This window comes from Nyctereutes procyonoides, unplaced genomic scaffold (genome assembly GCF_905146905.1).
Source record: "Nyctereutes procyonoides isolate TBG_1078 unplaced genomic scaffold, NYPRO_anot_genome, whole genome shotgun sequence".
NCBI lineage: Eukaryota > Metazoa > Chordata > Mammalia > Carnivora > Canidae > Nyctereutes > Nyctereutes procyonoides.
In genome coordinates this window covers 18,028,107-18,100,195 of record NW_026575042.1, presented here as the reverse complement: position 1 = coordinate 18,100,195, position 72,089 = coordinate 18,028,107, and positions in this window count along the sequence as shown.

Sequence of the window (72,089 nt, the reverse complement as noted above, 5' to 3'; positions counted from 1 at the left end):
TCATCTTCTTATAATGGTACCAGTCATATTGGATTCAAGGCCTACCTTATTCTAGGATGACCACATCTTTACTGAACTAATTACATTTGCAATGACCCTATTTACAAATAAGTTTACATTCTGAGGTCCTGGGTGTTAGGACTTCAATATATTTTTTGGGGGGACATAAATCAACCCATAACACTTTCAGTGAGAAAATTCTTCTGTATGAATTGTACAACATTTCCCACTTTCTCCAGAGGATTAAATTTTGGTTGCCCACTGTGGTAACTGGCTCTGTAACACTTTTATTGGCTGCCTTCACTCCCCCTACCATCTCTCTCCTCCTCCCTGATAGTGTTCCCTTTATGTCCTAAAAAAGCTTTCTATACTCAAGTCCTTATCTCAAAAATAACAAAAATAATAAAGATTTTTGAGGGTGGGCTAACCTGTTCAAAACCTACCTTTTGGACTTTAGTGGACAGTGTCCCAAAATTTGGGGTCAAGGGTGACACATTCAGGGCTCTGGAGTTAAATAGAAGCAAAGTCATGCCATAGCTATTTCCATTCTAGACGGGATATAAAAAAGACAGACTCTGTTGGTATACAGGAAGGTGTCTTGCTTTCTATAAATCTTGCTGGTACCTTCTTCTTAAATTCTGCTTAGAACCAGAAGATTGCGTACCTCCATCAAAGATAATGACAAATAGCTTTGAGCCCTTAATTCTGTTATCTGAGATTTATACTGTTTATAAAAACAGTCCTGGTAGAGGTTCAACTGTGGTCAATTTAAGGATTATGTCTTTTTCTAGGTTAGTCTCAGGGTTTCTTACACTTTTAGATTACTTAAGAATTCCTAAACATAAAATTTCCAAAAAACTCCTTGACTCAGTTCCTCCATCAATTTAACTCAGTTCTTAATACGCTGTAAGGAGTTGTTATTGCAAAGCAGGAAAACAGAAGACATTCTCACTCCTTAAGAAAAAGAAAGGCAAGACAATAATTATTAACAAGAATAACCAACACAACATCAAAGATAATAATGGTGTGAAATCAAAGGATGGGGAAAGTTGGTAAAGGGCAAAGTCAGGTTATTTTCATAACTCAGTCTCTTGCGCCTGCCAGAGAATTATCCAGGAGTGATCATGAATGCAATGGTCATAAATTTATTTCACATATGAAGAATCATTTGTGACAACCTTGAAACTAAGATCTAGATGAGCGAAGAAATATGTAATCAGCCTTTTGACCCCTGTGTGATTATCCTTTCTGATTCCTTTAGCAGCTGAATCCCTGAGAACATGCTCCCCATTTTCTCATTCAGCTCTCTGGCCGTGAACGTAATCTTGTGCCCGTAAGGTCATATCTGTCTGGATTGCAGTGTCTGAGGTCATGCCCCCTGCCTTTATGTAGGTATGTCAGTATCAGCATCAGAGCAGACATGAGAGGTCCACAAGATTTGATTTCTTTCTTTTTTTAAATTTAATTTAATTTATTTGACAGAGAGAGAGTGCATGTGAACAGGGGGAGGGGCAGAGGAAGAGGGGAAGCAGGTTTCCTGCTGAGCACAGAGCTAGAAATGACCCCATCCCATGACCCCAGATCATGACCTGAGTGGAAATCAATAGTTGCACACCTAGCCGACTGAGCTACCCTCGCACCCCAAGGTTCAGTTTCTGATTAGATATGATGTTTGTATGGTGCCACAGCTTATAGCTCATGCATTTATTATATTAACTTTTGTATTCTACATTGCATTCCAGCAATGGTTCATTTGATATGTATCCTCAGCACTTAGCAGAGTCTTACCCATAGGGAATGCTCAATATATGTTTGTTAAAGAAATTAATTGCTTAGAAATTTCCGAAGATGAGGTCTATGACAGAGCATAAAACCCTAAGGAGTAAGCTTAGAGTTGAATATACACATGAAAGATGAGGGTGATCACCCACAAAAACAAGCCACATAATCAGATGCTAAAAATTCCAAGTATGCATAATGAAATATGCAAACAGCCCCTAAAGAATGATAGCTTTGTCTAGATCCCTTTTACTGGAGATTGTTTGTAAGCTGATTCTATTCACTTGGTGGGCAAGTGATAGCATTCCTTTAACACATGACCTGGAGAGTAAAGAAATGAGAAAAAGAAAATGGGCTGAACAGGTCTTGGCAAATGCGTTTTGCTCAGTAGTGAGGGATGCTCTGTATCAAATGGAGCTCAATTCCTAGTGGAAGTTGCCCTTACTTTAAAAAAAAAAATCATCTGTTCTATGAGATATGCATATACATAACCGATTCTTAGTATCACATTAAACAATCACAGAGCCAATACCATATCATGTGTGGAATGATTGTTATGTCTCTGGCGTGCTCTTCTTATGGGGTGCTTTGTGGTATTACTCAGATAGCAGCACTATATTGCCCAAAGTCAGGAGCCATCCTGGGCATGGGAGGGAGTGCTCTGCTGGACATGGCCACAGACCAAACAGGGAGACCCTGGCTTTTTCCTTACTCAACACATAAAGGAGGTGGCCAGCAGTTCACTTGGAGTGTTGGAGATGCAAAGATCACTCTGAAAAAAGAATGCTATATGCTTGCTGATGCAGAAACCAAGGATTATTTTCAAACAGTAAGCAAAGGCCCTGAAATAATACAATAGCCACCATGAGTAGAGCTCCTACTCTGTGCCAAACATTACGTGTGCCCCGTAAGTAAACCTTAGCACAATGCTGTCAAATAGGTGTGCCTGCAGATGAGAGATAAGAAAATAGATGTGAAATGAGCGCCAGGTCCCAAAATTGTAAGAAGCAGAACAAGACTCAAAACTAGGTTTGTGAGATTCTACAGATCTGAAGTATTCACAGTACACTGCCCTGTAGTGGCTTCCTATAGAAGAGAGCAGGACAAGGCTTTATTTGATATGTTAGTGAGGGTTAGCAAGCCTGAAAACAGAAGAAGAATCCAAACCAGACAATTATCATGACAGTTCAGGGTTGTTATCAGGTCCCTAATACAGGAGCAACCTGGACTGGTCTTAGAATTCACTGAATGCTGTCATGCTCATAAATTAGTAAGTCTACTTTTATCATTCAGGAATGCATACATTTAAAGAATCTCTTCCAAGTCTTATCACAGACACTGATCTTGCTCAACACCGGGGATTCAGGTTCTAGTCTTTAAAGTCAGACAAATCTTTCAATGGACAGACACCAATCTAGACTACTGTTAGCACAAGCCTTGTCCCTCCACACACTGAAGTTGCCTTCAACAAACAAAAGTGACTGTCCTCAAAGAACTTCCAGTTTACGAATAACCACCTTAAATTTATGAAAACAGACCAGACTTCTGACATTTCCACGTGAACTTCTGCAGGTTGTCACACAATGAGATTAAAAGCCTGTAAAATTATAAGGGGCATGCGCTGGACTTCTCCTATTCCATAAAACATGTCATCTGAGACTGATAGGATGAGATAGAGTCTGCAGAAAAATGTTCAGTAAGATTTATAAAAGGGATTAGCATTTAAGCAAGTAAAAATAGCACCTGTGGTCATGTCAGGGAGACCCAAATTTCTAAACATTATTAGGGGTCATTGTTCCGTTTCTAGATGTAAATTGCTCCCTAGCTAGAGTAGGAAGAAATTTCGTCCTCCTCCTACAAGGGCAAGATATTACAAGTCTCCCTTCCCTGTCCTCAACCTGGCCTTGACAGGTAGGAGATCTCACTCCATAATTCAGTGTCTGTGAGTAGCACAAAATAGAAAGTGTCTGTAATCAAGCTTGGGGGGAACTGTCTCAAGTTTGAATTTACCAAAGGGGATCTTTAGAAAGGGCAAGAAAGAAAGCAAAGGTATGCAAATAGAGCCAGGAAGGGGGAGATTAAATGTTGCTATTTGAATGTACAAATCTCTTCATGTTTAATAAATACTCACTGATCTAGAAAAGGAAGTTTCAGACAAAATACTTATAAATAGTACCCTGAGCAGCTTGTAGACCGAGCCAGCACTGGGTCTCTGTATTTATACTAGCCCAGGAGCCTTTGCTTTCTTTTCTTTTCTTTTCTTTTTTAAGATTTTATTTATTTATTCATGAGAGACAGAGAGAGAAAGAGGCAGAGACACAGGCAGAGGGAGGAGCAGGCTCCATGCAGGAAGCCTGACATGGGATTTGATCCCGGGACTCCAGGATCATGCCCTGGGCGGAAGGCAGGCACCAAACTGCTGAGCCACCCAGGGATCCCCTTACTTTGTTTTCTGATTCAGTATTTATGCTCTTTTACCTACCCAATGCCTACTACTGCACCTTTTTGATATTACCAGGTTGAATTTCTTTAGGTAACTATCCTGTACCCCTCCCCCCACCACCTCATGTAAATCTAAGTACTTCGGGTGAAACTGCCCTATTCCTTGCTTCCCTATCCAACGGTGCCACAAGACTTAGATTCAGCCTCTTGACATGTTTCACAACTGCTTAATTTTCTGATTTTGATTATTCACAAATACACACATGAGCCAATTGGTCCAAAAAGACTCAGCTGTGAGAATTCCTTTTTTCTTTATTAGAACCATTGTGAAGGAGAAGCTCTCTTCCTGTCAGGGTTGGTTTTAGAGCTGGTAAGAGGTAGATCTGGAGCGATAAGCACTGTACCATCACACAGGAAAGCAGAGTCTAATAATGGAGACAAACTGAGTTTTGATGAGAGTGTTTGAGCTCCTAGATCCTGCTATACCTGAAGTTAGCTATCGCTGCATTTTTTAGTTATTATTCTAATAGGTTATCTTTTATTGTTCAAACCACTGTGGGTTAGACCACTTTCAATGAATAGGTAGGATGCTAATATACTTCTCAAGTCTTTTCTGGAGACTAGAATTTGTCCCTAAACCTCAGCCACCTTGCCAAGGTTCCTGCTGTCAAACCTCTCTGATTCTGAGGATCTCCCTAGATCTTTGACCCTGTTCCTTTATATCAGTGGTTCTCAACCAAGGATGGATTTGGCCCCTAAGGGACATTTGAAAATATCTGGAGACATTTTGACTGTCGTTTTTGATTGGGGTAGGAGGGCACAGTCCAGGGGTGCTATGAAACATCCTACAATACACAGGATAGCCTGAGACAACAAAGAATTATCTAGCCAAATGTTAATAGTTACTGTGATATAGTGATTTATAATAAGAAATATATATTTGGTCTTCCTTCTGAAAGTTCCTAGTACAGAGCTCTTAGAATTTCCTAATTGTGATGAGAGTGATAAGAGCAAGCAAGTTGTCTTTTGTTATGTTAATAAGCCAACTTTTGGAAAGCCCCTACCTAGGTAACCTAAAAATGGGGGCTGGTTACCAGTGAAACCATCCATGTGATTAGAAGTTTGGAACTTTCAGCCCCATGTCTGACCTCAAGATCAGGGAGAGGGACTAGTGACCGGGTTCACTCACCAATGGCCAATGATTTGATCAATTGATGTCTACTTGATGAAGCTGCCATAAACCCCCAAAGGTCAGGGTTTGGAGAACTTCCTTTGGAAGATGAGGAAGAGTGTCACCCCAGAAAGCATGGAAGCCCCACGCCCCTTCCCACCTACCTTACCTTATGAATGTCTTCCTAGTTTTTTTGTTTTATAACAAACGGGTAATCTTGTAAATAAAGTCTTAAGTTCTATGAGTCACTTTAGCAAAGCAATCAAACCAGAGTAGGGCGTCATGGTAACCTCCAATCTCTGGCCCTTTGCTCTGAAGCACAAGTGACAACCTGAACTTGAAACTAGTGTCTGAAGTGGGGGAGGGGGAATCTTGTAGGAGCAAGAGCTTAACCTGTGGGATTTAATCCTGTCTCTAGGTAGACAGTGTGAGAATTGAGTTCAGCTGTCAGACAACCAACAGGTGTCACAGAAATGGCTGGTGTGGGAAAAATTCCTACATCTGGTATCAGAAGTGTCAGAGGTAGTGTTGTAGTATTCAGAATATCATGTGCAGTGTAAATGAAAACAATGGTGTGTTTTGTTTTGTTTTTCACAGCTGAGAAACTGCTTTAGATATTATAATCTGCCTATCTCTCAGGCAGGAGTACTTGCCACCATTCATTAATTCTTAGCTCAAAATCCATACATTAGGGGTGCCTGGGTGGCTTAATTGATTAAGCGCCTATCTTTGGCCAAGGTCCTGGGATTGAGCCCCACGTTGGGCTTCCTCTAGCCTGCTTCTCCTCTCCCTCTGCTGCTCCCCTGGCTTGTGCTCCTTCTCCCTCTCTCTCTCTGTCAAATAAATAATAAAATCTTTAAAACAAAACCAAACCAAACCAAAACCATACATTAGGGGCTCTGAGCTGGCCATTGTATAGATGTCAGGGATGCAGCACTGTCAAAGCCCAATTCTTGCTGCCAAGGAGCTTGCTAAAATATTAGACCACACCAGCCTTGTCCTCTGCTTGCCCAGTGAACCTCCCAGAATCTCATCTCCAGCCTGGGACTCTAGGCTTGTGGATATCCCGGACGTGGTCCATTCTGTTACCTCTTGAATCAGATCATGACAAATAACATCCATCATCCCAAATAGATATTTTTGGCACAGTAATACATCTCTCATAATGACAGCAGCAAATTATCCCAGATTTTTTAAAATTTATTTATTCATGAGAGACACACAGAGAGAGGGGCAGAGACATAGGCAGAGGGAGAAGCAGGCTCCCTGCCAGGAGCCCCATGTGGGACTTGATCCCAGGACCCTGGGATCATGACCTGAGCCAAAGGCAGACACTTAACCACTGAGCAACCCAGGTGCCCTATCCCAGATTTTGTATGGTTTAAAAGAATTTCAGCTTTTTCAATCTTTCTTCTGTTTTGTTGTTGTCATTTTGGCTTTCACGGGAATCTTTCTCTGGAGAAGCAGCAGACCATAATTAGGTCTTTTTTGTCTCCATGATGTGGTGAGTAATGGATGTCGGTAGAGCAGAGAGCATTTACGAAGATAGAGGAAATAAATGCAAATTTATTGTTCTCTCTAGAGTATTTGTAATACATATTTTTGGAAAACTGCTCGCTAATGTCTGGTAGATAATTCTCTAGGTTTCCCTTTAACCTTATTATGCTGGTAGCGTCTTTCAGAGCTCAGAAATTTGATTCAAAGAACTGGCCCTCTGTGTGAACCAGAGGCTGTGGGAAGAATCACCGCATGGATATGTTTTCCTAGGTGAATCAAATAGAACAGGTTGCTGTGGAAAGCTTTCTGTGTGCTATTTTGAAAACCTGGTCATGTATTTTTAGCCTGCAAAAACTTCTGTGCTGACATGTTCCTCATGGGGATATGCGGTGGCTGTTAGGAAAAGGGAAGCCCCAGCCCTGTGTTCTGGTCCTGTAACAGCAGGCCGTGCGGGCAGGTGGGGAAAGCCCTTTTGAATTCTAGAGTTAACATGGCCACACACTCCAGCTTTGCAAAGTTATTTTTTAACATAAAACAAAGGTGCCCTGGGGTCAGCCTGGCTGCAAAGAAAGTGCAAGCTGTTGAGGTAATAAAGGAGGGAAGGCTGTGATCTAATTAAGGCAAGTCAGGGCATTGCCCTTTTAGAGCAGCATGTTTATAATTCATAGCTGGAGGTGCTGGAGGAACCACCCCACTGGGTTTCTTAATTTGTCATCATTAAGTGGCCCTACATCCCATGAAATCAGAGACACTGCTCTGCCTTCCATGATTTCTGCAGAATTGCAGGGAGGTAGGGACAAGGGTCTTCACGGGCTTTTAGCTGGATCATTTGTTATGAGTAGAATTAGGATGCCTTATTGCTTTGCTTATTGCTTGATGCTCTGTGCTCCAAATGGTCCAAATTCAAAATATTTTCCCCATTCCTGTCTTTCCTTTTATTTTGTGTGTATGTACAGCAGATGATTGAAATGGAGTCCAATTTTCTCCTCTTGAGCTGGGAACACTAATGAGGATGTCGAAGTTATAAAATGCACAAATAATGGCTAAAATATATTTCACACTTTCTATATAATAAGCATTAAGTTGTGCATACTATATTCATTATCTAATTTAATCTCAATGAAGAAGATGCAATTATTATTTTAATTTTGTTGATGCAAATGTCATAGGAATTGTGTTTTTTGGTCTTATTCGTTATTATGTCTATTCTAGAATAATGCCGGTATTGTAGAGGATGTCCGATTAGTGCTTGTTGAATAATTCATAAAATAATGGTGTAACTCTGGATAAGAAAGATGAAGTAAGTTTTCTTGTCATTTCTTTTTTTTTTCCAGTGGGGGGAGGGGTAGAGGGAGAAAGAATCGTGAACAGGCCCTATGCCCAGTGCAGAGCCTGACGCAGGGCTCAATCTCACCACCCTGAGATCATGGCCTGAGCTGAAATCAAGAGTCGGATGTTTAACTGACCGACTGAGTCACCTAGGTGCCTCTTCTTGTCACTTCTTATGATGGTAGAACACATTGTTGCAGACTGAATAAAATATTGATAGAATAATCTGTTGGAAGTAAGAAACACAAGTCAGTTCTTTTTCAGAGGTCATAAAGAGATAAAGCCCTAAATTGAAAGGGGGCATAGGGAAATGAGCCTCAAATTGATGCCTTCTTTCCTCCTTGAGAAAGGTGCCTCCTAGAGCAGGGGAGGAAACCTGAGAGGCTGAGAAGAGCTTTGAGAATATGCATGGGGGGGATCCCTGGGTGGCTCAGTGGTTTAGCGCCTGCCTTTGGCCCAGGGCATGATCCTGGCATCCCAGGATGGAGTCCCACATCAGGCTTCCTGCATGGAGCCCGATTCTTTCTCTGCCTCTCTCTCTTTCTCCCCCCCCCCACTCTCTTTCATTAATAAATAAATAAAATCTTAAAAAAAACCAGAATATGCATAGGGCTGAGGTATAACCATGAGGATGCTGAGGGACTACATACTGGATTCTAATCCCAGCTTCACCGCTATCTAGCTGGGCATGTTAGCCATACTGTTTTTTTGGGGGAGGGTGGTTATTAATAAACTTTTATTGACACATCATCTTTCTACACCCTGATGAATTAATACAAAGTGAACATACCCATTTAACCACTTTCCAGATCAAGAAACAGAACCCCAGAAACCTTTCTCATGCCTTGTTTTTCCAGATAACCGTTATCCTGACTGCCAATGCCATAAACAAATTTTGCCTGTTTTTGTTAACTTTATATGAATATCTGGCTTTTTTTCATCAGCTTAATGTCTAAAGGACTCATCCATTTTGGTTGATGTGGCCATATTTTATTCATTTTCTATTGTTATGTATCATACTATTTGTAGCCCACCATGGGGTCAGTTTGGGTAATTTTCCATATGCACTTGGAATGTGTACTCTACAGTCATTGGGGGCAGTAGTCTACAGATGGTACTCAGGTCACAGACATCTCACGGGATTTATACAAACTTTGTTGTGTTGTCCAACTCTTCTGTATCTTTACTGATTTTCATTCCCCCCCCCATCAATGACTAATAATTGTGTGCTAAAATCTCATTATGAGGTAGAAGGGACATTTTGAGATAGAAATCACCTAGTATAATTTTTTAATTTTACAAATTATAAACTGAGGCCAAGAGATGGAAACAATTGGACTACACACTTACTGAATAAAAACTATGTGCCCAGTAGTGATCTAGGCCTTCTACACATATGATCTCATTTAGTCCTCATAAGAACCTTATCAGATAGGTAAATGCCAAGACATTTTACAGTGAGGTTAAATAACTTGCTGTCTCCAGAGGCTAAAATGGACCACATTATACCTAAGGTTCAGCACCTTGCCCAGGATTCACAGAAACTTGGACTGATTGCCAGTTGTTCTGTGGGCGTTAATTTAGGCCGCTACTCAGTGTTTCAGGAGTTAGGGCCTTGAGATTAAAAGGAATAAAGGCGAGGGTGTTTTCCCTAGGAAATTTACAAGTAAATGGCAAAACCAACATGTAAGTGCAACAGTTACAGCCCAAAATCAAGGGAAAGCTTCTTGTATCCTATAATTGAGTTTGGATTTCATCTAGAAGGCATTGGGAAAAGCATAAAGAATTGTCACCAGGGACGGAGCTGAGCATTAATTTCAGCGGAAGCTTAGTGGCAGCCTGCCCTGTGGTTGTGGCAGTGGGGATTACAATCAGGGTATTGATTCCAAAGGTTTGTAGAAAGTAGTCCCCTGAACAGGTAGGACAATGAGCCTATAGTGGCCAGTGTAGATGTGTCCTCTGGAGAAGCATTTGTTAGAACTGGAAAATCAGTGCAGATTAAAGCAATTGAAATACTACCTTTACAGAATCACAGCACCCCTAATTTCTCATTCTTCTTGATTGAGGTCATTCTCCTTGCCTGAAGTGGGGAGAGGGGCTTCCTTGAGGTAGAGCAAAGACCCAAGAAACCTTGGAAAAGCATCTGAGCTTAGAGTACATTTGAGCATGAAGAATGGGGTGTGTAAGTGTGTGGGGGTATTTCTCATCCCTGATCACTCCTTTTTCCACCAAAATTTCAATTAGTTTGAGAAGCCTGCTTCATGATCCAGATATGGCTGCTAATTCCTGTTTAGTAAGTGCATGACCACCAATGTTTCTCACCGCTTCTATGTCGGTGCCTGGTCAACTTGGGGACTGCCTGGATGCCCCTGTGTTACAGCAAGAGAGCACTTCTGAACTGAGTCCAAAGGCAAGCTGGTCACATATGAGCTCCCTTTCATGCTACCTGCAACAGGACTGGGTTCCACACCCTCTCTGGCTTTGGAGTGAATCTCCTTTGGGGAAGCACTAGACCTTTGTCTAACTTGCATCTGGCACACATTGCTCACAACCCAGAATGCTTTATTTTCCTAGCCTCCACCCAAAATTCGGTTTTTTAGTTGTCCTTTAAGAGTTGTCTCTTGTTTTAAATTTTCTTTTATTCTAACCCCTCCAAAGAGGGATTTAAAAATTTAAAATTTTTTTTTCCTCTGTTAAAAACATAATTAAAAATAGTGATTTTGGGGGGAGGATTTAAAATGATCACTGTGATCATGAGTATTTAGATTTGCTCTGATAGTACAATGCTATTGCTGCTTGGCAAGTGTTTGGTATTACACAAAATGCCTCAAGTCTATTACATTCTAATACAGTAGCTTTACAGTTTTACAGTCTAACTGTAAAAGCTTTCCTAGCTTTTCCTACAGTTAAGTCCTAATAATAGTAGTTCATCTCTGACTTCTAGACTGATGCACTGTTGAGCCCATCAGAGCCATGTTTAGATCCCTTTCCAGCTAGTACATGGAGTTTGTGATAGCTGTGGCCACATCATTTTTCTAGAAAATTACACTTGCTGAAATACTGAACCTATGTCAGTAAATTTGAGGATAAATAGTAACAGAGAGTAGTGGATGACTTTTCAAAAGCAAAGATACATTTCTGGAGGCTTTCTTTGCCTGGGCTTGCAGTGAAGTCTCTCATCTTGGGTAATCATCCCTTGATAACTTATTTTCAGATTTTCAAGATTGTCCCTAAATGATGTTTTGCTCTTGGAATATTTGATATTCAGAATCTCCAAATTGTAGGTCTCATGGTGTGAGCTATGTACCAAGAACTTTAAAAATTCCAAAGTGACCTTTGCCTTTCTTCTTTTACTCTATCTAAGCCCCAAATGTAGTGAAAGAAGTAGCCTATTTTCAGTGACTGGTTATTTTTCTCAGTGAAGGAGGTATTTTACTTTCCACAATTTGGCTTACCTGATCCACAGAATCCACAACCTAATTTCCCTTTTGGCAGGAGGGTGTCCTGTAGTCTCAAGAAAGAAAAAGGATCCCAGGATGGCAAAGCTGAGATGGGTGCCAAGGTTTAAGAAGTCAAAGGCAGAGCATGTGTGGGTTAGGGGTGGGTGGATAGTTCCCAGACATGAAGGAGGCCGGGACACATATGAAAGTCTGTAACCAGAAGAGAGAAAGCGACAACAGAGTTTGGAAATGAAAGAGATAGATGGGGAATCGAGGGAAGTGGGATGGGCCAGAATGGCCCGTTTCAGACACCGTGCTATTGCTCAGACCTCTCTTTGCAAATGAAGAACTTATTCTCCCAGCTGCCACTAGCACTGCTCAGAGATGTCCTTCAGCTCTGTTTGGGCAACTCTCTTTCAAATTACTGACCAAGGCAGGAGTGTAAAGGCTCCCTCCACTCACACCAGTCAGAACAACTCTCAGGAGCCCTCCCAGTTCCAGAATTCCCACTGGCTTCAGTTGACAGAGCCCTTCACTGGGATGGCATCACACCCCAGCTTCTCCCTCTGGCCAATCCTGTTCCTTCCTTCCCTTCCATAGGTGCTGATTCTGACAGCATTCTGTAGTAAACACCCATCATGCTGTCTGTGTCTCAGAGACTGCCTTCTGGGGAACCCATCAGAGGCAGACACCTAAAGCCCCCTTTTGTATCTTTATGAACAGCTTGGACTGAGATATGAGGATGATCAGATAAGTTTAAAACTAAAACAGCAAACCAGAAGCTCAAGGTCTAATGGTCTCTCATTCTTATATGGCTAAAATGCTGAACAAGTGAAAAAGGATTGTCTACATGGAAAAAAATCAAGTGTGTGTGGTCTTGGGGACATGCAGACCAAGGCCCCGACCTTTCTGAGTTCAGATCACACCTGACCTCAGAAGAGGTAAGAACTAGACCTCTGGGAGGCAGCCAGTTGAATCTTCAACCTAAGGAGATGAACAGAAATCGATTCAGAGAGTAAACTGAGGTCTATAATGAAGAATCCATTAGAAGGCGGGAGGCACAAATAGACAAATGAGTGGTCTTTAGACTCCTCCTGGATGCTGGTGTCCACTTTGGGCAAGAACTGATATTTAAAGGAGTGAAAGCAGGAAAAATGCCCGATGTTACCTGAAACCTGGAAATGAAAGAAACTAATCAAAAAGAGTGAGGTCATTAGCACCTGGGATTTCTATAGAAGGAGGAACTGCAGCCACAGCTTCTGCTAGAGATTAGACAGATACAGCTGGCATCCTGACAGCCGTGGGAAAAGCCCTGGAGGCCAAGACAGAGGCGGTGTCCTCTGTCACTGCTCCCCCTCTCCGCATCTACAGAGCTTAGCTCTCCAGCCTCAAAGCACACAAGGGGAACTGACCAGGTTGTGTTGGCCCATAACTCTTTAGAGCATTTACAACAGTGTTTTAAGGAATGGAGTATAATGAGATGGGCACAATATATTTCATTTTGTGGTTCCTTCAGAGCAGATTACAGAGCTCTGGACACTGAATTCGGTGCACTTGCAGATTACTTCTGGGTATTATGTGGTCAGGTGCTGTCCTTGCACCCATAACACATTTTTTCTCCTTTAAATTCATCTTATTTCTATGGATATGTACAGATATATTCATGATGAATTTAGGATAGGTCAAATGTCTTAAAGTGTTAGTGTTGAAAGCTAGGATGAAGATTTTTTTTCTTTAAAGATTTTATGTATTTATTCTTGAGAGACGCAGAGAGAGAGAGAGGCAGAGACACAGGCAGAGGGAGAAGCAGGCTCCATGCAGGGAGCCCGATGTGGGACTCAATCCCGGGTCTCCAGGATCACGCCCTGGGCCAAAGGCAGATGCTCAACCGCTGAGCCACCCAGGCATCCCAAGGAGGATGAATTTTATGTAGTAGACTCAAGCTTTTCAGTACATGACATACATCAAATTTTAAGATGTTTTGCCAGCACAAAATTTAAAATGACACTGGCCAAGACAGAAATAATTGTAACACAGTCTACATCTATAGGACAACAGCATCTTGCTGCATCTATAAAAATGTCTATATTATTCAATTTGTCCTCCATTAACTTCAGACTTTTGTTAAATAGAACTACTTGCTTCCCTGATGTTAGATTTATATTTGGAGGACTGAGTGTCCATGTTGCAGCAGACATACTGTTTTCCTGCTTGACATTCCTCATGCCTCTACCCAACATCACTACAATCATTTGTATACCTAGGAAGTAAAAATAAGATTTTATTTGTTGATCAAAAGTACAGTGTGCTGGTGCAACCTCTAACTGAAGTGTTATATGTAGCATTAAAAAAAAGATTTTATTTATTTATTTGTTAGAGAGAGATAGAGAGTGTATAAGCAGAGGGAGAAGCATGCAGAGGGAGAAGCAGACTCCCCAATGAGCAGGGTGCCTGATGTGGGGCTCCATCTCAGGACTTTGAGATCATGATCTGAGCTGAAGGCAGATGCTTTACTGACTGAGCCACCCAGGCGACCCTGTATGTAGTACCTTTTTTTTTTTTTTTTACCATATTTAATTCTGTAAGACAATCCACAAATGAGTATGAATTTTTTTAAGATTGGATTTAATTATTTTAGAGAGAGAGCAAGAGAGAGAGTATGAGTGGGGGAAGAGGGAGAGGGAGAGAAATCCTCAAGCTGACTCCTTACTGAGCATGGAGCCTGATGCAGGGCTCTGTCCCAAGACCCTGAGATCATAACCTGAGCGGAAACTGAGTTGGACACTTAACTGCCTGACCATGCAGGTGCCCCTGAATATGATTCTTAACTGCTTTACCTCTCCTCCTCCCACTGTTCTGATTAGTATTATCTTGCTTGTTTCCACAGATGAAAGAAAGGGACTAGTGGAAAAGAATGAATTCCTGGGCTGTTTTTTTTTTTTTTTTTAAATGGTAGCGTTACATGCTTAGAAGATCGTAGTCTGGTAATATGTATATATTTTAAAATACCACATAAAAGGCAGTATATATCTGATCAGCCTCTTTTTTTTTTTTTTTGTTTTGTTTTGTTTTGTTTTGTTTTCCACTGAGTATTTTATACTGGAATGAGATCCACTTTATTTATTTATTTATTTTTAAATATTTTATTTATTTATTCACAAGAGACACAATGAGAGAGAAGCAGAGACATAGGCAGAGGGAGGATAAGCAGGCTCCATACGGAGAGCTCGATGTGGGACTTGATCCCTGGACTCCAGGATCACACCCTGAGACAAAGGCAGATGCTCAACCACCCAGGTGTCCCAAGATCCACTTTAATACATGGAGCAGGGCCTTATTAAAAAAAAATTAACTTCATGGTACCAGATTTTATAAAGCTATCATGATTTATTTAATCAGATGCCAAATTATGAACATGTAGTTTGTTTCTGTCCTTTGCCACTGCAGACAAAGCTGCAAGGAATGTTTGTATATTGATGTATAGCCTATCAGCTACCTATAAATATAACATCTGAATTTCCCCAAGTTCTGTACAATTCTCCTGGCTCTGAAACACAACTTTAGAGGTAAAGAAGGAGAAACCTAGTGGGGGGTCAACCCCCCATTCTCATGCCTGCCATTGTAACTTTCACCCCCCCCTCAATGTTTATTTTTCATCAGTACATCACTACTTGAGTATTTCCCCTGACACATCATACTGCTTCACAGTTTCCCACTTGCTGCCAACAGCAAGATGCCTGTATTGAGCATCTAACACATTTCTACTCATCCTTTTAAAACCTATTCACACATCATCAGTCCTATGCAAGCTCCTTCCCTCTGCTTCCAGAATTAATCACCTTATTTGCATGCCCTCTACCATGTACACATTTCTGTTACTGCCCAAATGGCAATTTATTATAATTATGTGTGTACATGTTTGACTTCCCTATTGGACTCTAAGTTCCTGGCGGGCTGGGACTGGAACTTACTTGTTTTCTCATCTTTAATGCGAAGTAGACTATCTCTGACAGACCCCTTGACTAATGTTTGCTGAATGGCATGGGAGAAAATTCAAAGTGAATTTGGCTGTATTTAAAAGGGAAAAACGTTTGAGGCTCAGAGTCAATGGCTAGTTTTAGATCTTTAGGAGACAATGGGGACCTTTGTGGTAGAAAAGGCCCTTTGGAGAGATGGTGATATCAGCTGTCTTCCTGTCTCCTCTGTGTGAGTTTTGGCATTTTATTTTCTCTGACATTCTTCAGCTTGTTGGTATTGCAATGTTGGAGTTTTGTTAAGCAAATCAGAAAATTTCAAGCTATGAGGAAATAAAGTTGATAGAAGGGGCAGCATGGAAACCAAAGTAAAAAATCTTGGGTGAGAAACAAAGGATGACCAAAAAAAGCTTAAGAACCTTGAAATATTTATGTGTAATGAAGTTTGAAAAGGAAAATGTGTCTGAATGAGATTATCCAGGGGGAAATCCTTGTTCCAAGTATGCTGAATTACCATTAATCCTATTGGCAGAAATCATTTATTTCTGCTCTCAAAGTTTGTGTTAAAGACTAATTTTTAGGTTTTAGTATAATTATTGTCTAAGCTTCCAGCATTTTAAAATAATATTCTGATTTTTAAAAATCATGGATTATAGGAAAATAAATCTTCAACTTAAAAAGAAATTCACTTTCAAATGCCATGTTTGATTTTTTAAAAGTTTATACTATGCAAAATATCAACTTCAAATTAAATAACATTCCTAGCAATTAAATAGAAATTTCTCCCAAATAAAACATTTTTTTTCAAATAAAACATTTTAAAGTCAAAATTATAGTTATTGCTATAGCAACAAACAAGAATTTGTAACCATTATATTAATGAATGAGTCAATGTTTTTGATTTATAACCAGATGGAAAGATAATTTCATTTAGTATGAGCCCAGTACTTTCTCTCTATATCCTTCTTAAGCTTACTCAAAGCCCTCTTTTAGAGATAATTTACATGGCATTACTGATTTTGAATTTTTGCACATGATGTCAAATTGAAAAAGTACAAAAGAGTAGACAAAGAAAGTAAACTTTTATCACTTCCCTATTTTTTTAAGGAACTCACCTCTACTCCCAGAAAGCAAGCACAGAACATAACTTTAATGTCTTTACTATATATTACTATATTTGCTCATACTTCACAACGGCAACATACTGTATACACATTTCTCTGCTTTTACGTTTTTGCACTTGAGAGGGCAGATGTTTTCCTAATAGGCCAGAGAGCTGTTTATTTCTAAAACTGCATTAGATTCCCCTCATTGGTTCTATTACAATTTATCTTAGTCTTCTATTGATGGACTTTTGGATTGTTTGCAATCTTTTACTTGTAGCAAATATAATGTAAATTCATCACTTGGCATTAGTGGGAGTAGGAATGTAATTACTGAGTCAAGGAACATGTAATTTTCAATTCTGATAGATAAAGCAAAATTGCTCCCTGTAGAGGATATAGCAGATTAATATTCCTCCCAGCCATAAATAAGAGTGCCTATTGTCCATATCATTATCGGTTGGGTGTGTCATAAACATTTTTTAGTACCTGAATTGTAAAAACTGTATCTCATTATGCTTTTAATATATAATGCTTTATGAAGAAATCAGGCATTTTCATCCAAACAGAGCCATTTGTGTTCCCTTTTTCATATTATTTATTAGCTATTAAAATAAACATGGCTTTATTGAGAAATAATTTATATGCTATACAATTTTCTCCATTGTAAATGTGTAATTTAATTAAATTATTTTTTAAAAGTTTTTATTTATTTGAGAGAGAGAGAACATAAGCGGGGGTGAGGGCAGAGGGAGAAGCAGACTCCCTGTAGAGCAGGGAGTCCAAGGTGGGGCTCCATCCCATGACTCTGGGATCATGACCTGAACTGAAGGGAGATGCTTAACCTGCTGAGCCACCCAGGCACCCCTAAATTCAATGATTTTTTAAAAACTTTGCTGTTATATGAATGTTGTCACATTCTAGCTCTAGAACATTTGTGGTACCTCAAAATGTCTTCTGATTATTTGCAGACCATTTGCAGACACCTGATCTAAGAAATCATTGTCATGCTTTCTTTCTCTTCAAATTTATCTTTTCTGGATATTTCATATAAACGAAATTATATGTAGTCTTTTGGATCAGACCTTTGTTAAAAATTATAATGTTTTGGGGATTCATCTAAGCTGTAGCATGTATCAGTACTTTGTTCTTTTTATTGCTGAATAATATTACTTTGTATGGATGTACCACTTTTATTTATTCATCATTTGATGGACATTTGGATAGTTTCCTGTTTTGGCTATTTTAAATAATACTGCTATCAACATTCACTTACAAAGAGTTGTGTGGACATGTTTTCATTTCTCTTGGATGGGTTCCAAGAAGTGAAATTGCTGGGTCATACGGTAAGTCAATGTTTAACTTCATAAGAAACTGTCAAACTGTTTTGCAATGTGGCTTATCATTTTACCTTCCCACTAATAATAAAGAAGGGTTCCAGTTTCTCCACATCTTTGCCTATACTTTGGACTTTTTTTTTCTAATGACAGCCATTCTAGTAGGTGTTAATATCTCAATGTGATTTTAATTGTATTTGTATTTTAATTAATTTGTATTTCCCAAATGACTAAGGAAACTGAATATATTTTCACATATGTATTGCTCATTTGTTTATTTTTTTGTGTAATATCTATTTAAATATGTTGTCTATTTTTTTCTACAAACTTGTCCATTTCATCTCATTTGTTTTATTTTATTGGCATAGTTGTTTATAATTATCTTATAATCTCTTAAGCTTCTGTAGCTATGTTAGTGATGTTTCTACTTTCATTCCTAAATTGGGTAACTTGTATTTTCACTCTTTTTTCCCTCAGTTGGTTCAATTAAAGATTGTCAATTTTGTTGATCTTTTGAAAGAGAATCAACTTTTAGTTTTATTGCTTTTTTTCCTCTCATTTTTATTTTCATTTCATTGACTTCTGATCTTTGTCATTTCGTTTCTGCTGTTTAGTTTGGATTTAGTTTACTCTTCTTTTACTAGTCTTTTAAAGAATAGGTGATTGGTTTGAGAGCTTTTCTCTTTTTTGATATATGCCTTTACAGCTGCAAATCTCTCTCTAAATACTGCCTTAGCTGCATGCCAAAAATTTTGGTATGTTGTGTTTGGTTTTCATTCAATGAAAAATATTTTTGAATTTACCTTGATTTCTTCTATTACCTGAATTTGGTAGCTTGTGTCCTCCACCCACCCACTTTTTACTGGTTAGTCTGGTTAAGATTTGTCAATTTTGTTGATCTTTTCAAAGAGCTAACTTTTAGTTTTATTTCTTTTCTTTTTTTTTTCCCTTTAATTTGAAAGTGTGTTGTTTAATTCTCAAGTATTTGGGTATTTCCCAGATTTCTTTCTGTTTTGATTTCCAAATTAATTCCACTGTGGCTGAAAACACAGTTTGTTTGATTTCAGTCTTTTATTGAGATTTGTTTTATAGCCTACCATGTGGTTTTATCCTGGAAAATGATCCATGTGCACTTGAAAAAACCATGCATTCTGCATTGGTTGGGTGGAATGTTCTACATAAGTTAGCTAATTTGAGTTGGTTGATGATGTTGTTCAAGTCTTCTGTACCCTTGCTGATTTCTTGTAAAGTAGTTCTATTATTAGTTCCTAGATATTGAAATCTCCAACTATCACTGTTGAATTGCCTACTTCCTTATTTCTCTGTTCATTTATTGACTTATTTTTTAAAGAAAATATTTTTAGGGGCACGTGGGTGACTCAGTGGTTGAGTGTCTGCCTTCGGCTCAGGTCATGATCCTGGGTCCTGGGATCAAGTTCCCTATTGGGCTTCCTGCAGGAGCCTGCTTCTCCCTCTGCATGTCTCTGCCACTCTCTCTATGTGTCTCTTATGAATAAATAAATAAAATTTAAAAAAAAGAGAAAATATTTTTAGTGTACCATTTTAAATTCTCTTGATTTTTAATGCTATTTAAAACAATTCTCTCAAAGGCATCTCTAGAAATTATCAAATGCATCTTAATTTATCACAATCTCCTAAAGGTTAATATTAACTTAATTTTGATAAAATACAGAAACTGCTCCAATGTATCTCTATTACTTCCCTCTTCTTTGTGCTATTATTGTTACATATATTACATCTATTTTTATCAATCTGACAATACAGTATTGTATTTGTTGCTTTATAGGATCTTATGTCTTTTAAATAAGTTAAGAGAAGAAATGTGAAAAAATATGCTTTTAAAGTATTTTATATTTACTTACATTTCTGGTTCTTCATTTCTTCTCATGTATTTGAGTTTCCATCTGTTTCATTTCAGGTCATGGGATTTCCTTTTAACCTTTTAAATGTTTCTTTCCCCCCTTCCTGAGAGCTTTAAACATATGAGTTAGCTCATCAAGAGCCTCTCATGAGGGATGCCTGGGTGGCTTCGTGGTTGAGCATCTGCTTTTGGCTCAGGGTGTGATCACAGGGTCCTGGGATTGAGTTAAAATTGAGCTCCCTGCAGGGAGCCTACTTCTCTTTCTGCCTATGTCTCTGCCTCTCACTCTGTGTCTCTCATGAGTAAATAAATAAAATCTTAAAAACAAACAAACAAAAAAACAAACAAACATGTCTCTCATGAAGGATAAGGAGATTCTCCCAAGAAGATAGGCCTCTTCTTAACCTGGAAATCAAGCCCTCTCCCTGTATTTAGGGGGAATTTGATTATAACCAAATGAGAGAAAATTCAATTCAAGTATAAGGTTGGAACTTGACAAACAACCTCTGTGTTAGGTTTGGGAATACTAGATTTGATGTAAATCTTTTACACATGCATAATGGGCATATTCATGCTTGCATAACTTGTTTTCAGAAAACAGATAATCCTCTGTGATTGCTGATGATTCTGCCCCATTAGGTAAATATGGGGCCAAATTTACTGGCCCAACTGGTCAGTTTGACAGCTATTATAGTTCAGAATTTCAAACCTATGACTAAATTTCCAGCCCAAACTATATATATTTGGAAATGAAAACTTTGAAAATTATGTCTATGTGAAGGTTTGGACTAAATTATATATTAACCAAGGGGAGACAACATATTCAACAAAGAAAAACAAAAACAAAATCTAATAGTGTGCTCCTTCATTTTTGCATTGTTTTCAATAAAGAAAGCTGAGAATAAAAAGAGGAAAGGACAATTGTCTTGAGAAGACATGGGATTGATTTCATAATAGACTTTACTTTTAAAAAGAGGCATTCTGTCCTAGATTAAGTGGTGGCTCTACTATTACATGACATTATCCATGAATCCCTTGCTTGGTACTCCGATTATTTGAGTACTAACTCTATTATTAACCATTTTGAATATTATCATTACTGTTACCAAGGCATACAAAAGGTTTGTTTTTAAGTTTCAGAAGTTTTATTTTAAATCTTTTGCTCTACATTTTTCTTGGTGACACTTTCTTATTTCTCTGAAATTTATATTCTTCTCTTTTATTTTCTGAGAGATGTCACGAGGTATTTTATTTCTGCTAACTTTTCCATAATGTTGAGAGCTGCAAAGAATTGTGAAGCTGAAATAAATTCCTTCTTAATCATTTTCGACATTTCTTTAATAACATATATATGTAATTTCTCAGTTCTGTTGATTCATTGTGCTTTAGAAATAGTCCTTTAAGGTTAGTGCATGATAGTCTTGTTTTGTGGTAGGAGAAAAGAGTACAGAAGAGTTTGAAAGCTATTTTAAGACAATGGGAGGGGATCCCTGGGTGGCTCAGCAGTTTGGCACCTGCCTTCGGCCCAGGGTGTGATCCTGGAGACATGGGATCGAGTCCCATGTCAGGCTTCTGCATGGAGCCTGCTTCTTCCTCTGCCTGTCTCTCTCTCTCTCTCTCTCTCTCTCTCTCTCTGTCTCTCATGAATGAATAAATAAAAATCTTAAAAAAAAGACAATGGGAAAAATGTTGTGTGGATGTGAGGTGAGTTTAATAAAGGTTTTTCATGCATTCTGCTGTTGTGTGAAGAGGCAGGTCTACCAAAAATGGTGGACCAAGAGTTTTTACTTTTTACTATTTTTACTACTTGTAAACGTTTCTTCAGGAGCCATGGGATTGAAGAGATAGTTTTAGAAGACAGAATGCCTCTTTTTTTCCCTAGGGCTCTGTTGGATTTTGCACTAAGAATTCTTCAGAGTCAAAATAGTGCCATGAGAACCAGTGAATATATAAAGTGGTTCATCTCTATCCATCTCAGCATCACATTCTATCTTATGGTAACATTATTACAGAAGTTAACCTACAGAAGAGCTAATTCTATAGTGTACTGCCATGAAATAGGCTACTTAAGAACCCTGATTCCATGTCCCCATCAAATCTGCATCATTAAACAAAAATACATTTAGCAGAAAAGATGAAATTGAGTGGACATGATATATTACTTCACAGGACTTAATAGATATTAATTTGTAGTCTGTTCATTTTTTGCTAAGGTAGATATACCTAGAATGGCATTGGTTGGATGACTTCCTATCTGGAAAAATGTGAGACTATTGATGGGTTTCCCCCCAAAAGAAAGATATTTATTCCTTCAACAATTAGTTATTGACTTTCAATTATGTATATTAAGCACCGTGTTAGATGCCTCATCTAAAATAAAATGTTAAATAATCAAAGTCCATTTTCTCATAAAGCTTTATGAAGGAGATAATGAAATAATGATACAAATAAATATGTGATATATATATATATATATATATATATATATATATATATATTGTGCAATGGTAAAAAACAAAGACCATTGATCTGGAGGCTAAGGGAAGATTTCACAGACATCAATGAGGGGTCTGTGGTGGAGGTAACTGATTTAAAAAGGAAAGAGTAAGTGCATTTGTCTCATGGTGGAAGTGAGCATTACTTGTCCCCAGAACCCAAAACAAAGCTCAGATGGCAAAGCAGGAAAAACAAGAAGCAGAAATGTAAGGTATGAGACTGGAAAGGGAAGCAGAGGCCATATCAGGAAGGATATTGAAAGGTAAAAAAGGAGTTTGGTCTTCAGAAGCACTCCCAACCTTAACATTCAGGAAAATAGATTCAGTTCTGAATTACCAATTAAGCTGGCACATTCTTAGCTCAAGAGATTTTCAATAATTGAGACTCTCTCTCTTGGAGAAGTAATAAAATAAGTGATTTGTGCATTGTTGTATATGACTAAAGAAGTATTCCTAATATCCACAGCAGGAAAAGAAAAAAGAGCACTTTTGTCTTTTAGCGTGGTGCTACATTATCCATTTCTGAATGCAAAGCTAATTATTTGTCAAATTAAAGCCTATTTTTACCCCTAATATTATGACCACTTGGAAATAATCAATCATGTTGGTTTGCAAGCTCTATTGTTGGAAAATATAATTTTTCATATTCAAAAGGTTTGTAATAAAGGTAGTTTGGTAGGTTTAGGATTAGCTTTAAAAGTAGAAATATAAATAGAGCAAATAATTTGTCTTTTGTTCTTTCCTGCTGTAGTTATTAGCTAGCATGAATGCGAGAAACATCTGGATGCTTATATTCTAGTAGGTAGAGTGTGATGATGTCCTCTTGGTCACCACAGAAAAGAAAAATTATATAAATGAATAACTTGTTTGTAGATGGGGCAAAAGCAATGTCAGCTTCTATAGGTGTCTGCATACTCATTAATTGCCTAGACAAGAATGCTAAGTTAAGGGTTATTTTTATTTTCTTCTATTTTTTTTTTGACTCAGATAAAGTGGCAAAGAAACTTAAATGTAGATTAAGATCTTGCATCACTGCATAGGAATTTTCCCTGATAGTCTTTGATATATTTTTAAAATCTTTAATGTTAAGGTAAAATTTATCCTTCCTCTCTCCCATTCGGGAAGTTAAGGAGAAGACCCCTTTGCTCTGTTCCCCCTCCCATAATGCCACACCTGGAAGACTGACTTCACAGATGAGAGTAGGTGAAATGTGAAATCTCAGGCCCCTTTCAGGAAGCCCTTGGTGGTTGTGAGACCCCATGTTGAATCTAAGTAGGAGAATGAACCAAGTTTCTGTTGCATGAACATCCCTCTTTGAGAATCTGTGACTGGCCAGAATTTCTCTTGTAATGGACTATGTTCCAGGGGATTTGGTTCTGACTCTTTGAAGGCTTTTGTGCATTTCTGGGGTAGTATTTTCATGTGTCCCTTTTGTGGGTCATGTATCTCCTCCAGGAGAGACTAGGGGTACCAGTTCAATGGTGACATGTGACAAAGGCCCATGATGTATCTGGCTGAGCACAATGGAGGTCAGGCTCATTCTTGCATTCATCACCTGCTTAAACTCCTCCCCACTTTGCCCTTTTAATTACAACACACACATTTTCTTAGTATTTAGGAACTGAGAAGCTTCATTTTCTGTTCTCAAATCCTGTGTACTATGCCCACATATTTGTCATATCCCGTAAAAGGCACTGTGCATTCACTTCAAATAAAAAAAAATATTGAGCACATGTGCCATCACTCTGAATTTTATACACATTCCCATTCAACGCTCTCAATAGCCCCACAAGGCAATGTTATTATCCCGATTTTAAAAATAAGGAAACTGAGACAAGTCAGGTGAAATAGTTGGTCAATGACTAGGAAGTAGGAGAATCCTGATTTGAATTCAGGCAGGCCAAGTTCAAGGCCTAAACTCTTAACCACTTGAGAATACTGCCATGGCGAATAAATTCTCTCTTCTGTATCACCAATTAATACTTTTGAGCATCTTAGCTTCTACTTAACAAAAAAATAGAAATCATATAGCATAAACTGTCTCAGAAACTCGTATCTGGACCTCTTCCAAGCTGGCATGATAAAGCGGAGCCCCTGTTGCTTATTTATTTTTTTCATGGAATGAGAAAAGTGCAGAGAAGGAGAGAGTAGTGTTTTAGAAAGGCTAATGAAAGGAATTTTTGAGGTTTAACACCAAATGTTGATGTGATTTGCTCTTCTTCCAGTGCTGGGATATGATATTAAAACAAACTAAGAAGAAAAAGATGGTTCCGGATTTCACACTGAATGGATATAATATGGAGCCATTATGATGGAGGATCTGGGTGGGCTGGGAGGAAACAGGTAGATTGGGATCTGGTCTCCGTTTTGCTCCTCCTCGGGATAGCCTCCAGCAGTTCCAGACCTGCCTCTGTGGCATGCTGTTAGGTGAGGGAACGAAAACCAACGAAGCTGCCAGGGGGTCATGTTTGTACCAGCTCTTGAGGCCCCTCTAAACCTATGTGTCTGTGAAATGTAAAAGCAGACAAGAGAGCCATTTGAACCCACTTCTGGGTGAACAAATGAGTATAGGCCAGATCTAGTGAACAAAAGGTAGAGAAGAGAAGTGTCCCTGTTTTTCACTACAATAAAATTCCTTTTCCAGATGCAGGCACAATTAAAATAAACTTAGTCTAAAAAAATAACATCAATCTTTTTGCAAAGAGTTTGGGCACAGAAGATCCCTGCCTGATGTAGAGAGAATGATGGGGGCTAGTTGTAGCTCATGAGGAAAGAAACTATGATTGTCATTGGTAATGTGCCTGCTGCCTGCTCTGAATGTTCCTCCTGTTATCTCCCTAAAGCACTCATCTGTGATTTCAAATATCATTAAGATTTCCATGGTAAATTAGCTTCCAATTATTCCTGGTTTCTGTCTGAGGCCACAGCATTTCAGCTCAAACAGGACTGCCAGCACACTCTGATGGGACAAAATGCAGACAAGCCATTGAAAGTAGTGTGGTTATCTTTGCCTCTCTTAGAAGAAAAAGGCAAAGATGACGGAGACTGTGTATGTTTATGTGACTCTTCGTGGCCTGTGCCCCAGAGAGCACTGTCCGGTGTTATTCGTGTTTGCATTGAGCATTTCTGGGCTTGAGACTCCCCACTGGGGAAGTCATCTTTTGATCTGATTGGTGTTCAGAGCCCATGCTGTTTTGTGAAGAATGAGGCTCAAGATATCTCAGGCCCACTGTCCTAGCGGGTTTTCTATGGTTTCTTCAAAGTAACTGAATGCAGCTTTGTGCCTCCAGCACAAAGAATCATCAATGATCTTAAGCTTGTTTCATGGGTGACAGCAGGAAAACATCACAACACCTTCCTAGGACAGTTGTATTGATCTGCATCATTTTACTCAGGTTTCCTACCATGTTGCAGAACATTTAGATAGCTGAGCTACAGGAGACCTACTTCCATCAGCGCTCCTTGCTTTCTTATTCAAATAAAAGAAAAAAAATGAGTCTAGGGTTGCCCCATGTTGGGCTGGCCCAGATTTTGTGTTTCATCATAATTTTATGTGCTCTAGAGAATGAGTGAATACAAATACACTGTTAACAATGAGGCGTATGGTCACAAGCAAGAAAAGTGAAAGAAAGAAGAAAGATTGGAAGGGAGGAAGAATTAGAGCACTTTGTCAGTATACAATAGAAATGAATAAGTATGGTTCTCTTACTGTAAACAATTCAGAGACCTACCCTAACAAGTTTACTGTCAGTGCTTTTTAAGGCCTGGATTTGAAATTTTATATAGAATCTTACACTCTAAATCAATTATGACATTCACAGAGAAAAGTGGAGACATAGGCAGAGGGAGAAGCAGGCTCCCTGCAGGGAGCCCGATGTGGACTCGATCCCAGGACCCAGGATCATAGCCTGAGCCAAAGGCAGATGCGCAACCACTGAGCCACCCGGGTGCCCCTACATTCAGAAATAAAAGTGGAATTTGTCGTTTTACCACAAACTAATGTCATTATATATACTTTTGGAATATGCACCTGTATATTTAGAATTTGTGATGAGTTAGACAGGGGCTGATCTGCAGTTTTGCTCCTTGTCAGGGGATAAATAGATTCCTTATTCTGTAGATAAGCTTTTGAATATTATTTTTCCCATTGGCCCAAGATTACTGACAATATTCTGAGGAAATGGATGTGTTTGTGTGGGCTGATTTGTAGTGAATGATCCATTTGTCACCATTCTGGGTGATGAGGTGCTGTAAACAATGTGTAGAAAAAGAAAGTGAAATAAAAAAAGAGAAAGGAGTAGAAATGAATCAGCTATTAAGAATTAGTAGATGTATGAAAGCAGTGAAGACTGCTTATGTGTAGAGGTAGGATTTGAACTCAGGTCTGTCTGGCTTCAATTCTTTGTTTTTGTGGCAGAAGGTATTTTCCAAAGGCAGTCACAATATTATCTCCCATCTCACTAGCTCTTGTACAATGTGACCTTGCCAATCACCCATCAAAAGATGTTATCTATTTTTTTCCCTCAAATCTAAGCTGGCATATGCCTCACTTTTAGCTATTAAAATATTACAGAAGTAACACTGCATAGCTTCCAAACCTAGATCAGAAAACGCCCAAAGGCCATGCAGCTTCTGCCTGAGTCTGATGGGACATATGTTCTGGGGAAAGCCAGTTGCCGTGGTAGACGTATGGCCAGGAGAAGTGCCATGTTGGAAAAGCCACATTAGAGGTGCCTGCCAGTAGTCCTAGCTGAGTCCAGTCTTCCAGCCATCCTTGCCAAGGCACACATTCAGTACGTGAAGACATTTTGGATCCTCCAGACCAACACCTCCTGAGTGACCCCTGTCAGTATTCCGAGGAACAGAATGGCTAGCCAAGCCCTGCCCACATTCCTGACCCACAGAATCATGAGGGATAACAGATTTGGCATAGCGTGTTATACAGCCATGATAACTGCAATACCTGATAAGAGTATGGTTGCCCTTTGCCCTAAGGCTAGACCACCAGAATAAAGACCTGCATCTGAGTGATGGGGAGAACCTTGACAGGCTGATCTGAGGCTAGGTAGAAACTGGTTGAAAGTGATGAAAAGACAGAGTTTTCAGGAGTCTAGGTAGAGAAGGACTTGGGCTGAGAACAAACTGGTAGGAAAACCTAAACTATAAAACAACTATAGATATTGTATCTTTGCAATTGTCCAAATCTTGTCTCTGTTCCCTTTTCCCCTTCAGTGATCTTCTCCACTTCTAGAGTTACACATTTACTTAAGATCGACTCCATTGTTTTTTAAAAAATATTTTATTTATTTATTTATTCATGAGAGACAGAGAGAGAGAGAGAGGCAGAAACCTAGGCAGAGGGAGAACCAGGCTCCCTGCGGGGAGCCTGATGTGGGGCTCAATCCCAGGACCCTGAGATTATGACCTGAGCTAAAGGCAGATGCTCAACCACTGAACAACCCAGGTGCCCCTCAGGTCCATCATTTTATCCTTTATTTTAAAATACTGCTTACTCACTTATATCTATAGGAAATAGCCTAGATTTCTCACTTGTCAGGTCAGACTGTTCAGTCCAATATAAAGGCTGAGAGTAAGGGGTTTGGAATCAGAAAAATGGGGTTAATTAAATTCCTAATGAGAGAACCTTGTTGTCTGTCAATGTTTTTGTGTGGTCTATTTCTGGATATGCAGCATCTAATATGACCAGGATAATGTTTTCTGGAATGATGTGATTCTTCTGTGGCAGGCATCCTTATAGACAGATAACTCATGTTGATGCTTTATAAATTTTCCTGAACTTCTCAGTAAATTCCACTATTGGTCACCTGTTCCACAGATAATTTAAGTCTTCTCTGAAATCCCAAACAGTTATCTATATTATTTGCTCAACCAAAAAAGATATCAGGGAGGTATCTGTATATTAAAGTTGCTAGAGGAAGTGCCCTAAATGATTTAGAGTTATATTTCTCTCCCAAGTTCATGGACAATTGCAGTATCCAAATTACCTGGGAAAGTCCTCAGACCTACAAATGCTGTCACATAATTAAGGATGAGAGAAAATTAGTAGAAATATCAGAAAGGGAGACAGAACATGAAAGGCTCCTAACTCTGGGAAACGAACTAGGGGTGGTGGAAAGGGAGGTGGGCGGGGGGGGGGTGACTGGGTGACGGGCACTGAGGGGGGCACTTGACGGGTTGAGCACTGGGTGTTATTCTATATGTTGGCAAATTGAACACCAATAAAAAATAAATTTATATTAAAAAAATAAAAGGATGAGGAATCCCGCCAACCCATTATTATAGACTGATGATTGGTAGAGATTTAAAAAACAATTGTAGAGTGTATCAGGGACCCTCTCAACTTTCACAACAGAAAAGTCCGTTTGTGTTCCACTGTATTTGGTAGGTGACCTTGTGGGAAAAGTGGTGGCTACCATAGTGCTAAAGTACTTTGTGACTAAGGTCCGTGACACTATCAAACAGCCAAACATTTGTGGTAAGAAATTATGGAATTATTAGATGCTGGGGCAGAAATGCACAGCTTTGAAGATTATTTGGAGCACATGCTCAAGGCTGACACCATAGATTTCTGAAGGGACCCTATCAGAGAATGTGAACCAAGAAAGTTTGTCTGGACTTTTTGGCTTGCTATTCATCTCACTGCTTTTCCAACCCCCATCATCTATAATTTTAAATGAGCTTTTCATATTTGATTTATTATCCTCAATCATTCTTGAATTTGGCATCTTCTTTTAATTGGCTTAGAGATGACTTTGTCCCATGTTCTATTTTTTTCTCACCACAGGCCAGGTTCTGAGAGGCTGGCATATCATGACATTTGAAGGCTTTGTCTTTGGCCTAGATCCCTTGGGTTTGATCTAGGCCTTGGCTTTTGTTTTACTACCATGGGCAAATTGTTCACCTTCTCTAAGTATCATTTTATATTGCTGGAAAAGTGGTTTTAATAAATGTACTTGCACAAGGGTTGTTATGGGAGTTAAAAATATTGTATATAATATGCTATAATTAGCCTTTATTGTTGCTCTTGTTTTAAATATATAACTTTGGCCCATTTCCTATTTTTGGCTTTTCCATTCTAATTCTGCCTTGCCAAATTCAAGGATTCCCAGCCTGTTTCTCTGCTAATTACCACCCCCCATAGGATAGGTTTAATAAGAATGCTTTCATGCAAATGTACTATTCAATATTTGCTAGACTTTGGGATCTACAGAACAACTCTCAGAAAAGAAAATGGTGGCAGAAAAGAAAAATTCTACAAAAAACTAAATTGACTTAAAAGAAAATTTGAAGTGGTTTCATCATACATTGAAGATAGGTTGCATGAATTGCTATTCTGTACATATTCTGAGGGCAAGAATCATGTCTGCCTTGTTCATTGCAGTATCCTTAGCACCTGAAACTGTCCCTTATGGGAGTGTCTTCAGTAAATATTTACTGAGTAAAAGAACAGACTGAACATATATTAGAAGATTTGTTCCAGTATCAGTATCGTCTAAGGAAACAGCTCTAGAAAATCCTATTCATTTTCCCCTTCCTCCTTTATCTCTTTGGTTTTCTTCTTTCTGAGAGCTGGAAACACTGTGAGCTGTTTAAATTGTTTCCTTCAGTTCCCTCTGCATTGCTTTCACACTCAGGATATCATCAAAGCACAGTATCAGTCTTGGGATTTTTTTTTTTTTTAAGAACATGAGCCATTGGAATATTCAGGGGCAACAGAGATTTCAAACTGAAAAGTCGAGCCTTCAGGTTCATGATGTAGCAGTCCTTTTCAACCAGCAATGGAGAAGCTTGGTCGAAGTTGAGATTGGCAGACATGTTTCTCTGGGCATAAAAAATAGTGTGGCTCTCCACTGGAGACGCCAGGAACAGGTGTGAGACAGTAAACATCGTCATTTTGAATAGGGACAATAGGACAAATTCTTTTTCTGTAGAAAAAGAATGCAGAAAACGTTTTTGCTGACTATTTTTATACCAAAACAAGAGACCCCTTTGGTCTTGTACAGGAACTATTCTTAAAAACTCTGTTGCACATATGCCAGTACCTGAAGTATCTTGCCCTGGAGATTTTGAGGAGGATATTCCTCCATCATCACAGAAATACTCAAGATCACAGAGTATGTTATGGGGCAAGTGTTAGGATTCCTTAGTTATGATTTCTTTAAAAAAGAATACAGTCTCTGCATTGTATAGCTTCAATCTACATCCTAGCATCAGCATTTAGACCATGGACATTGGCCTTCCCAGCCTGATCACCAGTGGATGTGATAGGATGTACATCCTCCGTGTCTTGGTGACTGTTGACCAGTGCTATTTACTCTTGTGTCACGGTATTTATGCTTCTACCATAGGTCATCCTGTCCACCTAAGTATCACTGATGACTCCTTTAATAACACAGATTAGGTGATGTAATCATTCTGCTAGTGTCTTCTCTTGGGCCCTCACAACTGTCAATGCCATTAAAGGACTCTGCCGGCAACTGGACATGTTGGGATCCCACGGTACATCATCCAATAAATCCCAGACTTATTGGATGTAGCTTTAGGGCAGAAACCACGAGGTTGTTGATTACCTTTAGGTCATTTATGTCTGATTAGTGCTGGTGAAAGTACATGTTTGGGATCCTTAAAGTTTACAAAATGTCTCAGTCTAAACTGAAGTGAATCTGAAACTTTTCTTCTTTGTTATTTCCTCATCTCCTTGGAGTAGTTGGTGCGGTAGTTCCGGAAACCCAAATAGATACCTTTTGCCATGGAACTAGATGATGGTAGGTCCCGAAGCACAAGGGAAACAGAAAACCTGCCTGAAAGCTGAAGCCCAGAGGCTGAAAGGAAAGCCAGAAAGTCTTCCATTTGGGCATGTCTGGATCCACAGTGTAGCAGATCTGTGGCTGGACTGCTTCTGTTTGCATCTTGACCCCGTCCTTAGTTGTGTGGGTTTTGCAGTATTATTTCATCTGTTTTTACCTCTGATTGCCACATTTGTGGAGAAAATAGCAAATTCAGTGTTAGATATGTAGTTCACATACGTGTTAGCTGCTAGTGGTATTTTTACTGTTCTCATTACTGCGCCTAGAGGTAAAATCAGGGACTTGATGTTCAGCTTTGACCCCTTTGCTGCTTGGGTGGGGTCCAGCAACCAGCCGCCTTGCCTGGGAAGTTGTTACAAATGCAGAATGGCAGGCCTCATCCTCCTGATTCAAAACCTGCATTTCGACAAGGCCCTCTGAATGATTCAAGTGAACAGTGAAGTCTGGAGAGCCCTGGTCTAGATCAAAGGGCTGCAGGTAGAGCAAGAGAATAGGTGTGGGATATGGGCTCAAGGATTGAAATCAGGGTCCTGAAGGAGACTTCACTGGCTTATCTTCATAGGTTGACAGGAACCGGCAGAAGGGATGATTTGCCCTGGTTTTCCTGCAGGGAGGGGAGCAGGGAAATGAGCGAAGGTAGAGCAAATACTGAGGCCTACAGCTGGGATGTCTGTGCAAGACTCTCACTTATGTTTGCTTAAGAATAAAATGAAAGGCTCTCGGAATTGCAATCCCAGAGTAGGGGACAGACCTCGAAGACTTCAGGACTCTCCCAGCATACAGTTTGAGACCTGAACTGATCAGGTGCCAGGAGGAAGGTCACCGTTGATTGTTTCCCCGGCAGCCTTGAGAAAAAAAAAAATTTTTTTTTTTACTTTGTTTTACATTCTCCAACCTTTTTACTCTGAGCTTCACTGGAGGATTCATGACGAGGAAAGAGATGGCGCTGTGCAGAAAAATGATCTTTACCGCTGCAAAATTTATCCCTGCCAGAAACGCAAAATGCTGCAGCACTTAATTAAAGAATATAGAAAGTCACCAAAATATTAACCATAAACCATGGCCTCCGCCTCTCACTTTTTGCTTAAGAATCTCACCAGAGGAGAAATGACAGCAGGGAAGACAATCTGAATCTTTCTTCCCACCCCACCCCCAGTCCTCTGAAGAAAGACATTGTTCAGCAAATTAAACAGGTAAACAGGATTTTAAGAAGAATGTTTAAACTGCTTAATAGAACAAATTGTTTTTTAACACCCTTAAGCAGCTGTTGGAATCATCGATTTGCATACACATAATGAATATGCTAATTGCAAATCTTTCGCTCCTCATCATTAAAAATAGGTTTCCTTTGGGACTTCTAAGACAGCTCGTTGTTATTCTGGTTGTAGTTACTATATATACTTGGGTGCACTCATTTAAGTGCATATATTTATATATTTACAATATATAGGCTTTTGCTAATTGAGGTATGTCTTTCACAATCAAGTAGTTGAGTCTGTGAAATCCTACTGTATGTGAACATGTAGAAACTTGCAAATACAGTTTAGAATCCATTGTCCTGCAAAATAATTTAAGCAGCGCATGAATTTTTCACTAGGCTTCCCATGCTTACCTAGTTTGAGTTTTAATGTTTTGTGCAGAAGGAAATAATACAAGTCCAGATACTTAAAATATTATTGCTTTGGGTCATCATTTCAATTACTACTGATGTTTCTAGACTTTTGGGGCATGATATTTTGAAGTGTCACCCATTTCTTTTGAATCCTGAACCTGTGGGTTTATTAATCTGCATAACACATTTGCATTAATATGAATGGAAATATTGATTATGTCTGATTTATTCATCACTTAGGCATGTTAATCTGAGTACAGTTGCTTCCTTGAAAATATCAAACAGCATTTATTTTACTTACTTTCTATATAAGGCAGTTCAGACGCTTAAATATAACAAGAGTAAATCTGAGAAGACTCAAGGAAGCGGGAAGTAAGATAGTAATAGGCACCTGGTAAGATAGTTATCTCAGACACTGAGTTTGACTATAAATTCAAAGTGGCTCAAGGAATTGAAGAAGTCATCTTGGATTACATGGTCAAGTCACCATCCATTTTGAATCCCCAATTTAGAGCTTTGGGTAAAAAACCTCATGAGTGATAATAATTTATGTTGTAAGAAATTTGACGTGGCCTGATTATGAAAATTCAGTTAGGAACACTACAAAGTGACATGGTGACACGATTCTGAGCTGTGATTGCAACATAGATGCTTGAATAATTAAGGTGAAATCAGGTTTTGGACATAATTCAAAGCAATGATTAAGATATTATCAGGTTAATCATAATTAAATTTTCTGTTGTGTCTTTTTTATATATTTATTTATTCATGAGAGACACAGAGAGAGAGAGGCAGAGACAAAGGCAGAGGGAGAAGTAGGATCAAATCATGTATTTATGATCCTGAAATACATCTTTTTATAGTGGTTAATAAATAATGAACTGATTTGAAAATATGAAGGAATGAAAAACATTTTAAAACACTAAAATTGTGTCTGACTTCATTAATATTAACATTTTTCCTCAACTTTGGTTCACTCTTTACTCAAGCTCCTTGCAATTCTGTTAATGAGCTCTTCTACCTACCCCAACACCTTTTTTGGGTCAAGATTAGAGAAGTTTCCACTGAGTTTCATTTTTTCCTTAAACCAATTAAGTATCTCTTACAGAATATGAGCTCAACATGCTTTCTTTGCATCCTCATCAACTTATACTCTGGAGATACCTTTCGTGAACTAATTTTTTTGTGTGACTTTCTTCACAGCTCTCAATTCCCATTTTTTCTGCTTTGTTTTACACCATTGTCCTTATTTAGAAAATAAGTGAGTTTTCAGAATTGTCCTAAATATCAAGCAATTAGAGGTATTTCAGTAACAAGTGATGCTCTCCTAATTCATCCTTAAGAGCTCCTTCCTTTCCCTTCCTGTTCTCTTCATTTTTCTTGTCTTTCTTCAGTAAACCTATTTACACAGGTATTCTATAATCACATATGGGTTTTAAAATTGAATAGGAAAAACTACCATTTTATAACTTGGGCCAGTGTTGCATATTATTCACATGTAAATAAATCTTGAAGCTAAGCACAGAGATGGACTTACCAGGTGGACATCAATGTGGAAGAAGGATATTGGGTGACAAAGGGAAAGATTTCTTGACAACTGGCTGTTCTAGTGGTCTTATGAAAACATAGGTAAGATCATTAAATGTTACCTGAGTAAAATTACTTTAGGTATGGCTGATGGCCTAATTTAATAAAGGGATGAGACTTGAAAAATCTATGGGAACATAGAACAATAAAGTGTACATCTTAAGCAAGCATTTAGTGAAATCATAATCAAATTTTCTGTTAAGTGTCTTTTTTATATATTTATTTATTCATGAGGGACACAGAGAGAGAGAGAGAGAGAGAGAGGCAGAGACATAGGTAGAAGGAGAAACAGGATCCATGCAGGGAGCCCAATGTAGGACTCGATCCCGGGACTTCAGGATCATGCCCTGAGCCGAAGGCAGACGCTTAACCGCTGAGCCACCCAGGCATCCCTGGGTGCCTTTGAAGCCCAAATCAGAGTATTTAGTAGATCTCAGGGTTTTTTTCCCCTGAAATTATTAACAGAAAAGAACGAAATGTTGCAAAACCATCATAGTGTCAGGTTTTTCACCCCTTTAAATATATATGTGGACATGCCCTGTGAATATAAATGCATGTAAACCCCAATGTGGTATTTAAATGTATACTCCTCTCAGAATTATTATGATAAACAGTGTCTTTTCTTGCAGCTAAAAATGAGGGCAAAATGAAAAGAGGAAAAATAAAATTCTCCCCAGCATGCTGACAGTAATAATAGAGTATTAAGAAGAACAGGAAGACATTTTCAAGAAAACAGCCATGAAGTCTAATCCACCTAGACTTTTATTGAGGATGACATGCCCTTTGTAATCTCCTGTCCTCTATCTCTATCAGCAAAACAGACTTCTCCTTCTGCTTCCACCTCTGTGTTGTTTTAGTCAGTCAGAAAATTCTATGACTCCTTTTGACACAACAGATTTTGTCCCCCTATTCCTTCCCTGCAGAGGTTATCAACATGGCAAATAATTATGAATCCTAAGGTGAAAACAGAACCTTCATGTAGAGCTGAGCATTTTTTACCCCAGGGGATTATTGATTTGTGCAGTGACTTTTGTCCTTGGTAAATCTCAATTTTCAATGGTGAATGCATTTGTAAGTATAAGCCAAACTCCTGGGGAGGCCTTGCTTCAATTAATACATACTTTATTGGGAAGCTTGTCTTTCTCCATAGGACTTCACTCTAGACATTTGAAATTCCAGATGTAGACAAAATGAGATTTCAAAGAAGTAGATCTACTAAAATGATGGACTAATGTAAAAGTCAAACTAGCTTTAGATTAGCCTTGCAATTATTTGGATTAAAATTGGAAATCAAATTTTATTATGGATTGTATTTGCAATATTATTATGGAGTGTTTGCATAATACTCCAGAACAGTTTCTTCATCCTGTTACTATGGGTATTTGGCGCTGGATTTTTTTTTTTTTTGTGGGGGGGGGGAAGCTATCCTGTGCATCACAGGAAGTTTAACAGCATTCCTAAGCTATACTCCCAAGATGTCAATAGCACCTTACCTGCCAGTTGTGACAACTAAAACTCTGTAGAGAGTGCCAGATGTTCCCTGGCGGACAAAATCATACCCTGGTTGAGAACCCTTCTGTAAAATATTCTGTGACTTCTCTTGAAATTCACACAGAAAATTATGGATCCTTACAGCAAAAAAAATGTTATCCAGGATCCCCTCATTGGGCAAAGTTGTTTTTTTTTCCATTTTTTTCTTACAGATTTTTTTTTCACAAGAAAAATTTATTTATTCACGAGAGACACACAGAGAGAAACAGGCTCCATGCAGGGAGCCCTATGTGGGACTCGATCCCAGGACTCCAGGATCACACCCTGAGCCAAAGGCAGCTGCTCAACCATTGAGCCACCCAGGCGTCCCCCCATTTTTTTCCCACAGAGTTCAGTTTCCTCATTTCTAAGACATCTAACTAATCCTCAGTTCTTCTGGCCTAATATGATTGCAGTTTTATTTTCTGATGCTAAAGTCTGGTAGGATGACATGATGGTACTTTCAGGACAACTTCCGGGTGTCCCTCACCATCAGGGCCATGAAATTTTATAGCCATTGTTACCTGCTGGCATCCTTCTACCTAGAGCAGCTCAAGTGTGGTTCTCCTTTCTTCTACATTTATTTCTTTTCTTTTTTTTAATTAAAGTATAGTTGACATACAGTATTCTATTAGTTTAGTCACACACTGTGGTGATTTGATCTTTATATATTTCAAGTGATCTTTATAAATGTAGTCACCTCCTGTCACCATAAAAACTTATTACAATATTATTGGCTATATTCCCTATGCTATACATTGTATTCCTTAACTTATTTATTTTATAAATGGGAGTTTGTACCTCTTAATCCCCTTCACCTATTTTGCCTGCAGCCTAACCCCATCCCCACTCTGCTAAGCAACAGTTTCCTGTGTCTATGAGACTGTTTTGTTCTGCTTGTTCATTTTTTTCTTTGATTCCACATACAAGTGAAATCATATGGTGTTTGCCTCTCACTGTTTGACTTCTCTTACTTCACATCGTAACCTATAGTCCATCCATGTGTTGCAAATGGCAAGATTTCATTCTTTTTTATAGCTGAGTAATATTTTGTTGCCTCTGTGTATGTGTGTAAATAAATATATATATATATATCTTACCCATTCACCTATTCATATACACTTAGGTTACTTCCATATTCTGGCTATTGTAAATAATGCTGAAATTAAAACAGAAGTGCATATATCTCCTCAATTGGTATTTTTGTTTTCTTTGGATAAATGCCCAGAAGTGGAGTTGCTGGATCTATCTAGTCATTCTATTTTTAATTTTTTGAGAACCTCCGTACTATTTTCCATAAAGGCTTGACCAATTTATATTACCACCTGTACAACTGTACAAGGCTTCCCTTTTCTTTATGTCCTTGCCGACACTTGTGATTTCTTGTCTTTTTCATTTTAGCCATTCTAACAGATGTGACATGATATCTCATTGCAGTTTTTGCATTTCCCTGTTGATTGATGATGTTGAACATATTTTCATATGCCTCTTGGCCTTTATATGTCTTATTTAGAAAAATAATTCAAGTTCTCTGCCCATTTTTAAATCAGGTTGTTTGAAGGGCACCTGGTTCCCTTAGTCATTAGGTGTTTGACTCTTCTTTTCAGCTCAGATCATGATCTGAGGATTGTGAGGAAGAGCTCCATGTCTGGCTCCACACTCAGGGAGAGACTGCTGGAGATTCTTCCTCTTCCTCTATCTCTGTCTCCCCCATCTCGCTCTCATCAATCAATCAATCAATCAATCCATCAGGTTATTTGGTTGTGTAAGTTCTTTATATTTTGGATACCAGTCCCTTACTGCATGTGTGATATGCAATATCTTCCCCAATCACTATTTCTCCTTTTCATTTTGTTGATTATTTTCTTCACTGTACAAAAGCTTTAGGTTGATGTGATTTGTTTATTTTAGCTTTTATTGATCTTGCCTGAGGAGACTGATCCAAAGTATATTGTTAAGACTGATGTCAAAAAAATTTTTGCGTATGCTTTCTTATGGGAGTTTTATGGTTTCAGGTCCTGCATTCCAAGTCTTTAATCCATTTTTAATGTGTTTTTGCATATGGTATAAGAGAATGGTCCAGTTTCATTCTTCAGCATGCAGCTGTTCAATTTTCCCAGAACCGTTAATTGAAGAGACTGTCTTTTCCCCATTGTATACTGTTGCCTCCTTTGTCATAGATGAATTGACCATATACGTATGGATTTATTTCTGAGCTCTTTTATCTACGTATCTATTTTTGTGTCAGTATCATAGCCTTTTGGTTACTACATTTTTTTGTGATATAGTTTGAAACTAAGATATGTAATACCTCTAGCTCTGTTCTTCTTTCTCAAAATTGCTTTAGCTATTAGGGGTCTTTGTAGTTCTATATTAATTTTAGGATTCTTTGTTCTAGTTCTGTGAAAATATGCCATTCATATTTTGATGGAGATTGCACCAAATCTGTAGATTGCTTTGGGTAGTATGGACATTTTAATGATGTAAAATTTTCCAATCCATGGACATGGACTATTTTTCCATTTATAGGCATACCTCATTTTATTGACTTTATCATTTAGCACTTTCCATATAATTGTGTTTTTTAAAAGTTGAAGGTTTGTGGCAAACTCTGTATTGAGTGAGTTCATCAGCACCATTTTCCCAATAGCATTTGCTTCTTTCATGTCTCTGTGTCACATTTTTGTAATTCTTGCAATATTTCAAACTTTTCTTCTTATTGTATTTGTTATGATGGTTGATGATCAGTAATTACAACTTGCTGAAAGCTCAGATGATGGTTAGCATTTTTAGTGGTAAAATATTTTTTAAAGATTTGTTAATTTGAGGGAGAGAGGGAGAGAAGGGGGAGAGACAGAGGGAGAGGAACAGAGAGAATCTCAAGCAGACTTCACGCTGAGCATGGAGCTTAATGTGGGGCTCAATCCCATGATACTGAGATCATGACCTGAGCTGAAACCAAGAGTCAGATATTCAACTGACTGAGCCACCCAGGTGCCATGATAAAATATTTTTTGTTAAAATAAGTACATTGCTTTTTTAGGCATAATACTACTGTACACTTTATAGATTACACTGTAGTATAAACTTACTTTTAAATGCATTGAGAATGGGAAACCAAAAACTCATTTGACTAGCTTTATTGTGATATTTGCTTTATTGTGGTATCTGGAACCAAATTTGCAATATCTCCAAGGTATGCCTGTCTTTGTGTCATCTTCAATTTCTTTAACTACTTCCTTATAGTTTTCAGAGTACAGTCCTTTCACATCCTTGGTTAACTTTATTCCTAGGTATTTTATGCAATTATAAATGGGATTGTTTTCTTAATTTCTCTTCCTGATAGCTCATTGTTTGTGCAATAATTATTCAATAATAATTCTGTATATTAATTTTGTATCTGTGACTTTGCTGAGTTCATTTCTCAGTTCTAATCATTTCTCTATAGAGTCTTTAGGGTTTTTAATATATAGTATCATGTCTTCTTCAAATAATGACAGCTTTACTTCTTCCTTTCCAATTTGGATGCCTATTCCTTTTTTTCCCTAGTTTTGTGACTAGGATTTTCAATACTATGGTGGATAAAAGTGGTGAAAATTAGCATTCTTGTCTTTGTTCTTGATCTTTGACAAAAAGCTTTTATTTAGCTTTTGACCATTGAATATGGTGTTATCTGTGAGTTTGTCATACATGGCCTTTATTATGTTGAGGTACATTCCTTCTATATACACTGTGTTGAGAGGTTTTTTTTTTATCATAAATGGATGTTGAATTTTGTCAAATGCTTTTTCTGCATCTACTGAGATAATCATATGATTTTTATTTTTTTTTTGTAAATCTGGTGTATCATATTGATTAATTTATGGATGTTGAAACATCTTTGAATCCCTGGAGTAAATTCCACTTGATTATGGTGAATGACTCTCTTAATGTATTGTTGAATTTGGTTTGCTAATATTTTTGTTGAGGACTTTTGCATCTATGTTCATCCAGGGTATTGGCCTATAATTTGTATGTGTGTGTGTGTGTGTGTGTGTGATTGTGTGCATGCTTGCACGTGCATGGTGTTTTTGTCTGGTATTGATATCATTTATGAAAATGCTGTTTTATAAAATGAGTTTGGAAGCTTTCCTTCCTATTCAGTTTCTTGGAATAAGTAGAGGATAGGTACTAACTCTTGGAATGTTTGGAAGAATTTATCTCTGAAAGTTTAACTTGATTTTTGGTAGTTCTTGAATTACTAATTCAATTTCATTACTTGTAATCAGTCTATTTAGGTTTTCTGTTTCTTTGTGATTCAGTTTTAGAATATTGTGTGTTTCTAGTATTTATCTGTTTCATCTAGATTTTTCCATTTGTTAGTGTATAAATATAGTAATCTCTTATGATCCTTGTATTTCTGTGGTTTCAGTTGTATCATCTCCTCTTCCATTTCCAATTTTATTGACTGGGGCCCTCTTTTTTTCTTGATGAGTCTATCTAGAAGTTTATCAATTTTGTTTATCTTCTTAAAGAACAAGCTTTTAGTTTCATTGATCATTTGTACTGTTTTTCATCTCCATTTCATTTATTTCTGTTCTGATATGTATTATTTTCTTCCTTCTACCAACATTACTTTTTGTTCTTTTTTCTAGTTTCTTTAGGTATAATGTTGGAATGTTTACTTGGAATTTTTCTTGTGTCTTGAGATAGGCTCATATTGCTATGACTTTCCTTATTAGAATTGCTTTTGCTGTGTCCCAGAGATTTTGTGTTTCCATTTTCATTCTTTCAAAGTATTTCTTTTTAAAATTTTCTCTTTGGTTTCTTTGTTAAACCACTGGTAGTCTAGGAATATATAACCTGATCCTCATGTGTTTGTGGCTTTTGTCCAGCTTTCTTCTTGTATTGATTTCTAGTTTCATGCCAGTATGGTCAAAAAAGATCTTAATTTAACTTCAATCTTCTTGAATTTATTGGGACTTGTTTTGTGGCCTAATATGTGACCTGATCTGTCCTGCAGAATGTTCCGTGCACACTTGAAAAGAATGTGTATTCCAAAGTTTTTGGATGAAATGTTCTCTATATATCTATTAAGTCGATCTGGTCGGGATCCCTGGGTGGCGCAGCGGTTTGGCGCCTGTCTTTGGCCCAGGGCGCGATCCTGGAGACCCAGGATCGAATCCCACATCGGGCTTCCGGTGCATGGAGCCTGCTTCTCCCTCTGCCTGTGTCTCTGCCTCTCTCTCTCTCTCTCTCTCTCTCTGTGACTATCATAAATAAATAAAAATTAAAAAAAATAAGTTGATCTGGTCTAATGTGTCACTTAAGGCCAATGTTTCCTTATTGATTTTCTGTCTGGATGATCTCTCTATTAATATAAGTGGAGTGTTACTATTATTGTATTGCTGTGAATTTCTCCCTTTATGTCTGTATTATTTGCTTTATATATTTAGGTTCTCTCATGTTGGGTACAGAAACATTTATGAATGTTATATCCTCTTTGACCTCTTTATAATTATGCATTGCCCTTCTTTGTCTTTTGTTACAGTCTTTGTTTTAAAGTCTATTTTGTCTGATATGAGTATTGCTGTACCAGCTTTCTTTTCATTTCCATTTGTATGGAGTATCTTTCTCCATCGTTTTACTTTCACTGGGTGTGTGTCTTTAGATCTGGAGAGAGTCTCTAGTAGGCAGTATATAGATTTTTTTTTTAAACCACTGACCTTTGCTGAAAAATGTGAAATTGTGGTCTTCCTGCTTCATAAAAATTATATTCATTAAGATCCTTTGACCTCATAAAAGACTGATGACTTCAAATCTAGAGGTTTTTTCCTTTAATTTGCATACTTCTTTCTATAGTATTGGTTCTGTTGTCTACCTCTTGTTCCTTTAAATTCTTGTGTCTCTCAGCATCTCTTCATCATTCCTTTTTTCAAAATATTGTATTGATTTATTTGTGAGAGAGAAAGAGGGAGAGCATGAGTTGGGGGGGGGGCGCTGCAGAGGAAGAGGGAGAAACAGATTCCCTGCTGAGCAGGAGTCCAGTGTGGGGCTTGACCCCAGGACCCTGAGACCATGACCTGTGCCAAAGGCAGACGCTTAACCAACAGAGCTATCCAGGTGCCTCAACTCTTCCTTCCATCATTCTATTTTTAAAGTAAAAATACCTTTCTCCATGCATTCAGCTTCCTTTTCTTTTCTCTAACTTTGGGCTCTTTCCAAGATTTCAGTCTTTAGTTTTCCATGTATTTTCTCTTCTTTTTGCTTTTTAAACCTCCCCTTGAAGATAAAATAATTTTTGTAGCACAATCTCTTACATCAATGCACATGTCTCTTGGAATTGGGCTTGAGCTACCAAGGCCCAGCACTTTCTTTTTTTTTTTCCTGCTAATTGCCATAGGAAAAAAAAGTAAACACATGAGAAATTATGATGCATCTGCCTTCCATTCTGATTTTTACTTACCCCAGTCCTCAACTTTAGAATTTTATAACTTGATTATTATTTCATAAAAATAATTTTAATTACTACTTGTTATTGTGGATATATGTCATTTTCTGCATTTGTATAATTTTCCATAATTTCTTTTTCCATTGTTCAAAGAATACTGGAATTCACAGACTGGTAGGTAAATGCTTGCTTACTTCTTCATTTTTTGCCCATAGGATTCATTCCTTGAAGAAAAAGCACTGATTCAAAGAGCCTATAGATATTTAATGGCCAATCAGTATTGCTCAGAGGGGATCTCCTTGGCTTCATGCATCAACTGGGTAAGTACTCAATAGGTTCTTATTACGTTCCGAGCCCTGTACTCCTTTAACCACTTCTAGAATCCATTTGTCATTCTATTAAATTAATTTTGCTTAAAGCTTATTTGCATGTGTCATTTTCCTGCTTGGAAACCTCTTACATACACTCAGGTCTTAAGGCTAAAGCTGAACTCTCTAGATTGCCAGTTAGGCCCTGCCTGGCCCCTTCTACCCAAGAGCAAGTGCATGCGTGTGTGCACACACACAGAGCCCCAGCTTTCTTTTCTGATAGGACTTCCACCACCCTCCAATGTCACCCTTCTACATTTCTTTAGGTTGGTGTCCTATCCTTCTGACACATACTCATTCCTGATTTTATATTTTTGCATTCCCACCCACCCTCTCACCATCCCACCATTCTTTCAAAGAGCTGGAAGGGCATTCTAAGTGTTTCCCTCTTCCAAATGTAACAGTGTATTCCAGTGATTTTCTCCTCAAAGCCTAATTAGTCCTGTCTTTGCCAGGTTAATTGGTGGAGCCAAGTAATCACCACTTACTGTTATTTTGTCATTCAAGTATATTAAACTCATTCTAGGTAGGATGGTAATAATTTTCACCTCTCATTCTGAACAGAATGCCGTATACTCTGTTTTATGGCTCATAAATGAATTTAAATTTTTTTGAGCATCTACTATGTGTTAGTCACTGTTCTCAGTTCTGGGAATACAATGATAATAAATTAGCTATGGTCTTTATCTTCATCACATGGACAATCTAAGAGTCTACTGTTTTTGCTTTCCAGACCTACCCATTTAAGCACACCCTGAACACCTATATTTTCCTCAAAAACTCAATTTTGGACTGCTATCACTGTACCTCGTCTCAAAACCGATTTGTGATAAACTTATTTTACAAATAGACAATAGCCTGGGAATTCAGTGAATAAGTAAAGCTCAGATTTATGAAATTTATGAAAGTTAGTTCTGCATTATCTGGCCTTTCCAGCATAATAAGTGAAAGTATTCACTTATTTGACTGGTATAGTTTGCTGCATTTCTACTTTTGCTCTCTCTTTATATCACAAAGCCTAAGACTGGTGGAGCTTGATTTCACAGAGAACTTCACAAAGTCAAACCTGGGGCTATCCATAAGGATTATTATATATATGTTTTAATATTTTATTTATTTATTCATGAGAGACACAGAGAGAGAGAGACAGAGAGAGAGAGAGAGAGAGGCAGAGAGAGAGAGAGAGAGAGGCAGAGACATAGGCAGAGGGAGAAGCAGGCTCCATGCAGGGAGCCCGACGTGGGACTCGATCCTAGGTCTCCAGGATCAGGCCCTAGGCCAAAGGTGGCACTAAACTGCTGAGCCACCCGGGCTGCCCCAGGATTATTATATTATATTTTATTTATTTATTTATTTATTTATTTATTTATTTATTTATTTTTTAATTTTTTTTATTTATTTATGATAGTCACAGAGAGAGAGAGAGAGAGAAAGAGAGAGAGGCAGAGACACAGGCAGAGGGAGAAGCAGGCTCCATGCACCGGGAGCCCGACGTGGGATTCGATCCGGTGTCTCCAGAATCGCGCCCTGGGCCAAAGGCAGGCGCCAAACCGCTGCGCCACCCAGGGATCCCGGATTATTATATTTTAAAGAAAAGTATATACAATGTCTTTTTATATTCTAGTTTTCCAGTGTTAAATAAAATTTACTAAATGAGAGTAAACACAGATTATATAAAACCACATAAAGATGAAGGAAATAGATTACAGCTGTGAAGGATTTGTACACTGAGAAGGAAAGACATGCAAATGTGATAACCTTTATTTTTAGCCCCCAAAATATTGTAATGGATTCACTTTGGGTGGTATCTCAGCTCTGAAAAGTCCTTAAATTGAGAAAACTGGAAATCCTCAGCCTTTGATGAGTACTGTTAGATTCTTTTTTTTTTAATTTTAATTTTAATTTTTTTTATTTTTTTTAGATTCTATTTTGCACTGTGAAATATGCAATTTTGTCAAGATCTTAAATTAAACTATAACAAAATATCTTGATATTTGAGAAAATATCTTAATGGAGATGTAAGTACTGAGGTTTCCTTGGGTCAGTGATCTCCACTGGTATCAAAATCCCCAAGAACACAAGCAGGAAATGGTGGAAGTGATTAGGGAGATTTTATACTTTAATTTGTAACAAATAATACACAAGGAAAGAAAGGGCAAATCTCCTAAGTAAAGGGATTAGACAAAAATCCAACTAAGGATATAAATGACCCGTATGTTTCCTTTGACTAATCTGGTAAGAAATAGGAAATAAAGCAAAACAAAACAAAGAAAAAAACACCTACGCTATAAATAACAGAAGAAAGAAAAAGAAACAACAATGATGATTTATTCACAAGTTCCCAGGGACTTAATGTAAAATATTCTTGGGTATAATGAGATGATTTTGATTGTCTTTATTTCTCACAATTTCATTCAAGATGATTTAAGCAAAAATATGAGAATACAATTAGTGAATGGTTTTCAGTTTTAACACTTTACGTCTAAAATTTTGAATGAAATTTTAAACTGGGAAGACAGTTTTAGAGGAGTATTGTTCTTTCTTCTTTGTTTAATTCATTGGAAAGTTATAAAATGATTTTTAGAGACTCATCTCTGAAAATAGAGGCATTATTTAATAATATATATAATAGATAATGTAAGTATATTTATATCAATATATATATTTACAAAATTAGATGAGTCTAGCATAGTTAGGCATAAGGAAAACTTTTGACTGGTATAGTTTGCTGCATTTCTACTTTTGCTCTCTCTTTATATCACAAAGCCTAGAAAATTCCATGGAGTTCTGTTTTTCAGAAATATATGTACAGCTTTTGTTGTTTTTATACCCCTTGAACATCAGTTTCACTTTATCATTACAGTTCATATGTTTCCAAGACCCATGATACCCCTATTTCCCTGATATAAATCACATATGAATTGGCACTGAATTGGTCTCAGTGGGTTGTGAGTCCAACATGGTTTCACACATCTATTTATATAGTCAATTTTTTAAAGCTGTGATATAATGTTTTGCTAAAGAGTACATTTGGTTTTCAACCTAATATGATATTTTCTTCAGACCTCAAAATCCTTGTCAATGACTGAAATTGCAAAGAATTGGAATATGGAGGAATTTTCTAAGGATGAAAAGGTCCCAGGTCACAACTCTGGCCTGTGTGAGTCACTGTGGTTGAAAATGCTCAAAATGAGACTGCATCGCTACCTGGAAACTGTGTGTAGTTAAAGGATGTTTTACTGTGTCTGTTGGAACTAGAGTAAGAAGTTTATTTTATCTTTTTTTTTAATCTTAGTTTCAGAGTTTATACTCTTCATTTCATATGATCCTCACCATCCACTTGAGTTCCTTTTGTTTTATTTTTTATTTTTATTTTTTTACTGCCCATAGTATTTGTTTGTTGTTTGTTTATCAAGAATTTATCATTCCAGAGCCCAATGTTCATGTTTCATAGTTCAGGAACACAGGGGACTGACAAACATCCATGGAATTCAACCCAAAGAAATTCTATACATTCCCAAGTCACTTTGCACTCTTCAAGATGCCAGCCTTCTTCATCTCCTCAAGATCTTTCATGAATCATAATTGCTGTAGAAATCTGCATATGCCTTCTTCCTTGGTTCAGTCACAACAAACTTATAGAAAGCTGCAGTCCCCAGGGATACGGTGATTGCTCCAACGGTATGAAATCTTGCACATTTGGCCAGAAGGCTTCACATCTGAGGTTTTATCAAAGCATTAGAAGTCCTTGCAGTTATTCTCTTCAACATCGAGCTCAAATCCAACATCCTTCCTAACTGATACAACAAGAATTCTTTTTTTCCCTAAATTTTATTTCATTTCGTCCTCCCTTTCTTCACCAATCCTTACCTCATTTTATCCCCCAGATGGGAACTCACTCAAGTATGTGTAACTTATCCTTAAATATCCATTTATTCTTTAAAAATGTGTAGACTTTAATGAACATCTATGTCTTAAATGTAAACAAATGGTATTACTTACAAATCTCATTTACTTTCCTAATATAGACATTTGTTGATATTTATTTACCGCCACTTATAGCTGGGTCATAATTACTGATTTGAAACTTTTGTTTTGGCTTTAGAATCCTCTATTAAAGAAGATTTTTATAGACCATCAGGACAGACAGATGAAAGTAGGGCTGCTTTGGCAAAGGTGTATAGGGGTCTGGTGCCCCCCTCAATCTGCTTGGTCTTTTCTACTCCCTAAAGTGGTCTCTGAAATATCTCTTTTGAATTGAGGGCTCTTTGGAACACAATACAGGAACTCTTGGACTAGATGCTTCTTAAATTATGCTCCTACTCTTTTTCCAAGATTTATCCTTCTATGAAATGCTGTGTATACATAAGCTTATGTGTCATGCCAATTAACCTTTGTGAGAAAGATCTTGTTTTGGTATCTTCAGTGGATCTACTCAGTGTTCCATACACATTTTAAGGGAGTGGGTGGGCAAGGCCCTTACTTCAGTTGACAAGGAGAGACACTGGTATGTAGACAAGCAATTTATACAACAGGCTAGTAGAGTACTTTGGAGGATGCATCACTAGGTTACCTCTCCCTGTATATGAAAGCTCCTTCATTCCTTTTTCAAATAAATGAGAATATGGAAAGTTAGCACCTCATGAGATATCACATGGGGTTGCACCCTAATGAAACTTCAGCACTAACACACACACACACACACACACACACACACAAAATATGACATTTAAGTAAAAATCTTTTGAAAATTAGTTCTACAGTTTTCAGCCTTCTTACAGAGAGTATAGTGAAGAGAAATATGAACTCACTTTTCTCCAGGCTATGGGGCCTCTGAGGCCATTTGTGTCTGTACTACATGACCTCAAGCTGAAAGAATTTTGAATTAATGTGTCTTCCTTCATGTTTTTTGTTGGTGGTGGTATTTCTTTCTTGTATTTCTCACTAATGTCAGCCTATCATTAGTAGTCAGTCTTTTCCACTTCCTCTTAATTGCCATGTCTAATCTAGTGTGAATTGAGAAAGCCAGATAAGCAAGCCTTTAAAAATTGGCTCCAAACTGTACAATTTTGCCTGAAGGCTCTGGTGCCCCCTGAATAAATTGCACAGCATTTAATGTTTTGATTTTATGGCAGCTCTTTTGGATGCTCAGAGGTTTTTTTTGTTTTGTTTTGTTTTTCATCTCCTTTCTGGCTCTTGTCTGCTTTTCGGACAGTGAAGGTTGCTAGATGAGTGCTAGAGGGACAGAGTCAATGTTCACTGTGTTTGTTTTTGGTAGAAAATACATATTCAGGGATGTTGGAGCTCCCATTATCCTTCTGCTGCACTTGGATTGGGATTAATTTGACTTGAAGAGCCAGATATTTTTTCAGAGTCAGTGAATTATTTTTGGTTTACTGAAATAGTCAAGCTGATTCTGGAATAGGTCCCAAATGTACTCATGGGATGTTTCTTAGATAATCTGTGGTTATAATTGATTGCTTCTCTCATGATAACTAAAAAATTCCAACCATTAGAAATCTGTCCATACTCATTGGCTCAAAGACTCTCAGTTGAAAACCATGGTGCTATTTTGTTGTTTTGTTAGTAATACCAGTTGTATTAAGTAAAAGTCTTTCAGAGGTTGAATACTTTTTTTAGATGATTTTGTAATGCTGAGAGGTGAATTTACCTATTAGTATTTTTAATACTAATACCTATTAATATTTTAGTTATACTAATTATTTATTTATATTTTAATACCTATTTAATACCTATTAGTATTTTTTAATAATGGTGATGGCAGTGAAACCCAATAGATGTTTTACTTGTAGGTCTTCTAATCACAAGGATTTGAATTCAATTCAATTTTGGAGAATGTAGTTTAATGTACAGTGTATATCAGAAAGAGGATATAATAATAATTCCTGTTCTTTAATGGGGTTCTATCATATTCCTTTAAATAATAGCCTGCCATAGTCTAAAAGAAAAGATGGCTATATGAGTATTCTCAAGTTCCAGCTAAGACACGTTGATGCTAATGTGACATGATCAGTATTGACTATGCCATTCTTTCTTTTTCCTTCCTGACCTGAGCAACAACCACAAGACTCATACAGTCTGTGCCCCCTAGCTGCTTTGCCATTGCTTCTTTTCTTCCATTTCCAAATTTATTTATTGTTCTACTTTGCTGTCCAACCCTTACTGATTCTATTTTGAAATGTGACATTGGCATAAAAAGGTAAGAATCTGCTTTTCTCCAATAATTCTTCATAATTCCCACCAGAAAGAAACAAGATGGTGAAATCCCATGTAGTTGCTTAGAAAGGACAAACAAGGTCAGCAAGTTGCTGTGCCTGTGGCAAGAGTCCATGATACATGATTTAAGTAAACAATTGTGGTTGCAAAATAGTATTATGATCCCATATTTGTACAACAACAGTGGTAGGAATAACAGTGCAATGATGCATAGGAATGTTTCTGGAAGAAAAATGACCGTACTACCAAAAGTGCTCTGACTGGGGAAGGGGAACAAAGAGGGAAGGATTTGATGATTTGGCATTGTATCTCTTTCTAAAATGACCATGCACTACATTTGTAATAAAACAATGCCATTTGGGGGATTATTTTATGGAAAAGACCGGAGAAGCTGAGTGATGGATTTCTTTGGGTACATAAAGGAGGATGACATAGAAAGGACAGGTACTTCTGGCCAGGATCACTGATAGGTGCATACTTTGTCCATGCTGGGAACATCATATTCTATAGGCTTAGCACTGAGACTGTCTAGCTGCTAGTAGTTAAATGATAGAATTGAAGGATAGACTTTCTGTCACCCTCCAAATCACTGAAAATAATTGGACTGACCCTCTGATTGGCCCAGAAGAAGTTCTCACAGAGGTGCTTTGACCCAATTCTCTACAGTCATTTTCTGACAGAGGTTACGTTGCTAGTATTTAATTGGATTGGAGAGATGAAAGGAAAAGCGTTATATATTTAGAACCATGTTGGCATTGAGATGAGCTCCCTCCAGGCATGTGTGGACCTGGGATTAGCCTTAGATTGACCACTAGGAAACAATCCAGAGTCATTTTTCAAACATTGCTTTTAAATATCATGGTCTGCAAATGTGATACCAGATAACCAGATATTACAATTACCATTTGAGCCATTTTCACACTTTTGAGTAAAAAAAAAAAAGATCTTTCACTCATTTATTTAAGAAAGGAAGAAGAGTCTGTCTGACCCTGTCTGTCTGTATGTGGAGCACAAGAACAGCAAAATCTCTTTATTACAAATGGAAAGCATGAACATGTTTTTTTTGGCTTTAGAGTCAAAGTAAAAGGTCAGCCAGAAAAAATACCCTTTTCAAGTTTTCTTACTGTAAAGATCTAAGTTGTAAGTACATAGGAATTTTCATATAGTAGTGGTAGGAGAGTAAGTAAATGATACAGCTTTCTTGGGAGGGCTCACTGGGAAACACTGATTAACAGTGAAAATTAGCATACATTTTTGTTCTAGTTATTTATAGCTACATTAAAAAACCCTCAAAATTTAGTAGTTAAAAAATTAATTTCCTATGGCTTCTGTGGAGGAACTGGGCTTAGCTGGGTTGTTCTCATTGGGATCTTTCATGTGGTTGCAGTCAGAGGACAGCTAGGGTTGTAGTTACCCCCAAAAAATCATCTGAACTAGACATCCAGGTTGGCTTTTTCATTCATGGCATGTACAGTACCTCAACTTAGATATCTAGAGCAGATGTGAGTTGACTGGTTTTTCTCTCTCTCTCCTAATATAGCATTTCCAAATGATTAACTTGAGCTTCCTCACAGCATGAGGGTTTCAAGGTAGTCATGTTTCTGACACAGTGGCTGGCTTCCCCCAGGTGGAAACTGCAAGGCTTCTTATGACCTGGCTTCAGAAATTCAACACAGCTTTCACTGCATCTTGTTGATCAAATAAATTAGTTCTGTTCATTTTCAAGAAGATGGGAAATTAGACTCTACCTGTTGATGTGAGGAGCAGTATGTGAAACCATCTTCAGAGACTATTTAGCACTCCTAGCTATGGATGGCCAGTCTCATGCTTTTCTAATTGCCCTACAAAAATGAATGCACTTGTAATCAAGAACACATGTATAAAAAGTCATTGTAGCATTGTTTATATTCCTTCCCCCAAATTAACTTAAATACTCATCAATGGGTAGATGTTTAAATAAACTATGGTAAATTTATGTTAATATTAAAAGGAATGTACCAAATCTATGTAAAGTAACATCAATACATATCTGATATATATTATTGAGATAAAAGTTGCAAAATCATATGCACAATAAAACTCTATGTAATACTATGTAATTTCCATGAAGTCTATTTTTATAAATATATAGTTGTAGATGTATATTTAAAAGCATAGACAAATGACCTGGAAGGAGGTATGCCACAAACTGTGATGTTTCGTGATAGGAGAAGGATTGGAGTTTTTCAGGGAGGAGGGGGCATAGATTTAGACTTATATATGTCAAGTCTCATTTTTTTCTGAAAGGAAAATTGGTTTTTACTTGACTAAGTAAAAATTAATTAAGAATATACAAAATATATTTGAACGGTGTAAGTACTAAAGTCCACTTATACTCAGTGGCATATGTTGAGGAAAAAGAAACTAGTAACTTTCTTTGTAAGAAGTCACTAAAAAACTTAGGTAGATAAATAAAGAGGCAGAAATGAATAATGCCCTCCTTATACAGATAGACGTGGATTTTCTATAAAGTGATGTGCATTGCTTTGTGAACAGCTAGGTCAATATCTAGTAGAGGACAAGTTAAGACAGAGTCCTTTAAAATGTTTCCACAGCTTAGATCAAGGAACATCTTTTTCAAAGTTATTGCAACTGCCACAGTGGGAGTGTGAAAGAAATTGACATCTAATTTTCCTCCAATTTTTCTACCACTCGTTGTGTTTTGTCAGCATCTCTCACTCAAATCCAAACTTTTATTAATGTTTAGAGGACTAATAATTGGCCTAAAATCTGGAGACTCAATATTGAAGCAAATATAAATGAAAGGTAAAAGGGTTTTGATTCGGCTTTTCCTTTTCTCTCACTGCCGTTAGACCTTACCAGGATATGTACAATGAAATATATTTTCCAAAATTCAGCAGCTCTGACTCAATCTCTTTCTTCTCATAGTAACCCTGCTTTGGACTCAGGCTATGCCTCTTCAGATCTATTATCCATCCACTCTTCTCTTCCCATAGACTAATATGTATAGATTACATCATAGCATTGCCATAGCCTCTGAATTCTGATTGGGTTTGGTCAATGTGGAGGCTTAGACCAAGATTAGAAAAGAGAAGGAGAGGTCCAGGCATTAAATCCTTCCATGAAAAGTTTCCTTGGGCTGGCTGTGTCCATCAGCTGACGATCACTTCAAGGGCAGCTTTTGGTATTTAATCCCCCCCCCCCATTTTTTTCTGTCTTGAGGTGGTAATGACTTGGCTGTTATTGATTCCAGTTACTGCCTTATCCCTTGGTGTTACTCTTCTCTTACATTTTTGTCCTAGCCTCTTATAAATCCTCCACAAAGTATCTTCCTTCTATACCTGGTTCTGAGTATGCCGTTTGTCTTCTGTTAGGATGACTGCTCTGTGGGGTATGTGTATGGTGGAGAATAGCATTCCCTCTCACCCTCAAAATCTTCATTTTTGTTATTTATCATAATAAATATATTCAACGTGTACAACAATTGTATATATAATATATATAATGTATACAAGTTTATATATATATGAACTTGTATATATATATTCCTATTGGAGGTCTTTGATGTATTATGGCAGGTGTTGTAGGGAAGAGGAGTAGACCTGCGATAACATTCTAGGTACCTGAAAGTCTGGGAATCTCTGAAGGAGTCTGAAACTTTAACAACTTATTTAGAGTGTTAGAGAACAAGAAATGCCAATATATGTGAAGAAGAATATAAGAATTTAAGACATTGTCCCAAAAAGCAGACATCAACTCATCCTGTTTCTATTGCTAACCTACTAACTGTTTACTATGGGCTGTAAGTTGCTGAGATCTAGGGTAGGTGGAAGGGGCAAAGCCCACTTGAGGAGAGAATGAAGAAGAGTTTGCTGACTGAGTTGATTCAGTCAGAGTTCATCCTCTGAGTTAGCTTTGACACAGGGCATAACCTACCTGTTCTCTACTAAGTCCCATAAAATAAGTTCAACATTGAAAGAAATTATAAGCCAGACCAATCTTTATTTGCACTATGTTTCCGTGGGGTTTTAGAGAGGTAGTACAGAAGTGAGTCAGGCAGTGGGTACCAGTACCTTTTAACCTATTTATTTTAATTTTTTAAAATTTTTATTTATTTATGATAGTCACACACACAGAGAGAGAGAGAGAGAGAGAGAGAGAAGAGAGAGAGAGAGAGAGAGAGCAGAGACATAGGCAGAGGGAGAAGCAGGCTCCATGCACCAGGAGCCCGATGTGGGATTCGATCCCGGGGTCTCCAGGGTCGCGCCCTGGGTCAAAGGCAGGCGCCAAACCGCTGCGCCACCCAGGGATCCCCTTTTAACCTATTTTTTAAATGGATAAGAAAATCTTGACTTATGGCATTCCTATTTTGTAAATAACACTAGGGAAAGTATGGTATAATTTCCAGCAAAAGCCTACTTCCTTGTTGTAGAAGAAATTCTTCAGAAACATTAGTACTGGGTTGAAATTAATAATAATAATAGTGAATAGCTAGGATTTGTTAAGCATCCTGTCATTTAGGATTTTTTCCCTTTTGAGTAATAGAATAGTCAATTAAAGTGGCTTAACAACAGGACATAAATTTTCTCTTGTACTAAATTGTCTACAGAGAGATGGTTTCAGGGTTGTTAATACAGCAACTCAAATCTGTCAAGTTCCTTGAGTTGGCTTCTCTGTAATTCTCTTAGCTTTACCCTCATGGTAATGGGATGGAGGTCACACCTCATAAAACAATGTCCATGGAAGGAAAAGGGACAGTCTTTTTTCTTCCTGACTCTGTTTTTACAAAAAAGGAAAATCCAAGAAACTCCTAGCAGAATCCCCTTAAGTTACATGAAGTGGGACCAAGTATTAGGCCCACGCTTAAACCTATCATTGTCAAGAGAATTCCTTTGTTTGAGTGTGAAGGATGGATTCACCTTCTCAAAACACACTGCTGCCCCATAGCAGAATAACATCCAGTATTTATTAGCAAGAGGGATGGTTTGGGAGTAGGTGGTCAGCATTCTGCCACAAACTTCTTCTAAGAGCCAGACATGCTGATAGACATTTTGCATAGTCTCTCTGATCATGCCCACAAAGCAATAAGGTTTATGTTATTAGCCATATATGAGGAAACTGAGGCACAGAGAGACTACGTAACTCATCCAAGACCACATTGTACTTAGTGGAGCGGAGAATCATTCATTCAGCAGATATTTGTCAGACACCTGCTCTGTGCAATGAGTATGTGAAGAGAAATAAAGGAGCCTCCCTGTTCTCAAGTTGCTTATGGCAGAGTGGGGGAGTTTTGACCAGCAAAGTAATAATGGCACTGTACATGGTAAGGGCAGCTCATGCAGATGTGTATCAAGTCCACCAATGGCACAAAAAAGTGGGTTATTAGCCCTGCATGAATGGGTCTGGGGAGTTTTCCCAGGAAGCCTGACTCTAGCTGGGTGGATCAACTGAATCTCACACAGAGAGATGGACTAGGGCAGGGAGGGCACTTCAGGCCAAGGGAAAGCATCAGAAAGGTATTGCTCATCACGGAAGGAATGTTCCTTTTCTATTTGTCAAGCTTTCCAATGTTAATTGGAAATTGTGTCTCTAAGGGAATTAGAGCAGATATAAGATGCAATGATCCTAAACCAATTTAGAAATGTACTCCTGCACCTTCAGTGAAATGACTGCTTATAAATTGCATTAAAGGTAACCTTTCTCATGTTCACATCTACAAAGAAATTCAAAGAAGAGGAGATTTTCTTTCCTAGATAGACTCTTTAGACAACTCCAATCTGTTTTCAGAGAACAAAATAATTAGTTGTAAATTCCAAATGGCACAAAATTTTATCATTTCCCCTGGAGTAGAGTTCCGTGAAGAGAAAATTTCTGATTTTTTACCCCCAGTTGATTTGAGAGGGACTGGGTAGAATTATAGTTAGGGAAGAGGAGTAAAAGTAAAGGAGAGATGAGAATTAATTTAAGAAGAATCAAGAAGACATTTTAGGGACGTCTGGGTGGCTCAGTGGTTTAGCGCTGCCTTTAGCCCAGGGCCTGATCCTGGAGTCCCTGGATCGAGTCCCACGTCAGGTTCCCTGCATGGAGCCTGCTTCTCCCTCTGCCTGTGTCTCTGCCCCCCCCCTCTCATGAATAAATAAAATATTTTTAAAAAAGGTATTAAAAAAGAAGACATTTTAGACTAGGATAACTTCAAGAGCATTAAATATACCTTCTTCAGCAGGGCTTAAAAGTTAATTATATTTTGTTCATATGAAGTAATATTCCCCAGTGATGAAAAATTACTAAAACATTTAGTAAAACAGTAAAAAAAAATCACTACAAGGAGTAATAGCTTTTACCCCATTAGCTTTATGTTCTGTAGAACATTCTGTGTGATAGCCTTTGTTTTCTATATTAGAGTTAATGACTTCTAAAATGACTTTCATATCACTTTGTCCCCCTTTCCAGTCTTTCTTACCATTTTCTTGTCCCACCCCATCCTGTGGATGCACCAACACATCTAGTATGTACTGATTGATAGTTCACACTTATAAAGTTTGATTTGAACACCAACAACTGAAAGAGTCCAACCAATACAAATAAGAGAAAGGAACAAGTGGTGGTGGTGGTGGGTGGTGGTGGAAAACAGATCAGGGATTGGATTTCTGGCTGGTATTTTATGTTATAATAAACAAAATGCCATCCAGCTGTAATTACTTGATACACCAGCTTTTTATTTATTTTAAATTTTTGCTCCTTGTTTTTTGGGATAACAGATTTGGAGCTGGCTAGTAAGAATCCATGCCCTCCATCTTTCTTGACTCTATCCTTACTGGAGCCAAATGAGTGCCCAAATGATTTCCTATAACTAATCATCCCCAACACTGTCATAGATCTAGATGATATTGACATGCTTTAAATCCAACTGGGAAATGACCAGTCATGAAGGATAGCTTGGAGATGACATAGGGAGCTGTGGTTTTAGTACATCCTAACTTCATACCTTACATCCCAATACCTTACATCCCAATTTAACAATGCAAATTATAAGAGAACATTCATAATCTAATAGCAATATAGTTGAAGATCCTGAGAAAATAAATTCTATTTTCTTCATTGGAAATGACAATAATGTATAATCTTTTTTTTTTAAGTTTTTTAATCAGAGAGCTTTTCATTTGGAAATATAGGAACTATGAGATGTAGGCATCTTTATACTAGTGTATCCTGTCTGTTATGTGAATTGAATAAGGGTGATAGATACCTCTGCAAAACTTGAGTTAATAACCATGACCTTCAATAATGAGTGTTATAACCTTTCCTCAATAAATGACTGATGATTTTAGAATGAACAGTCCCATCTCAGGGTTCTCAGGCAGACTTGGCCTTGGCTGGAAATATACAAAGAGCTAGCAGTAGAAATGGTTGTAGCAACCCTGTTACTCATACCATACATCCCTGAGGAATTTAATTCACCCTAAATTAACTAGAGTTTGGGATTAATGATGTGGTGATGATGAATATTCCTTGGAAAGACTGTTTGTTCTGTCATTTCTATCCTGATGACTCAGTTTACCTTTGCTACACTTGTTAAGCAATCAGATAGTTTGAAGACAAGACAGCATCCACTTGTATTTAGACACCACAAGAAACCAGATATCTTAAAAAAACAAAAACAAAAACACATAATCACAGTCTTATGGAGCTGGGACCCCAGGTGCAAAAAAAGCCTAAGGCAAACATTTAGAGACCAAAATAGTACATAATAAATTGCCAAATGTAGACTGTATAGGACTTTTAGAATTCAGAGAAAGGAGAAATTTGTGTAGGCAAAAATTGCTTGAAGAGGGGCGTTGAATTATACTTTTAAAGGTAATGAGAAATTGTAGTAGAAAGTGGAAACTTGGTGAGGGGAAAGGATGATAGTGTTCAGAAATGTGGTGAAAAGTCGTATCTGCTGGAGACTGAGCAAAGCCTCTGAATTCCAGTAACAAAGTCTCTGAACCCTCACCTCAATACCTCGGAGCATCTCATTTTATTTTATTTAAAATAAATTAAAGATTTTATTTACGTATTCATGAGAGACACAGGGAGAGAGGCAGGGACACAGGCAGAGGGAGAAGCAGGCTCCCTGGGGGGAGACTGATGAAGGACTTGATCCCAGGATCACAGGATCACGACTTGAGCTCAAGCCAAAGTTCAACCACTGAGCCACCCAGATGCCCCAGGGCATCCCATTTTATAAGCTGACTCACTCCACTGGTATTCCACATCTCTGAAGTTGGGACCATTCTTTCTCTTCTTCTGTTACAGAAGATAAACATTCCTGATCCTCTCAAAGGACAACTCTTCCACTGTCCTTTGGGTTCCATTTCTGTCACATTCTTAATGAGTCACTTCCTCAGCTCTACCTTCCTGTCCTCCTCATAACCAGTATCCCCCACTGTAATGACTTCTTCCTATGGGTATTGGAACATGCTTTCCCACCTCCAACCAGTATCAATGACAAAGACACCTGTAGACTACCGCCCTCCTCTACCCACCACCCCCTTTAGTGCTCCTTCACAGAAAAACTTATTGAGTTAATATTTCCATTGTTCTCTTTTGCTCCCACTCCAGCCTCCTTACCTGACTTCAACTGAGTTCTTTTTTTCCAGTCTTCTGAAGCTGTTTTTGTGTAGGTCATGATTACCTTTGTATTGCCAAATCCAGTGGGCATTGGCTATCTCGACCTTTCTCAACCTCTCACTGGATTTGGACACAGTTGGCTCTGCCTTCGTAACACATTTTGTTTTCTTGGTTTTGATGACACCAGGCACTGGGTTATTTTTTTACTCCTCTGACCTCCATATTGACTTTCCTTTTCTGTCTCCATTTTCTTTTCTTTTGGAATGCCCCATAGCAATTATGGGTTCTCTATCCTTCTTGGTCTCTATTCTTAGATGGCCTCATTGAGTCTTATTACTTTAAATGTATATATTCTTTACATCAAGCCTAACCTCTCTCAAATTCCAGATTCATTTATGAACTACCTATTGCATACTTTATTAACTAATAAGCCCTTAAAACTTAACATCACTAAGTCAGAACTTCTGATGGAATTTCTCTTCTCTCATCCCTCTGGTCCTCTCTCTTGGTGTAGAGTACTGTTTATGTTTACTGTACTGTAAATCTGTTTATGTCCTACAGCCCAAAAGTCATTCCTCATTACTTACCCATAGGCAATTTCACGAAGTTTCTTTTGCCTCTACCTCCAAAGCATATCTGAAATCCATCCACTTCCCCCTATTTCCAGAGCTACCACACTATTTCAAGCTTTCATTAGCTCTTTCTTCACCTGTTGCAGTAGCCTCCTGACTGGCTTTCATAGGACTCTTCTTTCTCCACAATCAATTTTTTATGCAACAGTGATCTTTTAAAATGAAAAATAGATCATGCCACGATCTTTTTAAAAATGCTCCAGATGAGTTTTCAATTGTACTCAGAATAAGAGCTGAGCTTCTAACAATGTTCTGAATGTCCCAGACCACTCTCCAACTCCCCATTACTCTCTTCTTGCTTACCATGCTTATAGCCGCAAAGGCCTTCTTTGCTTTAAACACTCCAAGTTATGCCTTCAAATTGGCTGCTGAATATTCCAGACACATGACTGGCTCCTTCTTATCATGTAGACATCAGATCATAAGTTACCACCTTGCTGGGACTTTCCCAGGCAACTGATTTTTAATTAGCTCTCTGCTTTTTTTTCAGTTTCCCAATTAACTAGTTACTGTCTCTCAGATCACTTAAAAAAATTCATCAGACAAGAAGTTAAACAAGAAAGAAGAAGATTGACAATGGAATAAACAGAAAAGAGGAGATAAATCTACCACTTGCTTTGGTTTAGTTAATTTGTATTATCTATACATAAACAGTGTAAGAATTTTGAGGCACAGATTGGTGACTTCTGAGCTTGGCAGTTACCTTTTGGGAAAAAGAAAATAGTGTGCCCAGAAGTCCCAGTCCCTGGTTTCATCAATAAAATTGGTCTGAAGCTATTTATTTAATCTGCTTCCCTGGTTGGAAACAAAACATTGAGGTATCTTAGTGCCTTTTCAAAGGGTCAGAAAATATCTACAACAATCTGCTGGATTGTCCATAATTAAGGAGTGAGCCCATTGTAGCATTGGGAATTCCCAAATGTTGCATATCAGGTAAGTTGGAAAAATAATGGTTGCAACATCACAAAATGTTTCTCCTCACTTGCTTTAATAAGTGGATTCACTTCTTAAAGTTTTTCATGGTCCATTTGGTGAGCTCATAAAGCCTCAATGGTATGAAATGTCTATGGTAGGGTCTCCAGATACAGTTTTGCTTAGTGGTTGAATAAGTTCTTATATGGTTTGTGAAGTGATGGAACTGAGTACCATTTAAATTTATGCATTATATAGATCTGGCCTAACCTTTCTCTGGAGTCCCTAGAGCTGAGTTTTATTCTTGATTGTCAGAAACTAAGTTTGGATGTACGTGCACTTATCTGACAATTACATGGAGCATGGTCTGGGTTGGTCCCGCTAGTCACACAGAAAAGTTAGCTTAACAGATGCTGAGGACTGCTTTTTGTTTCTTCATCCAATGAGGCTTAAGGTGGAAGAGACACCAAGCAAACAGATTGTTCAAGTATGATACTGAAACCATGCTCTGGTTAAAAGACGTACAGTCACCAAGAGATTATTAGAAAATATATCACATTAAGATTTATTTTCAACTACAGTTATTGATTACAGGATTAAATTAAAAGGGGGAAGATATGAAAAAAATTTAAAAATCCACCAATAAATAAATGATTAAGTCAATCATGGAATAGTCCATTCAGAAGTTTCTAGAATTATTAAATTCTGTTACAAGAATATAGAAACATGGAAAAAGCACTCTAAGCATAAAAAGCAAAGCAGTATAGCAAACTATTTATTATAGGAGAATATCTTTATGAGAACTCTGCATAGAAAAAGTAAATTGGGAGAAAATATATTCGTATGTGGAGTAAATGCTTACATAGCACTTATGTATTAATTAGGCTAGTATAGGCAGTGCTAAGAAATAACCTGCAAAGTGTATGTGGCTTCAACATCACAGCCCAGAGCAGATATTTTTGATTAGAGGAAAGCATCACTCCATATAGTGATCCAGGCTCTGCTGCCACCTAGGACTCTAATTCCTCTCTCGCCATTGCTGCCGAGGAAGACAGAATGAAGAAGGCAACTTGCTTCTGAAGATTCTTAGCTAACTGCATGTCATTGGTGAGAATTAGTCAGATGACCCTACGTAGGGTGCAAGAGAGTCTGGAAAATGTCCTTCGCTGGGCAGCTACTTCCCTTATGCCAAGACAAGATTTCACATGAAAGTCAGTAATTTCTGTCAAACTTCGTAAGAGGAATGGAACTAAATCAGAATCGAGCTCTCTGACTCTGAAATCTAGGCTTATACCTACCATGCTGTTTGGAAGCTAAAAACCTAGGAGTTTCCCTACAGATTACAAATGGTTAATAGGTGTCAGTGAAGCACCTCTAAGTCATGAACTTTAATACCTTAGGAAGTTGTGTTAGCCATTAGAAACTCTGGGTTGGTGTCAATGCCTTCTGAGGTTCCCATTTCCCCCAGCTCTGGAGTAGTCTGCTGTGCCAGTGAGAGCCCAGAAATCCTACCTACAGCCTCCCCACCCAAATGCATAGCTAGAGTTAGGGACAAAGCTGCTGCCTTACAAGTGAAATCACTGTAGCTGCAAGGGTCCCAGGTATCATGTGAAGAAGCCATCCTTGAGGGTTGGAATGGATTGAGATGATGAGTGAGTCTGAGCTCCAAAATCTTGCCCAGTCTTGTTAGTCGCACTTCTACCTTTCCTGAGGTCCATCGTGCAGACGCACCTTCAGTTCAGAAGGGAGGGACCCACAGTGTATTTGATACTTGATTCCCAAGCATAAGGAGGTTTCACCTTCTTAGACTGAGTATTTGGATTAAGGTTTTTGATTGGTTTGTCACCCAGAACATCCTCTAGAATGTTGCTATTGAAGTCATGAGTTTTAAAATAATAATCTGATAATCAGAGAATAGGTGGTTCTAGAGGATAACATTTTCAAGAATGTCTTCTAGAAAAACAGAATGATGCAGCTATTGCTGCTGATGGTCTTTATTTTGTCATGGTTTCTATGCTTAAGGTTCTTGTACACATTATTTTATCTGGTCTTTGGAAGAAATCTACAAAGCAGATGTTATGTTCATCATCACACTCATTATCATCCTATAGATTTAAAAATCTAAATTTGAAGATAGGATGTAATTTGCTCAAGGTCATATACTTAATAAGTAGAGTCTAACTTCAAAGCTCATGCTTTTTTCCTAGATCATTTGTCATTTTAATTTGTCCAGAATCCATCCTCACTTGTCTTCATGTTCCAGTTCCTTGGGGAGTTTACCTGTCTTGCATCTTTTTGGAGTGGAGCTTCTCATTTCCCAGTATGAAAATGAAGGGAGCCAATCATTTCACTCCTTCCTGTTCTCTGCATACTCCAATGGTAGAATGTGATCTAAGTATGGGCAACTAGATACTGAATCTTGGGTTAGGGAAACAAGAATGAGGAGAGAGCCACTTGAGACTATAAAGTCTGTTATGGCACTCTTATGGATTTCTAAATCATAGCCCTCTATTACCTCCAAGATTTCTGCTAGTTTCCAGGCCTGTTCTGTCAGATTTTAATAATGAACTGTGATCCCTCAGGTATCTGTCTGATATACCTTCTCTTGGATAAGTGACCCGGAATTGGGTTCTGGTGCTTTCAATTAAGAATGCTATATTATATATTTGGATGCTATTTGTTATAAGTAATAGGAATTCCATACTTAAAGTGGCTGAGACAACAAGACAGTGTATTAATTCTCATAAAAAAGGCAGAGAAGATGTCAGGGATTTCTCCAATCCCGGTAGAATGGGCCAATCTGCTATTACCCAAACACTGATTATAAAATTCTTCTCTGACTTTCTTGCTTTCTTGTCCTAAAACTCATGGAAACGATGAGTCATAGTTGGAGTTAGTGTTGATAATTAGAAGTCATAATGTGGAATGTATATCACCTTAATGAGAAGCTGATTTATATTGTTTTTTTCTAGTAAAAATATGCCCTGTAAGACCTGAATTACACATTTTTACAGTGTTACTTCACAGGGGGGAAATAGCATTAGGGTTTAGAGTTGGGGATGTTTGTTTGTTTGTTTATTTATTTATTTATTTATTTATTTATTATGTTATTTTTTTGTGGTTGGGGATATTTAAAAGAAGTTTGTGGGCAGCCCTGGTGGCTCAGCAGTTTAGCGCCGCCTTCAGCCCAGGGCCTGATCCTAAAGACCCAGGATCGAGTCCCAGGTCAGGCTCCCTGCATGGAGCCTGCTTCTCCCTCTGCCTGTGTCTCTGCCTCTCTCTCTCTCTATGTGTCTCTCATGAATAAATAAATAAAATCTCTAAAAAAAAGAAGTTTTGTACTATTGCTTTTGTATAGCATTGAATTATGAAAATTCAGTACAAGAGCATATATTCAAAATGCAGAAAAAGAAAAGATATAGTCTTATAGATTCAGTAACATATAACACTAACTTTTTAATTAACCAAATATGTGTAAATGGCCCTCATTTCCCAGATTCTCCCAGCAAGTGGTACATGATGATTGCCTGATCTTTCTCTCTCTCAAGGAACTAAATGTAGCTGATTGCATTCCCTCCTATGGAGCCTTTTAGTAAAGGGAGGAGTCGTTTCTCTCTCTCTCTCTCTTTTTCTTTTGTATTAAGGGCTTCTGGGAAAGAAATACTTTTCTTTTTTTCTTTTTTCTAAATCATATATGTGAAAGTGACTACATTTCTTTCTTCTTTTTTTTTTCCAAAGAGAAATATAAACCATTCTCTACTTTCTAGACTAAGAGCCAGAAACATAAATACAAAGGTAAGAAATAGAATGTTCTGGTTTGAAAGTCTGTTTAGTTACAGAAAGAAGTTATAGAGGAGCAGGGGAGGGAAAGTAACACCAAGATAAAATGACAATAGAGAAATGTGCAAGTGAGACCTTTCCTCTGATGGTTTTTTTCTCCACAGAAATACACACTGAGAATGCCAGAGAAGGGAGGTTGCAGAGCAGATGTACATATTCCAAGGGCACAACCCAGCAAACCATATGGATAGACAAGAGACATTCTTTGGAGTAACATTACTGTCTTCACAATTTTCAGGTTATGAATATTTACCTGGGAAATTGTGTTGTATTTTTGAGCCCATACATATATGTGGGAGCGGAGATAGAGGATTTCATGCTACTCTCTTTGCAGATATTTAGGTGAAATCTGGAGGAACTCATTCTAAAAATTATGCCCTTTCTTCATCAGTTTTTTGATGTGAGAATTCATCAATGAAGAATTGAATAATGCCTCCAGTTTACCATTGACAAGTTGACAGGTGTTTTTATAAACAATTGAGGCTAAAATAGGTCCCTAAGTCCTACAAAACAAAATCAAAAATTTGATATTTGAAGACCAGAAATTCTAGCTAAACCACAAAGAAATTAGTTATAGGCATCTGACAGTGATCTAGGCCAAAGGGTCGGGGAGGTAGAATACAACCTAATATTGGGATCCAGTAATCACTTATGTTTGGTTTGTAAAATAAAGCAAGTTAAACTTCTTCAATGTGTTTTGCTTAAGATAGGATTAAAATCTGGCAGAGATGCGGTATAGTGCTGAAGGGTATTCAGTGTCTCAGGAAACTAATGGTACTTAGAAAAAAATGCAGCCTAAGTAACAAAAATGGGTAATTTATGCAACAGTAATGGAAAGCTGCAGACTATTCCCATGTAGGTCTTTCCTTTTCTTATTTTTCTATTATTTATGCCAACAAAGATAATTTTCAGATATGTGACAGAGAATGAATACTTTTACTTTTTTTTGGTAAAGGAAGCATAAAATACACTGTTTCTTAAGCAACAGAAACCATATTTTATAATAAATACACAGCTCTCTTTGCAATAGAAAATGTCCATCTGCTACCAACGGTTTTGCCTTGCACAAAGCAGCTTTGAAAAAAAAAAAAAAACAACGTATCATTAATTTAGACCTGCTGTGGATGTGAATGCTTAGAAGCAATTGGTTCTACTCTAATCGACACAATGGAAAACTATCTTAATTAATGGAAAATGCTCAAAGGAGTGACCAGGGCACTTTCAGCCATAGCACTCATAGGACAAATTGTAATGGGAGATGTTTTAATGGAAACTTTTAGTTGGCCCTGACATTTTCTCCGATTATTAGCATCACTTTTCCCTCTGATTAGCTGTGCTTTCACTTTTATTCCACATTGACCTCTCCTATCCACTTAACCTGATAAAAGTAAAAAAATGTAGAAATCCTAACATCACAATGACATACCCCAAATGAACAGAATCATTTTAAGAATATATTGTCTAAGAGGCACATGTGATGATTGTTCATTATCAATGAAATGAATAAGATATAACCTCATTTTTTGTACCACTGCTTCCTGGAATGCATCAGAGAATCTGAAAAGGAAAGGCTTAAAGAATTCGATTTACAGATACCCTCCAACCCCCCCACACTCCCTGAAAGCTCACAGTACTGTCACTTCACGTTTATGAAAAATCTGTTATACCTTTTTCCAAGAGGGTATACTCCTTGCTTAAAGCCATTTCTGCTTATGAAACTTTTCATAGGAACACTCTACTTTTTTTTTTTCTTGAGCAAGAGAGAGAGAGAGAGAAAATGCATGCATGCGGGGCAGGGAGGGAGTGTGTTAGAGGGAGGGGGAGAGAGAATCTCAAGCAGAATCTCCACACTGGACATGGAAACCAAGGGTCCCACATAGGGCTCATCTCATGACCCTGACTGAGATCATGACCTGAGCTGAAATCAAAAGCTGGACACTCAATCCACTGAGCCACCCAGGCACCCAGGAACACTACTTTCAAAAAGCAGGGGCGATCTGTATTTTGGAAGGAGGTTGCTAAAGAGGCTCTCACATACTAGGTATGTGATATATATACATACCTAGTATATTGGGAGAGCAAGACAAGCCTTGCAAGTGGGCACTAGCCTGATGTTATTCCAGAAAAAGTTTGAAAAAGATAATTCACTCAAGTATCTACCTATTGGCTAGGAATTTCTTCTGCTGTTCATCCTTTTGGATTTTGAAATTTTCTTCAGATATATCTTATTACAGCAGACATTCTTTATCAGATCATCTTCCTACTAATAATCTTCCGCATATGTAATTTTGTCTTTTAAAAATTACTACTTTGAACTTATTTCTACCACAATCCTATAATTTAAGATTACTGTTAACCATTTTACGGTTGAGAAGACTGAAGTGCAGAGTGACTGCGAACTGCTTCCAGCCCAAAGCCTGATATCAGAGCCCAGAGCTTTTGCTCCTAGTACAGTCATCTCTCCCTCCACAATTTATCATCAGAGCCTCTGTGAAGGAGACTTGGGATAGGCTCACAGGCTTAGTGAGAGCCAGAGGCAAAAATAGAAGACAGGGGAATGAAAAAAATAAGAGCAACAGAAGTCAAAAGCTGAGGGAGATAACACTTTACTTGCTCTAAGAACCCTCAGCCATCTCTTTGCGCTTGGTGCGGCTCTTGTCCATTCAGGAAAAACTCTGATTTTTTTTCCCCTTTTGTTCATAGTTGTTGATAATTCTAAATTGAACTCTTAGCTCTCTATTCCCTAGTATGACCTTGAGCCAATTGCATAATCTCTTGAAACTCAGTTTCCTCATCAATGAGAATAATGCTAAAAGCTCAGTCCCAGAGTCAACTCAATGAGATAAAGTATATAAGGCAACTCAGTAGCATTGGTGCCTGGAACATGGTAATAACAGCTCAATGAATGTTAATTACCATTGATATATAAGAGATGCTTGTCAGTTTCTGACGGCCTAGTGTTTGAATTCCCCTTTATATATCTGGCAGCTCATCAATATGCTATTCATAGTGTTGTCCGTCAGGTATTTCTGGATCTTTTTCTGAGCACACAGAATTGTTATTTCCCTACATCCCACTTTCTCCTGAGTTTGGGTGTGGCCATATAGCTTGCTTTGGCCACTAAAGTTTAAGCAGGGATGACATGTCACTTCCAGTTAGAAGCTTTATGTACTGGTATGTGTTTCACCACACTCTCCCTTTGCCATGATGACCTACAGCTTTCCACATAGAGGCTGTCCTGTTAGCCTAGGTCCTTGAGTGAGAATGAGAAGAGGTCTCAGGTGGCAAGATATGAAGGATGACCAAAGGGAAAAAAAAAGAAAAGGAAAGAAAAAGAAACAAAAAAATTTTCATTTAAGCCACTGAGTTTTTTGGGGTGGTTTGTTTAGTAGCATAATTTGGTCTCTCCCATCACCCTACCCTGAGTTTTGGCAGAGCCCTATTAACATCCTGGAAATAGAAAGGGATAGATACCTTTGTCACCTCTCTTATAGGCACTTGATCCAAATCAGTACATCCACCTAAGTATATAAATTGGGAGCTAGAAATGCAAAGAAATAGGAATAGTGGTAGTAGCAATGTACATTTCTGGGAAAATTGGTGCTAACAGATACAAGAGCAACATCTGGGGTTTGGGGTCATTGGTAGACATTTTTGTAAATTATTTTGCCTGGTTTTCAGGGACATCAGAAGCAGAGTCCCCACTGGATAAGTCTGTGGTATAACTCTGGCCCCAGTTGGGGTGTGGTCTAGTATCCCTTGTTCCTGACCAATTTCCAACCTTCCTAGTGACTCAACTCTGCACGTAACTGATATAATTTCAATTCATTCATTTTCTGATTAAATCAGCCAGAATGTAATCCTTGCAAATAAGATTCCTGAGTAACACAATATATAAATTAATTTTAGAATTTTCTTTGTTAATGTGCAGAGTTATTTTAGTATAATTCTGGCAGTTTGAATTAGTTGCTCTGAATGCCGTGCTTATCCATGCCAACAGTATACTTATTTTAGAAATGCCCACCCTTTATTTCAGCAATTTCTTGTCAACATATTAGTTCATGTTTTTTTTAAGATTCTTAATGAATTAAAGTCTACATTTCACTTACAGTTTAAATTATGTTGAGAATCTGATAGTTAAAACCATTTCTTTTACTCTTTCCCTCTGAAGAGTATGAGTTAATTTTCCTGTTTGTCTCTTGATTTAAGTATTGTGTGACTGAAAAAGATTAGTGAATCTTTGGCTGTTTTAGGTACAGATCACATTGTTCTCTTTATTTTGAACTTGGTTTTACCTAGACATGAAGATGACCTAGAATGGCTCAGAAGGTTCTTTCCAGGTCCATGATTCCTAAGACTATGATTTGGTTACAAGAGTCAGAATTCCCACTGAGGGAGATTCATTCAGTTAGTTGGGTAAGATGATTACTCTTCTAAAGGGTTATTAATCTTGACATGACTTGACAACTAAATTGAACCACAACTTGGGCACTTCAGGATAGGGAAGAGAGAGAGACTCATTACAAGTTCCCAGCAGAGATGTCATTTTACATATTCTGGGTTTCTGTTTGAACTTATTGGGACAAGATAGGAAGAGCAAATCTATTCCCAGTGGGGGCACCAACACTGTCATTTCCTTGTTGCAGTTCAAATGCCAGAGTAACTCTGATTGCCTCTCTGCCACTCCTTTTCATCTGCGACTCACCAAGTCTAAAAAGGAAAATTAAAAACAACAACAAAGTTTGGAAATACAGGCAGTCCAGAAAGCTAGTCAGCATACCTCAAAGTAGAGGAGAGATAAATGAGTAGTTACCCTGTTCTGTAGCATGTGTTTCTAGAAAGGTGGAGAAGATAACAGTGAGGGGCAAAGGGGGTGACCCCAGGATCAGGTCTCTTCTATTGAAGGTTTAGACGAGAAAAAGCAAACTCTATTGAAATAATGAGACTTGGAGCAATAATGTGAACAGGCTAGATCCCAGAGTGTGAGTTAAGGTAACTGCTCTATGTTAGAGCAAAGGCTCTTAATTTCCAAAATAACTAGTCAATGTGTTTTTACAATGCTCTAACTCGTGGGAAGGAAGGAAAAAAACCCACAGTGACCAATACATGTGATGTAAATGTAGAAATGTAAGGTTGATAGAAGCCTTAGATGTTGTAGGTCACAATTTCCAGAAGCCAACTTTTAAGATCTGATTACTTGTCTAACTTTACTACCGTATTTGTTCTGCACATTAAAAGGAGCTGGGTTGCAAGTCAGCAGATCTCCTTGAAGAGTCAGGTGATGTGAAAATGTCCCCAGATTTTTTTTGGGGGGGGGTGTCGAAAGGACTTTCCCCCTACTTTAGAGACAGATGAAAGCCTGAAGGCATCCAGTGACTTTCCCGAGGTCACACAGCGTTTTCAGCATGGGATCTGGAGTAATACTCAGGCTTTGCTGATGAGACCCTGATGTCTTGGAATTATCTTCATTCACATTGATCCCTTGTTGGGGACAATGAGTGCTCTTCAGCTAGCTATTGAGATTCAGTGTCAGGTCCACTGCTCTGCCTAAGAAAATGTGGGACCGCCAGTCAGGCTCACTTTAAAAAACAGATAAACCTTTATGAAGTGTCCTAAAGTTCATTCTTATCCCAACATAACAGTTTATAAGGGGAACTTGAGAGATGAAGCATCCTGGAGGGTTATATGCTGCCTCTGGACCCAGCTCCTCTTGGATTTAGGTTCCAACTCTGCCCCTCACTCTGTATGCCATTTTGGGAGTGTTAATGTCCCTAACCCTCAGTTTCCTGATGGTAAGATGGAGATAATTATGGTATCTGACTCATCTGGTTGTTGGAAGGATTTATTCATGCAAATGAGGAATCTGCAAAGTCTGAAATCAGAGTTTAATAAACAGCAGGTTTAAGAAGAGCCAGGCATTAAAAACTAAAGGGTATGGATACGTATTAAGAGAAAAGAGAGAGGACATTTATCTTAAAACTTATTAAACTTTATTTTTGTCTTAATATTCACTGATATCTATTTTATGCCCTCCTCCACTGCTGAAATGCTTTTTTCCCCCAAATATGCTTACCTTGGCTACTCTCCTTGTAGACATCAATTATACACCCAACACAAGAACAGAGACTTTGGGAGACTCTTTTTTTTTTTTTTTAAATTTGGAGAAGTTTGCCCCTGGGAAAGGCAGCAGGAAAATGTACCCAGAGATTAGCAAGTGGTGCTTAGACCCACGGGAACCCAGCACAGCTAAGACAAGAAAGGCACTGACTACAGTTATAGAACTGGAATTAGTCTTAGTGGTCATCCTGTTGACTCATTCATTTTAAAGAAGGGGAAGAAGGGAAGTCCAGAGAGGTTGCTCATGTCCATGAAGTCTTGCAGTACTTTCACTTACAGCACATCACTCTTAACTTTTCACTCTTCTATTTATCTTCCTTATTTCAGCTTCATTTTGCATCCTTTTGAATGTTTCCCATGGTAGATTGGTACAAGCATTTGGAGCTTCTACATAAATTGGATCTCTTGGGATTTTTGTAGGACCCTGCCAGGGTGACTGCAGTCCAGATATTCTGGATAACTGAACCTTTTGCTGGCAGCCACTGCCTCATTCCTGTCCCTAAAGTTAGCAAAGATTCTCCACTAAGGAGTGGAGTCTGGCCTGTGTCCATGACTATGAATCTCCTTCTTGGCCACCTCTTACCTTCATCCTATCTCTTGACAATTTCTGAGAGGCAAGTTAACAAGGATAGGACCTGGAATTAGGTGAAGAGGTTTCTCTTCCAAACAGGAAGCATGTTATCACTGGAAGACTTTTCCAGCCAATAGGGAAATGTGTTTATAGGAGGGGCAAACTCCAGCTTACAGATGCACCCATGAGGGCAGAGACTGGGACCACCGCATCCCTTATGCTCACACTAGGGACTGATATGTCTGGAGGTGAGAACTTTGACCTTTCTCTGTAAGGCCTTAAAGCTACAGTGAAAAAAGACCCCAAGAACAAGCTCTGCCAGATGGGTATAAGCTTCAAAAAGGCTAAATTATTTTTGTACCCCATAGCACCTAGTGTTTGTGGAATGGCAACAGTTCCTCTTTGGTGGTGGCAGGGTTTCTTTTCTTTTTTTTTATTTTTTTATTTTATTTTTTTTGGTGGCAGGGTTTCTATGTGAGCTGTGCCTTAGACTAGTGACTCTCAAGTTTTAACATCATCAGAGTCACCAGAGGACTTGTAAAGCACAGACTGCTGGGCCCATATTAAGAGGTACCTGGGTATTTGTATTTCTAACAAGCTCACAGGGGTTGCTGATGCTGTTGGACTGGAAACCACACTTGAAGAACCATTGCTGTAGGAGAAACAAGCCCATGTTTCCTGAACTTTCAGCCTTATTTGCTGCCTCAGCCACACCTTTCTTTTATCTTCAGCTGCTCAGACCTTTTATTTCCAGTGCATAGGAGCTTGCAGATTCTCTTTGCATGCTCAGACACAAATATTCAAAATTTTACCCCTCTCCAAACACTTATTCTACAATGGGGCATTTCCGACTAGCCAGTCTGCACCTTAGAATTGCAGGTACATGCTGGATGTCCAGAACTCTTCCCAGTAATTCTGTGCATACATTAATGTGCCCCATGCACACTAGACTTTTGTTTTATGTAACTGAAGAAGACAGACATTTATTGCAGGTTGGCTTCTCAAGGGAAAAAGGGTATGTTAAGAGGAGTGGCCTTTTCTCTCTTCTCCAGCTGGGTCCTGAGCCTAGGTTTCAAGAAGGCTAATTATTCAGGGCCTTTTCTGGCCAAAGCAACCTTGATAAAGAAAAGAAAAGATGGAGGCATCACAATTCTGGACTTCAAGTTATATTGCAAAGCTGTAGTGATCAGAACAGTAAGGTACTGGCACAAAAACAGACACATAGATCAAAAGGACAGATAGAACACCCAGAAACAGACTCACAACTATATGGTCAATTAATCTTCAACAAAGCAGGAAAAAATATCTGATGGCAAAAAGAGAGTCTCTTCAACAAATGGTGTTGGGAAAACTGGATAGTCACACACAGAAGAATGAAACTAGACCACTTTCTTATACCAAACACCAAAATAAATTCTAAATGTGAAACATGAAACCATAAAAATGGTTTACACAGGCAGTAACCTCTTTGACATTGGCCATAGCAACTTCTTTCTAGATATGTTTCCTGAGACAAGGGAAACAAAAATAAATTATTAGGACTTCATCAAAATAAAAGGCTTTTGCACAGTAAAGGAAACAATGAAATTGAAAGGCAACTTACAGAATGGGAGAAGATATTTGCAAATGACCTATCTGATAAAGGATTAGTATCCAAAATATATAAAGAGCTTATAAAACTCAACACCCCCAACATCAATAATCCAATTAAAAAATGGGGAGAAAAAAATGGGGAGAAGACGTGAATAGACAGTTTCCATAGAAGACATCCAGATGGCCAACAGACACATGAAAAGATGCTCAATATCATCGATCATTAGGGAAATACAAATCAAAACTATGATGAGATACCACCTCACACTTGTCAGAATGGCTAAAATCAACAACACAAGAAACAAGTATTAGAGAAGATGTGGAGAAAGGGGAAGGCTCTTACACTGTTGGTGGGAATGCAAGCTGGTGCAGCCACTCAAGAACAGTATGAAACTTCCTCAAAACGTTAAAAATAGAACGACCTTCCCATCAAGCATTGCACTACTAGATATTTACCCAGAGGATACGAAATACTGATTCAAAGGGACATATGCACTCTGATATTTATAACAATGAATACAATAACCAAATTATGGAAATAGCTCAAGTGTCCATCGACTGATGAAGGAATAAAGCAGATGTGATACACATACATGCGCGCGCGCCCGCACACACACACACACACACACACACACACAGGAATTTACTCAGCCATAAAAAAGAATGAAAAAAGAATGAAATCTTGCCATCTGCAATGATGTGGATAGAGCTAGAGTATTATGCTATGTCAAGTCAGTCAGAGACAAATACCATTTGATTTCACTCGTATGTGG